Source organism: Silene latifolia, chromosome Y (genome assembly GCF_048544455.1).
Source record: "Silene latifolia isolate original U9 population chromosome Y, ASM4854445v1, whole genome shotgun sequence".
Classification (NCBI taxonomy): Eukaryota; Viridiplantae; Streptophyta; class Magnoliopsida; order Caryophyllales; family Caryophyllaceae; genus Silene; species Silene latifolia.
This window is the reverse complement of record NC_133538.1, coordinates 43,539,972-43,612,060: the sequence shown is the minus strand read 5'-3', so window position 1 is coordinate 43,612,060 and position 72,089 is coordinate 43,539,972. Positions and strand designations below refer to the sequence as shown.

The 72,089-nt window shown below is 37.8% G+C and overlaps 3 protein-coding genes across 4 annotated transcripts; all 3 read left to right on the top strand.

Moving 5' to 3' along the window:
• The first annotated feature begins 17,465 nt into the window (after nt 1-17,465).
• LOC141633586 (tRNA (guanine(37)-N(1))-methyltransferase 1-like) lies at nt 17,466-27,416 on the top strand. Of its 2 annotated transcripts, XM_074446025.1 has the most exons (9): nt 17,466-18,447; nt 19,596-19,694; nt 20,310-20,429; nt 20,508-20,674; nt 20,858-20,928; nt 22,481-22,623; nt 23,344-23,455; nt 26,643-26,755; nt 26,933-27,416. In XM_074446025.1, exons 1-9 carry the CDS (start codon nt 17,533-17,535, stop codon nt 27,077-27,079), a joined length of 1,887 nt encoding a protein of 628 aa, XP_074302126.1. In that variant the 5' UTR covers nt 17,466-17,532; the 3' UTR covers nt 27,080-27,416. The 2 variants fall into 2 exon arrangements, with proteins under 2 accessions (XP_074302126.1, XP_074302127.1); XM_074446026.1 differs by lacking the exons at nt 26,643-26,755; nt 26,933-27,416 and adding an exon at nt 25,064-25,232.
• Nucleotides 27,417-28,347: 931 nt separating this feature from the next.
• On the top strand, nt 28,348-33,461 carry LOC141633293 (universal stress protein PHOS32-like). Its single transcript, XM_074445788.1, has 4 exons — nt 28,348-29,157; nt 30,827-31,142; nt 32,979-33,033; nt 33,205-33,461. Exons 1-3 carry the CDS (start codon nt 28,708-28,710, stop codon nt 32,987-32,989), a joined length of 777 nt encoding a protein of 258 aa, XP_074301889.1. The 5' UTR covers nt 28,348-28,707; the 3' UTR covers nt 32,990-33,033; nt 33,205-33,461.
• Nucleotides 33,462-41,482: 8,021 nt separating this feature from the next.
• LOC141627954 (uncharacterized) lies at nt 41,483-45,082 on the top strand. Its single transcript, XM_074441148.1, has 4 exons — nt 41,483-42,796; nt 43,356-43,601; nt 44,125-44,425; nt 44,724-45,082. Exons 1-4 carry the CDS (start codon nt 41,483-41,485, stop codon nt 45,080-45,082), a joined length of 2,220 nt encoding a protein of 739 aa, XP_074297249.1.
• Nucleotides 45,083-72,089: the final 27,007 nt, after the last annotated feature.

The window sequence follows — 72,089 nt, the reverse complement described above, 5'->3', positions numbered from 1 at the left end:
AATTTAGGCATTAGGAATCACTTTTCAGGGCGAGAGCTAGTATTAGTGAGACCTAGGGACCAGTAGCATAGGCTGAGAGGCGCTACTAGTTAAGAATGGACCGAGAGGACTTCTTATTTGCCCACCTATCGTGATCTGACAGACTTACTTAGATACCGTCGTCGCAATTTGCAGTTGAACCGACCGTCTTAGCATTCTTTTTATTATTGTTTACATCTCTTTTTATTACTTGCCTTTTATTTATGCATTTAGACTTAGAAATAATCCACTCCAAAACCCCCCACAACTGTTACCCTTAGACTAGAATTAATAACAACTATTATCTCCCTACCTCCCTGCGGATCGACCCTTACTACCGCTTGCTAGTAGTAGTTTGGTTTTATAAATATTATTTTTGGTACTCACTTCGACAGGTATCAATCATATGATCAAATGCCATATAGTAAACATCCAACATGCTTCTTATTCCAACACAGTTCATTATGTCTCATCAATCTTTCATTCATATTCTCAACCTTCTACTCCAAGCATTCAACAATTACGACATACTTCATCACATCCACACACACAAGTTGACAAACAACACATACGACTCGAATACACCCCTCCCCCCCTATGTGACCGGTTCAAAATTGTAGGGCGATTTCGCGACTTTAGGACGTCTCCCAAGCCTTTGCATTAGCTCCTACAACCTTTACCCCGGGTTCATTTTAATTGACTCCCTATATTCATTGGGTTCATTGGTTACAGGTTTCAGGATCGTCGCTCTGATACCATTTTGTAACACCCCCATACTCCAAGTGCCTTACCAGGACCACCCAGGTATAAGGATGTTACCATCTCGGTTACCCGAGGCAATGATAATCAAATAAACAATAGAGAAACAACGTTTAAATAGAAATACTTAGTGAAAGGTTACAATCTCAAAACCAAAACCAAAAGTACAATACATGTTCTCAAACTGGCTGTTTACTGATCTAACTGAAATGTCATGAAAACTACTAAGCTACAGCGGAAGACTTCTATCATCATATCGTGGCACATCCCAGCTATCCCAGTACTCATCTCATACCTGCTCAATATCTGCTCACCATCCCCGAATGGATCACCGCAGGTTTTAAAACAATAATCGGGGTCAGTACTATTTACATAAATCACATAACCAACTGAACAGAAAACAATACAGCTCATACAATCATACACAATCATCCACTCCACTCCATCTCCGTCACCGACTGTCCACTGGACCAGCCCTGCCAGTGGGGGACCGCAGCCGTTCCCACCTAAGCCCCGCTCATCATACCGAGCGATAACCCTGTCCCATTAATGTGCACATCCCCTCCCGTGGCGGGTTCCACGGAGGGAAAAACTAGGGTGTGAAGCCACTCCCGCAAGTGACTCCACTCAGCCGAGAACGCATCTCGAGAACCAGAGACAAATAATCACATCCATCAACAACAATCAATCAACAACCGTTACGAAACCAAACAACAAGTACTAATTACAGCACAATCACCACACATTATGTAACTAATACTGAGTAGGGAAACCCTACCTGGAAAGCACAACAATCAGACGATCTCACAGCTGATATCAAAAGGCTTCCTCTACGAATCCTCCTCCTAACATACAAACATATAATCACTACCAAGCATAACATACTACAAAACCCCCAATTCCCAAATTAGGGTTTAACCGACTTTAAGGAAACATTATAAAAATGGTATATAGGTCTTACCCTTGACGTAAGGATCACAACGGTATAAAGAACGATGAAATCCGACCTTCCAAACTCCGGGATTTGCTAACAATGCGATTAAGGTGACGAACGTACTTTGCTTTCTCTCTTGACAGTAAATTAGGTTTTGAAAAGTGTTTAGAACAATGACGGAAAAGATTATATACCTTAATCGCATAATTAACAAAACCCGAGAAATAACTCCTCGTAAACCGGCTACTCGATCGAGTAGCTAAGGTACTCGATCGAGTACCCCCTTACTCGATCGAGTATCATAGTTACTCGATCGAGTACCCAACAGGTCAGAAACTATTTTAAAACGCAACTCACCCTTACTCGACAGAGTAAGGCCTACTCGATAGAGTACCCAAAGACTTATAAATACGGAGTATTAAAGTCTTCCCTCCTTAAAAAGAACTTCGTCCCCGAAGTTCAAACCACAACAAAACAAGGACTCACACTACGCACTCCCGACTCAGCACCCAAAACAAAACTCAACATAAAACATGTTATTAACTCAAACTCAACCCGACTCAAACGACAACAACTATACCGACACAACATAAAAAGGGTATAAAGCTCTTAAAAACTCTTTGCGATCATCTCTTACCCCCCCTAAAAGAAACAAGGTTACGTCCTCGTAACCAAACATACCTGATCAAAAAGGAAAGGGTACCGCTCTCTCATGGCATCCTCTGCCTCCCATGTAGCTTCCTCAGTCTCGTGGTTAGACCAAAGGATCTTAAGCAAAACTGTCTCACCACTCCTAGTCTTCCTAACCTTCCGGTCAAGAATCTGCTTAGGTACCTCAAGATATGATAAACTACCCCCAAATTATTGAAGAATCAACAAGTTAGTTGTGGGACATCTAATGGGACCTTCTTCTTTATATGTTTATTTGATTAGACATAAATTTTGCTAGTACCACTTCGTCAATATTAGAAACCAGTGGAGGTTTTCATCATTATGTTTGATACATAGGATGATTAGAATATGACGACTAGCAACGACGAAGTTGAGAGATAGAGTCATTGTGTACTAAATCTAGTTTTTGGGTTTGGAGTTGTACTTAATTGTGACTATTAAGTGCATAAACTCTAAATAAGAATATAAACTTGTTAAGATACAAAAGAGGTTTTCACTTTTTTGACCCTATACACCACGATTTGATGTATGGCTAGCCCATTATCAAGGTGATTATATTCTGAACCAAACTAAAATGATATATCATAAAGATGTTGCAAGACTCAAATTGGTAACCCAAGATTAAACCTTAAATTCTAGAATGATAAACGCAAAGAGTTATCGAGTACTCTTGAAACCATTAGATTGTTAATGGTATATGCGTATCTTGTATTCAAAGCAAGATGTCTCGTGCCTTTTGGTTGAAAAGGAGATCGAGGTTATAAATCATCGATCCAAAATAGGTTGATCATTTTATTTTACCAACAATTTAAGTTGACACTAATATGTTCACTTAATAAGGTAAATAGAGAAATCTTTGAAGAATTTCAAAGAGTTCAAGGAATCACGATTTAGTCGTGATGGGATTATCAAAGTGAAGACTTTGATATAAGCCAAAGGAAATGTGATATAGTATCATAAGTTAATCTCTCTTAGCATGCATTATGGAATAATGTGTGATTGGATAAGAATTCAAACGCTATTCGATATAGTTTGGACTTCGATCAAAGTTACTTTGAATTACTTGATCCTTTTGGGGACTTTATCATTTTTGTCTAAATTATTTTTCTACTAAATCGAATCATATGAGATATGAAATGGTAAGGGTACCATGTTTTTAAGTTTTCACAAGAAACAAGTGCTCATTTTTCCTTTTCAATTGTCACGAGTACGACGGGTTTGCGGCTCATGAAGCTGTCTTTCTAAAAACAAGTTTATTTCTAGAAGACAGAGTGGGAGAAATTATTCAAGAGCCACAAAGAATGCCACAGAGAATGTTATGTCGCAAGAAACTGGTCTTTCTTGGCTACATGAGACGTTTTGTGTAAGAAATTGTTTCTTCAAAACCTAGGAGGTTAAATTCGTCACTTGTTAAAAATGATGAATTCATGCTACTTTTAAGAAAGTAAAGAGCTTATAACTTACAAAAGAAATTGTTTGATTAAAGTTGATTACTTCTAGAAAGTAATGAACAAATGACTTACAAGAGTATTTAAGTCACAACTCAATACAAGGCTTAGATCCATGAGAATCCGAAATAAAAGGCTTGATTAGTGACAAAGGGTTTTGCACTAATAAAGAGATATTTCAAAGCAAGATTGATTGCAAAGGGTTTTGCACTAATTGAAATGCTTAAGTCTATTTGGATCTTCTTAGGGATTGTGTTTCATTATGAGGTTATGAAATACATAGCGAGTGAATCTAAAACCCACTTCTTCAATAGAAGGAATGTATACAATACATGTCTTGAGTTTAGTAGATTCTTGCAATCCTAAGATAATGTGAAACTTAAGAGAGGGTCTTAATTAGGACATCAATGAGTTAGAATCAACATTTTGATCATGTGATAAAACATTTCTCGATAAGTCGAGAAGCTGTGTTTATACATGAAGTTTAGTGGGAGTTACGGAAATTTTAATTAGTCCGATATGTGGATGACATATTGATCATTAGGAATGATTTAAGACTTTTGGAGTTTTACAATACATCTTTAATATCCAGATTTATGAAGATAAATCCGCATGATATTAGCGTCAATAAGAAGTCCTATGTTGATAAGATTCATGACTAGTTCAATTAAATTGAACATATTTGATTGATTCCATTTGCTTCCGCTGCCGGATCAATTAAATGAATAATGATGTATAACACTTCATATACTTTGAGTATGATGAATTGTTTCAAATCGAAATTTAAGTAATCTTTACCAAGTAAGCCATAAAGATTACCCTTAAGTGCTTGCAGAAGCATTAAGGAAGTAAAGCAAAGTGTTTATGATGCAATTTTTGTGTAAGTGTGTTACACAAATGACAATTGACAATTGAGATTGCGCATGGTTTCCGACAAAACCATAATCAAAACACATTAGGATGGTTAAGATACCATTGTAGTTATGTTATTTACGAAATAGATTTTCTAGAATCGTTCTAGGCAATAAAGAACAATAAGAGATATTTATAACGGAAATTGAGTACACTTGCAATCATGAGATGTGCAAGAGGATGAGTCCCGCACACTGTGAAAACAGTGGGAGCTTTTCTTAGGCTAGAGGACCTATGTCTTGATTAAATCTTGACACGTATTCAGAAAGTTTTGTGATACAAATGTATACATTACAAAGGAAAACGAGTATGTAGTAAGGTTGAGTAAGGTACAAGAAGTTGATAAAACCTACTAACCAAAGCCTTCTCAAAGGCTAAACATGATGAGTCATGCCATTTCAACTGAATTGAAATGAACAACTACATACAAGATCAAATTAGATTATAGAACATGAAATAGTAATCAAGCATTGACTATTCATATGTGATAATCGCATTTGTCGTTCGAGTTTTACTTTAAAACTCTTTTATTATACTTTGTTACATCCAAACGGGTTGTAGAGACAATTGAACCCCGTTAAAGTGAACACGGATTAGCATGGTATTCGCCCATAGTCATTTGTATGAGGTGACGTCTCGAAGTGACTAGAGTGTGATGCGATTTATGGCAAGTTCAAGTGTCATAGAGTCATGTGAGATGACTAGTCGATCACATAGGCAGACTGTTAGGAACACTTTGTCGGGCAGTGACCGCTTATAGAGTTCTGGAAAATTTATAAAGCATGGTCGTGGCGAGAGCTACTATAGTATTCTAATGAGTCGATTCTTTTTACTAAAGATTGTTCGCCTAAGATGACACAGTTTCAGATTAACTTTGATTTGTGTTACTACGACCTTCGTAAATGGGGTCAAATGGGCATATTTTGGGTTATGATGGTTGTGGCTAGTCGAAGGGAATAAGTGCGATAGGAATTGTCCACCCCCTTGTCAGGGTTAAAACAATATCTCAGGGCCACTCGAGGAGTAATGAACTGGAAATGCGTGGCCACGCTCGGAAGGTATCTATGATAGATAAATCCGGTCAATCAGTTATTCTCCAGATCGAGGAAACCACTTTCGATATGATCACTTGCAAGTACGACCCAAAAGACACCTTGCATTGAGTGGAAGATAGTAATAGGACAAGAGAATTGGTGACGCACACTTGTCGAGGACAAGTGGGAGATTGTTGGGAAATGTGTCCTCAACAATAGTGCGATCACATGATTTAAATATCATTATTAAATCTCATACCAAGAATACGAAAGGGATGATACATTACATATATAGTCAACTGGTCCACACATATCGGTAATGATTGGCTGGCTAAAGTTTGACATTACTGTCGTGCGACGATGGTGATCAGTTGATCCCTTGAGGTCACACCTAAAGGACAATTCCCTTAATTGAAAAGTTAATTAATTGTATACCGATACAGATTAATTAATTCCTTAAAATTGAACAAAATATTATAAGAGAGAGAATAATGACATCTTATTATAATGTGATTAAATGAGATTTCATTTAGTAATTTAAGAAGTTATATTACTAAAATTAATCGGTGTTTGCGAAACACGCGAAATGAGGATGATAAGTTAGTTATAATTACAAGATATTGTGAATTATACTAACTAGTAATTAAATGACCATTTTATGAGAAAGTAATTTTATATTACTAGTCAATTTGTTAAATATGATTTATTTAATTTATAAATGATATTTAATTTGTTAAATATGCATTTTAAATTAAAACAAGACATAAGACATGTCACATGTCACATGTCACATGACATACAATTGTACAATTGACAAAAATAAAATGGACTCCATATTACATGGAAAACCGGTTTTATATGTAGTAAGTGGGTTTTGATGGTTTTTGTTATTTAAATAATAAAATAGACATCATGATGACACCTACTACTAGCTAGCTTTTCTTGTGAAGAACAAAAAGCAAATTGGGAAGAAAAATTTGACCACCCTTAGCCCTCCCAACCGGTTTTCAAGCAAAAAAAAATTAGAGAGAATTTTCTCTAATTAATTCATTCTTACTTTTTATGAAAAACCTCCCTTCTCTCTCTTGTTCTTCACGAAATTCATTTTTGTGAATCTAATTTGTTTAAATCAAACACTAATAATACTAAAAGTAGTATATGAGTATTAGTAATAGATTTTAAGGTAAACTACATTATAAACATCTAGTACATGTTCATTTGTGGGTTTAAGGGATTGTCTTGGGTGCAACTAATTGGAGGGCTTCTAATTTGAAGTCAAGAATGTTCATCCATTAATGAAAAGCTCAAGAACTAACAAGAAGGAGATCTTGTTGGTGCCCAATATGACCGAATTTCATATGGTGAGAAAATGTTTTCTTATCTTCTTTTATTGATGTTTGCATGCATAAGATCACTAATTAATTTTATGACAAATTAAATTAAAACATATATGAATATGTAAGTATATAGATCTATTTTTCCTTCAATTTCAGGTGCTGTATCAACAACCTCAGTGGCGATGTTATCATTCGGGAGTGGAGGATCATCAACATTAGGTTCCACAATATTGACTGAGTCGACATTATCATTATGTGGAACTTCATCAATAGAAATTGGGGGCAAAGGAACTGGAATTGCCACCCTAACCTCATTGACGACGACATCCCTTACCTGATCACTCCCACTAACCTCGCCATTCTCAAGGAATTTGGCATTTCCGGTTTCAACAATTCTTGTCTTGTGTGTAGGACAGTAAAACCTATACCCTTTGGACTTTTCTGGATAGCCGATAAAGAAACCACTAATGGTTCTAGGATCAAGCTTCCTTTCAAGTGGATTATAAATGCGTGCCTCTGCTGGGCATCCCCATACATGTAAGTTTTGAAGACTCGGTTTCCATCCTTTCCACAGTTCAAATGGTGTCTTTGAAACTGCTTTACTGGGAACCCGATTTCCAACATACACAACAGTCATAAGGGCATGCATCCACAACTTCATGGGTAGATTGGTATTACGCATCATTGTCTTCACAGCCTCTAATAGGTTTCGATTGTGCCTCTCAGCAACACCATTCATCCATGGAGAACCAGGAGTTGTGTACTGAGGGACAATACCCAAACTTTCAAGGAGTTTTGCAAAAGGACCAGGATGTTGTCCTGATTCATCATATTTGCCATAATATTCACCACCCCTATCCGACCTTACGATTTTCACTTTCTTTCCCAATTGCCTTTCCACCTCCTTAATGTAAACCTCTAAAGCGTTCATCGATTGAGATTTTTCATGCAAAAGGTAAAGATAACAATAACGTGAATAATCATCAATAAAGGTGATGAAATATTTCTCTCCGCTCATGGAGGGAACATCAAATGGACCACATATGTCTGTATGTATAATTTCTAAAAGAGCAGTCCTTCTTATGGACCCTTTCTTGGTGTGTTTGGTTTGCTTACCCTTAATGCATTCCACACACGTCCCAAAATCCGTAAAATCAAGAGAAGGTAGTATATTGTCTTTAACCATTATGCTCATTCTTTCTCTTGAAATATGGGCCAAACGTTTATGCCACAAGAAGGAGGAACTTTCATTAGACCTTCCACGTTTCGAACTAACATTATTATGCAGGGAAAAATTATGAGAAACACAAAGAGATTCTGAAAACAATTTATCTAAATAAATTCGATACAATCCGTTTTCCAAAATTCCAGAACCAACAAAAATATTGTCTCGAAACATACTGAAACAACCTTGTCTAAAACTTAATTTAAAACCATCATTATCTAACTTAGAAACTGAAATTAAATTGCGTCCGAAAGAGGGAACATAAAGGGTATCCTCCAACTTCAACTTAAATCCAGTGCTTAATTCCAAGCTAAACCTTCCAATGGCTTCTACGGAGGCTTTATCTTTATTCCCATGTATAAGGAGGCCTCATTTGGATTTATGTTCTTGTCGTAAGGAATCCTGCAAGGAATTCGAAACATGTACATTAGAGCCTGAATCTAGCCACCATGTATTAGAAGGAACTTCAACATAATTTGATTCGAAACATACTAAAGCAAAAGGCTTACCCTTCTTTTCGAACCAATTCTTACGCTTTATGCGATCATTCGAAAGTGCCAGGTTTCTTACGAGAAAAAACAACTTTCCTGCTTCTTAATATCCTTCTTTATGCCAGATCCAAACAGCTTATTAGAAGCGCCAGACTTCATGCCCTTTCTGTTTCCAAACTTACCCTTAGATTTCCCGCTTACATGATGCACATGATGTGCCTGGGATAAGCCAGTACTCTTACTTGAGGCATCAGCCTCATCTTTCTGTTTGATTCCTGCTGCTTCCTGAACCAGTTTATTGGTCAATTCATTAACACTTCAAATTTCCTTAACAGTGTTGTAATGAAGATGGAAAGCATCAAACTTATCAGGCAAAGAGTTGATGATAAACTGGGCGAGGAACGGATCCTCAACTTTCATGTCCAGTTTTCCCAACTTAGTCGCCAGATTCGTCATGTGTAACACATCTTCTTTGCATGGTGGTTACACTCTCATTATACTTAGCAAGTGGTAAGTTCAGACATAAGCCTTCCACCTACCGCTTTATCGGTAGTCCCGAAAGCGTTCCTTAATGATTTCCATGTACTTACCGGTCGTGTTACTGATGTCTCCGAAATGGAGGACTTAATGTTTGGTGCAGTGGTAAGACGCAAAAACTTTAGGCAAAGACTATCAGATTTATTCCACCAGTTATACTCTTCAAATACTTCTTTACTCGCATCGATTTGGTTCACCGTTTGAGTCGACCCGATAAGCACTTAATCGAGTTCAAGGATCCCTAAATAGAACTCGAGATGCTCTTTCCATTCTGAGTAATTAGTACCATCAAGTTGTGGAATGACTTGGACACGATTATTGAGAGAGCTTTGCAACATGATCGCATTATGAACAATGCTCAAAACATTAGGCTTTGAGTTTAACACACAATAGCAATTATGACTAAGACTTGAAACTTAAATGAGTAACTCATAAACATTCATCAGGCAAGTATAGTATCTGTGGACAACCTACACATGCTTAATTACATAATAGAGTTTACTCTCCTTAATTAGTGTTTCACTTTAATGTCAGGTTACCTGTGGGTAAAACCTTAATACAAGTTACTTTACTCTCCTTAATGGGTGTTTTACTTTAATGTCAGGTTACCTGTGGGTAAAACCTTAATACAAGTTACTTTACCCTATTAGATGCTTAGTCGGAAATTCACTACATAATTTGAGTCCACTGTGGCGAACCTCAACCTAATGTGAATGTTCAATATGATTCCATTATGAGATTTGATCGCGTACGAGATGAAATCACTGTGGTGAATTTCAACTTGTCATAATGGGAAAGTCTCTTACATTCGATATCAAATGATATATTTACACAAATAATATGTAGGCTTACAACAACAATATGATAATTATATTAACTTATGTACTTAATAATATAAATATCACACGAGCATACATAATCAAACATAAGGTATCGTAAACTATAATGCGAGAAGGTACTTATTCATGCTTAAGAGCTTCGATCGAGTGAAACATTAGCTCGATCGAGAACTATTATGAATAAAACAAAAAAATCATAATTTTTAACCAAAAACGTCCTGAAACTCAATGAAGACGTCAGAATTAGGCTTAAAAACGCTAACCCTGCTATGCAGTCTGATTTAGAACGCCGTTTACACTCAAAAAACATTATTACTCCCTCCCAGTCGTTATAATGTTCCCCTTTGATATGGGCACGATACTTAAGGAAAAGTATTAAAATAGTAGTAAAAGAGTTGTGTGGGTTGGTGATAGGAGAGAGGGATGAATTATTAGTAGTTAAATAAAGAATTGTGGGGCCAAAACATAAAGGAAAATAATAAAATAGGAGTAAAAGAGTTGTGTGGGTTTGGTGATAGGAGAGAGGATTGAATAAAATAAGAGTAAAAGTTTCTAAAAATAGAAAGGGGAGCATTAGTTGAATAATCCGTTTTGGGAAAGAGGGAACACTATAATGACTGGGAGGGAGTATAACATTAAAATCCGACACTCAAAACTGATGAACAGTAACTTTCTGCGTGAATAGTGCTCGTGAACAGTGCTGCCGGTGAACAGTGTAGATGTGCGATAAAGAACCATAAACAATAAAATACAAACATCATACGAATTGAAATAATTCGATTAGGACATCATAAGAATTGAAATAATTCAATTAGGGCATCATAAGAATTGAAATAATTCAATTAGGGCATCATAAGAATTGAAATAATTCAATTAGGGCAGCGAAAACAATCATAATTAAACATTAATTTCATTCAAAAGACATAATTGAAACATTAATCAGAACTATAACTGCAATCACAATCCTGCTCTGATACCACATGTAAACATAAATTTAGAGGATCTTGATTGCAGTGATAATTACAGATGAGTACTTACGTGGAGTAGTCATTAGATCTGATAAGGAGATTCCTTGAAATCAACAAGAAGATAAACTCCAATCTTTTGCCTTCTTCTGCCTCCCTTATTCTCTAATTCTCTTCTTGTGTGTTTCTCTTAATGAATATGAATTAGGTTAAAACCACAAACAGGTGTAGCTTTTATTATATAGGTGACAGGAGGGGCATAATTAGATAAGTGGGCCTACTATGTTAATGGCCTGTAAACATTAACAGTAATCCACTTAGTCTATTACTCCGACTAAAAACCCGAAACATCATATTTAGCTATTATCTATTAGAGTGACTAACGTCAGTAATTAGGTCCACATAATAGAGAATTAATATGATAATTCTTACATAACATAGTTGCACTTATGAAGAGACTAAATAGTTGTAATTTCTAGTTACTATATTCTTGATAAAATAATCTTGAGAATCTACCCTTAAATGGGTTTTTAATTATGTTCTTAGAAATTTATGTTCCTAGAATACATGTTGAAAATTTTGTTCTTTTATATGATAAACAATTGAACCTGCAAAAGTTTAAAAGAAGAAAAAAGTAAAGGAAATAGATTAATAACACCATAAAAGCATAGATCTCCAACACGTTAGGTAAATACATGCGAAAGAAGATGATATAGGTTGACATTCTAGTCTACGTAAACTAAAAAAAATTAAGTATTGTACAAATAATTAATATTTTGAATGATGTTAAATTAGTTAGTTTTATAAAAAAAAAAATATTCAGCTTTATCTAGTTTAAAATATTGTTAGATGGTGTATGAATAGAATGAATGCATCAGGGAAAATAGAGATTTACAAATGAAAAAATAGCAAGAGTTATTATGTTGGACATGTATGGACAAAATTTAAAGGCATATCAAATATATACTCCCTCCGTCCCGGTCATTTATTGTCCTATTTCAATTTTAGGTGTCTCAGTCACTTGTTGTCCTTTCTAAAATTGTTGTCCTTTCTATTTTAGAATTGCATTTGATGAGTAATATGATTCTTCAAACTCAATTTGATCCATTTTTCATCTTATAATTAACCCTCTCCTCTTTTCTTGGTCTTTGAGCCAAAATCAAAGACAATTTGTTAACCGGGACGGGGAAGTAGTATATACTGCATATTTAAAGGATAAAGAAAGAAAAATATAATATTCGTCTTTTATATAACATGTAAGAAAACTTTTTCATGTATAAATTCTCGTATACTCCCTCCCAGTCACTATAATGTTTCCTCTTTCCCGAAACGGATTATTCAATTAATGTTCCCCTTTCTATTTTTAGAAACTTTTACTCTTATTTTATTCATTCCTCTCTCCTATCACCAAACCCCACACAACTCTTTTACTCTTATTTTATTACTTTCCTTTATGTTTTGGCCCCACAATTCTTTATTTAACTACTAATAATTCATCCCTCTCTCCTATCACCAACCCACACAACTCTTTTACTCATATTTTAATACTTTTCCTTAAGTATTGTGCCCATATCAAATGGAACAATATAGTGAACTCTTATTTTAATACTTTTCCTTAAGTATTGTGCTCATATCAAATAGAACAATATAATGACTGGGAGGAAGTAACTCCTACAACATAAATATATTAAACCACACAAATTAAATAGACGATATGACATAAATAAACATCAAAATAAATGCGTGAAATAAATAGTTAGTTTGAGAAATACCTTTCGGATCATATTAGACCTTGTTTCAATGTCATTATTATCGTGTCGAATTACCATTGAACCTGCAAATAATTTCCACGATTAAATTCAAGGAACGACAAATAAAAAAAAAGACATATAAGAAACACTTAAATATCAAGATATATTAGCGCACACAAATTCATACTAACTATTACTCCTACAAAGTAATAACACATTTAATTAGTGTTTTCTCAAGAAGAACACACAGAGAAAGAAGAAAGGTGTAACAGAGCATGAAATATAGCCTATAGGCGCAACCGTATAGCCATGCTAAAAGGGAAAAAAATGCTCAACGGAACCAATTGAGTTTTTCAACTATAAATAAGCATTAAGTTCGATGTATTTCAGACTTTCAGTCATGTTAGGCTACAACTCTTAATAATAGCTGAATTTATATCTCTTTTAATTATTATTTTTATAGAGTTTTAAATTAATTGGAGTTTCTATTGCTCGAGGGTGTTTCGTAAAAGTTGGACTCTCTATAATCGCTCGAAAAAAAGCTTCCTTTAATAATATAGACTAGATTTAATGCCCGTGTGATGCACGGGCCTAGAAATAATATCGTCTCACTAAGTTTTTCTGTTAGTGCTAATATTATTTATATATGAAAAAGCAAAATTGTACTGTATGATCAATAGAGGCCAATGTTAATGTGCTACACATTGTATTATAAAAACTTAGTTTCCATTTTATCCAAGTGTATACTATTATGCTTGGTTTTTTAGATTTCCATTTGTTTTTTACTGCTACCACTTTGTACCTTAATAGGCTTAATTGTTCGCAAAATCTCTCTTTAACCTTCATACTTTATTACCACAATTTCGTGTCCTCCATAAAAATACATTATATTTGTAATTCAACTTAGCTCATAATGCAATGACTGTCGTACGTTTCGCAAAGTCAACTATCTTTGCAATGAAGTTTTGTGCGTGACACCAACATTGTTGATGAAAAAAAGAAGATGAAGAGACTTATACTTCCATTATAAAAAGTAATGTAAAGAATAGAATGTAGATAATCATATACTCTGTGCATGCTTGCACCATATCTCATCTCACGTGTATATTGCTCTTATGGGCATTGTTTTTTTAGTTATAGTAGTTCATCTTATAGGAAATTCTGGCTTATGTCGAGTATGGTAGTATCTCCGGTATCGTCTGCAAATAGGGTATGTATGTTAAGCTCTTGTATAAATAGTGTCGTTTTATTCAATGCAATGTATGCAATTCATTAGCCAAGTCGCAAACTTTTGTCATGTGAAATGGTTTATTTATTTTGAGGAGATTTGGTATAGTATTTATATCAAAGAACGATGATTTCGCTTGAAATTTTTGTTACTGCCATATCCTTCGAAACATTCAATTATAGAATTGTCCATCCCAACTCCCAAACTGTCAACTTTAGCGGTAAAATTATCATTAGAATATAGAAGGCTTTAGTCACAAATAATATGATAACCATGAAAAAAAGACGAAGAAAACTATCAACTATTGTTTCCCTCATATAAGCACCATCGAACTAAAATAATGTCGATAAATATAACATCGAATTAACCTATATTGTGTTTTCTTCGCTATGACTTGTGATTTTCATTGATGTGGATCAAGTTTCACGCTTTCTCGAGTTGTCGATGATCAATATATATTAGACAACCCACGATTTACCACCATATACACATGAATAACTATCTTACTTTGCAAATGTCGACTATAAACGACACCCAGCAAACATGACCTCTTAAAATGATTATTGTATTTCGCAACGTAATAATAGTGCTTGTAACTTGCTCATTTGCCTGTGAGCTCCATCATCTACTTAGTATAAAACTAAAATTATGTACTCATCAAGTATTCTTAAAAAAATTAAAATTAACGTAACATATAAAATCATTGATAATTTGAAAATAATTAAAAGAAAGAATTACTCCCTTCAAGTGATATGTAACTTCCCCTTTTTTTAATATATGTGAAGAGTATTTTATTGAAAGGGAAAGATTAATAAAACTTGGAGCGAGTACATAATTTGTGTAGTCATGTAGGCATACAAAAATATACATTATGTAATAAACACATAAATACACTAAATTATGATAAAATAATAATAAGAAAGAGTTGCCTGATTTGGGAAGCGAGGTTCACCTCTATATATATAGCAATAACGCATAACATGAAGTAATACTCTCCAATTGTATATTTTTGACATGACTCTAAAAGACATATTGTTAAAATCTCTTTATGAAATCAAATTTTGTGAACAATAGATGCAGTAAGGACTTTTATACGGGTTGATCAACCCATATCCCTGTATTTATACATGTCACTCGGTCAAAAAATTTCAAATAGTCCCAAACAAATTATATAAATGGACGGTAGGTCTCATGAGAAACCGTCTCTAACTAATTTAGTGGGAGATATAATAGGGAAAAAAGAAAATCAGCGGATCCCTCACCCCATTATATGAGAGGTCTCTCAATAATGCTATTGAGAGACCGTCTCTCTGGAATTTTTTGGATAAACGGACGTATAATCTTAAGTTGGCTAAGATTAAGGAAATCAAACAAAAGAATAAGCGTATTTATTAGACTTTTAGCCATAAAAAAACAATGATTAAAAAACTTAACTAACTGGGAAAGCATGTAAACTAATAATAGTACTAAATTGATAAAATAAAAAGATGCATAATAAGTCTCTTACCACCCAAAAAATTAACACAAATTCTTATTTGTGACGGAAGGTATCCGTCACAAATAAGAGACGGATACCATATCCCCTCACAAATTACCCATTTGTCTTGAGTGGGGGAAGCACATGGGGGGACCCTCCTTTGTCCCCTCTACCCATTTCCTCTCACAAACTACCCGTCGCAACCCGCGACCCGTCGCAAGCAAGACTTACACATTGTGCAGCGTATCTGCAAAATAAAATTAATTGGTAGCAAATTAGACGACCGAGAAAATTACAATAAAAGAAAACGAATAGCAAAAAGGCAGGAATAAGAATGCATACTTTTCTAAACTGGGAGACAATAAAGTGTATATATATATATGAACAATATTCATGTTAGCTTAGTGTTGTTATCTTCACGGAATTCTAATACGTAAACAACTCAAATTACTTGTTGGCTTAGTGTTGTACGTATGATTTTTAAATTCTCTAAATTAAAATTTTAATTTATTTATAAAATATAATTTCTATGAATTAATTATAGTAGAACTCTAGTTGGAGTAAGAGATTAGCTACTTTTTACTGCATTTCGTGTATGATATGATCTTTTAGTCTAACTGTAATTCTAATTTTTATTTTTATCTATTATTTGGTTTTGAAGAAGTTCGTAAAAGTTGGATACTCTATAATCGCTCGAAAAAAGCTTCATTTATTAATATAGATAGATAGATAGATATTGATATATTGATTGATTATTAAAAACTTATTAGATTTATTTTAGGCAGTTTATAGGAGTTGGAGACTCTCAAATCGCTCAAAAAAAGCTTCATTTAATAATAAATTCTTTTAATAATATAGATAGATAGATAGATAGATAAATATTGATTGATTGATTACCAAACTCATTTATATTATTATTGGTCGAAAGTATTTTGTGAATATTGGAATCTTTATAGTCGCTCGAAAAAAACTTCATTTAATAATATAAATAAATAGATAGATACTCTAAAATAGCCTTTATCCAACCCGTCTTAACCTCCTAGGAAATGAACAACTCAAACCAAAGCAAAACTTTATCCGTTGTAATTTGTAAAGGGTTATGCTCTTTCATGTACATGATTTACTTAATCATGGACATGCTTTCCCATTTTACCCTTCTTATTTCAACCACTATTTTTCAAGTTTCTCCCTTCTCAACTTCTTTCCCTCATCTCGCAAACACCACCCGATCATCAACACTCAACAACCACCCCTGCTATCACCTTCCAATCACCACGCCTGTTGCAATCACTAAATTTACCATCTTGTAAAATTCCATAATTAAATCCATCGTTTGTTCATTAGAACTGGTATCTAATATTAATGGTGTACAAAGTATTGGTGATGTCATTCATCAAAGTGCTCTTCCACTTGAAGCTTTTGAACTACACGAGATTTAGATTGGTATACTAGTTTCGAATTTCGAGCATTATGCCCCTGGTATTGCGCCACTCTTTCACTGATTAAAATTCTAATTGATATTTTTTTTTAACCCTAATTAAAAACAATAACAATTAACTTAATTTAATCCACCCAAAATAAATGCAATCTATCGATTAGACAAAGTAATTACATGTGGGATAGGAGGATTTAGATCAATAGTTGAAGTATGTGTGAGAAATTAGATTAGGTTGTAGGAGAAAAAGAGAGAGAAATTAAATTACTTGGTTGAAGGGAAGGGTAGAATACGGAAATTTTATGAAAAATGCCCATAAAAAAAGTAAAACGTGTACATGAAAGAGCAACTACGGTTTGTAAATACTTCGTATAAACTTACAAAAACGTCTTCCACAAGACCACAACCCTTACATTGATGAAATACCGCCATTATTGCAAAATTACACACACTATATCTGTTTCCATGAAATGCTATCAAAATTGATGGTAATCCGTCACCAAACTCTCACACTCTCTCAAACCCACTTCCCTAAATTCATCCTTTACACCCCTTCTCTTTCTTCTCTCCTCCACACCACCGCCGCCGCCGCCACAACCACTGTATACTGCCACCGTTCTCCGGCAACCACCGCTGCAGCCGCCACTTATGGCCCTTCTCTTCGAAAAGGTATTTCTCCCTTAACATCCTGCAAAACCCCTTTTATTGATTCCACCCCTCAATTTGTAAATGAGGGTGAAAATGAGGAGAAAGTGGCTCCCTTTGATGAGGGTCAGTTTACTAGGGTGTATGAGATTTCGGCGATTCGGGTGCCGTCTGATAACTGTTATGAGATAGAGAATAGGATTAGAGGGCATTTGTTGAACTGGCCTCGGGTTTCGAATATTGCTAGGGTTCCTGGTGATGAGGTTGATGAAGAGGTTGTTGATTTGATTAGGGTTGGTAAGGATGTGGAAGGTGGCGAGGAAGATGGGGTTGAAAAGGCGGTGAGCCGGAGGCTTTATGGGAAAGCTGAGGGGGATGGAGATGAATTGAGTGAGGTTTTGTATAGGGATAAGCTTGCTAATGAGTTTAATGCTAAAGGGTTTATGAAATTTAGGAATTTGGCTAAGATTTCGAGGCCGACTAAAAGAAAGAAGAAGAAAGAGAAGGAGGGGGAGGGGAGTGATGTCGAAGGAGAGAAGGGGACGGGAATGGAGAGGAGGAGGAGGAATATTGCTGTTGAGGTTTTGGAGGAGGGGGCAAATGTTGGTGATGGTGATGATATGAGTACACTGTTAGGGGAGGAGTTCAAGGGAAGGAAGTGGAGAGGTTCGACTAGGTTGTTGCTTTTGGATGAAAAGTATGCTGGTAGAAAGATCGATGAGCTTCCTGAAGCTGTGAAGGTGATAAATTTCTGACCTTTTTTCGTGTTCTTGGCTCGGTTAATTGTTGTGTTTATGTGGCTATAATCTGCTCAGCTGTTCATAGAATGTGCTCATGCTCAGTAGGTATACCATGTAATACACCTTCCGTTCAAGAATGATCTTCTTTTTCAAATTTGTGAGAGGAATTTTGGAAAGTAGGACGATCATTTTTGAGTAGAGGGTGCGATAGTTTTGTGGCAGTGAATAACCTTTTTGATTTATTGGAAGCTGCCTGTTAAGTGCTGGTTGGAATTGTACTCTCATAGTCTCATGTGCTTTGTTAAATGCCTTATCTATTGTCCTTTTGTGGTAATTTAATGTAGATGTTTTTTCCACACAAAGAGGTTAGTCGTGAACATGGAGCTGCTTAGGATGTTGATTGTGTGCTTTTGGGCATTTTAATTTCTTACTGGAAGGTTGATCAAGCAGTTGCTACATTGTGAACCTTCACCAACCACTTTAGAATTTGGCAACTTGAATTTTGTGTCTCCACTACAATGTCACAGTCAGGATTAGGGGTGATAACGAGCCGAGCCGAACAGAGTATGAGCTTGGCCTTGCTCGGCTTGTGCTCCTGAAACAAAACTCGAGCTCACTCGAGCTTGTAAAAATTGAGCTCATTATCAAGCTTGCGAATTTAAATCCGAGCTCGAGCCGAATTCGATTTCAACTCGAGCCTATATATAATTGTTAATTTTTTGTTTTTTTCTTCCTATATTTTCTTATTCAAAGGTTAAATATAAAAATATTGGGCAAATGAATGAGAACATTTGATATGCCGATACAAAGATATAATTATGTTGACATATTTTTATTAAATAAAAGCTAGATATTATTTAATCACAAAAGTTCGAGCCGAGCCAACGATAGCTCGGCTTGGCTCGTTAAGTTCTCGAGCCGAGCCCGAGCTAGCACTAGCTGAGCTTTGACGATCTTTGACCGAGCCGACGAGTCGCTTACGAGCTTTGTCGTCTCATTATCACCCTTACAGTTCAGAGATATTTTTGGTTATTAATGTGTTAATACTTGTATGCAAATGAAAGTAACATACTAGCATGATTAGTTTGAATGTCCATATCAAGCTGTATAACTTTCCATTTCCCTAACATTTTTATTGTATTCTACAGGCACTCCTAAATGATTGTTCTAATGAAGATTTAAAGTCATGTTTCGAGCTTGTTAGGTGTAACCTGACCTTGTTTTATGATTACTGGCCAGGTGATGAGGTATGTGTGCATGTATCTTCTCTATTGTGTGTGGTTCATAGTGTTCTCTTTGTCATATTTATTTTGGTGCTATGCTTATGTGTCATGAACACTATCTCTCTTTCTTACGGGGCATTGGCTCATATAGTTCCACTGGAAGGTCCCAGACCAAGTAACTGCAAGGGTAAGCAAAAGGAGAAATGTAAAAATGAATCCTCTGAAAGTGGTGGCTTGTTGAAATTTGAGTACGAGGATTTTTATCCCATGATCTCAGTTGTAGCCAAAGACTCATTATTCTTTGGTTCTGGATTATAATGCAGTAAAGCAAAATGACTCACGAGATTATGCAAAGTAGCCGTCATTCGACGTAGATTTTGACGCAATCTTCATTTTCGGTCAATTTCTACTTCTTTGTGTTGCTACAAGGGTAAGGCTGCTTACATTCGACAACCCCTGACCCTGCAATTTGTGCGAGCCCTTGTTGTTGTTGGCCTTTTGGGTGACACTGCTGACACTTTATATTATGTACTCTTGCAGTGATGTGATATGTTTCAGGTTATTATTGATTTTTTTAACTGAATGGAAGTTCTTTTTTTTTTTTTTTTATTTTTTTTTATTTTTTTGCTGCTCCCTCAGATTTTATCAGCATTGTTGCCAAAAGACATGATTATTCTTTCTGCTTTTGAAAGTGTTGGGCATGTTGCACACCTGAACTTAAAAGATGAACACTTACCATTCAAAAGAGCTATTGCAAAGGTGACTTGTGGGATCTAATTTTATTTTTCCTTGATTTTTCAAGTAATCGGCAGAATGAGAAGTAGCGTTTGGTTTCAGGTGGTCCTTGACAAAAATAAACCAAAAATTCAAACAGTTGTGAATAAAATTGAAGCTATCAGTAATCACTACAGAACAATGCAGCTGGAGGTCCTAGCTGGAAATCATTCCCTTGCTACAACTGTCATCGAGAATGGCTTGCGTTTCCAACTTGACCTTGCCACCGTGTAAGCATTTTGCTTTGCCATACATCTGCACATGACACTTTTGATTTAGGTATTTCAGTGTGAATAATTACTTCTGTCAGTGATGGACATTGGACTGATATGTGTTCTAGGACCCCTTCATATGTTGGTTTCTTAATAGTAAAGGCATTAGTCTATTTTCTGTTTTCTTTGAACTGAATGCAGGTATTGGAATTCAAGGTTAGCTACTGAAAGACAGAGGCTCGTAAATTCCTTTACTAGTAGTGATGTGCTATGTATGTACACTTCATATTGGTCATGATCATTACAATATTGTGTCTGTAATAATGTGCTAGCTCTAAGCCTCTAATTCCTGAAAAATGGGTAGCTTTCTAGATTATGTATTATATTGCTGTCACGTGGTGTCTGGGAGTATCTTTCAACATAACTTCTATCCTAAAAACTTAAATCATCACCCGCATATTTCTTCTTACATATTTACAAACAGAGTCTATTGATTGAGAGTAGAAATCCTTATAAATCTCTGCTTTATATTAAAAGGGAATACTTTGCAGTGGCAGCTATAAGCGATTCATGGTTTACTGAAATTATTAGCTTGGTTTGGTAGAGGGTAAAATGACAAAGTTATCAGTGCAACTTTTGTTATGGGTTGCCTTTTGTTCCGGGGAAGTGTTGTGAAATTAAGAAAATTCATCATTTAAACCTACAAATATAGTACAGGGTAATTGATTTATGTATTCTATGTCAAACCAAATTGGAAAGGTGAGCAATCGTCTTGGGGTGGAGGAAGTAGGAATAATCAGCTCTCCAAGATTCCTTGATAGGGCGAGATGCAGAGTACGTTAAGTGCATTTTTTTATGACTTCAGTATATATTTCCTAAATTTGATTTTCACGGATGTGATACTTTATGTTCTTAGAAGTTTGTAGGCTCTATATAATAATAAATCTATTGCAAACAACAACTCCCTCCTATTCACTCATTTCTTCCCTCTTTTCTTATTTATGCTAGTCAGATTTTCTTCCCTCTTTCCTTTTTTTGGAAATTTTTGTGTGGTCCAAATTCAGTTATATGTGGGGTAGAGTGGAATATAGTGGTTTGTGTGGTCCAAAATCATTTCCTTAATTCTTGTGCAAAATAGAAGGGGGAAGAAATGAGTGAATAGGAGGGAGTATTTAATATTTTTTTTTATGTGACTGTGGCACTATCTTATAAGACCTTATTTTGCCAAACACCACTGCAAAAATAGTTTCCGCTAAAAAACACGATTCTTGTCCTCCCTCAGTTTTTGAGATCGAGTAGATTAGTTTTTCTAAATATTTATGCACGCCACTTTAGTTACAAAAGTAGGGTTCTTTATCTTCTGGGTTAAAAGAAAAGATGAGTTTGATAACGAAATTGAGTGAAAAAGATGGAACTTCGGACAAAGGGATTAGAAAATGGACATTTTCCAAGGCGGACATAAAGGAGTATTAGGTAAGTGGTAAAGAGAAATTCATAAGAGGGAGGGGGGAGGTCACGACTCACGAGGCATGTGCTATAAGGGTCAAATTGCCAGAGGGATTACTTTTTTCGCTGGCGAGTGAGTAAATCTTTGAAAAAAAAGTCCGACAAAGAAATCTATATTTAGTTTGTTGCTCACGCGACATAAAATACAAGGCAGCACGCCACAACAAATTCATGTGCATGCCATGTTTGTGGGTGGATGTTTTATCTTTTATTATACTGGTCTGCGTTCTTAGGCTATAAAATATGTTTTACATGCGTGCTTTATGGACTGGACCCCAAAATTAAAGTAATTTAACTTTCTTGTCCCAAAAATTACAGGTGATGTTTTCTCTGGAGTTGGTCCAATTGCTATATCTGCAGCAAAGAAAGTGAAAGGTGTCTACGCTAATGATTTGAATCCAAATGCTGTTGATTATCTCGAAAGAAATTGTGTCCTGAACAAGCTTGGGAGTAAGATAAAGGTATACGGTCTCAACTTCTGACATACCATCCACTTTCTTTGAACACTTGCTGTAGTGTCTGCCAGTTTAGCTTGTGTTAATTCCCTTGATCTACCTGTTTCTCTTCACCCCTGGCAAAAATATTATGGAAACAAAAAACAAGGAGCTGATATTGAAAGAGTAGGTTTTACATTTCTTTCATCCAAGAATGGTCTAATTCACTTGTTGTGGTGAGTCCTTGCCAGGTTGTATACTGTACTTCTACAATGGATGTGTTAGTTCATAAGTATCTAATGCTAGATAAAGTTGAAGGAAACTTCATGCTAGATCTGTGAAAATCAAGGTTACTGAAGTTTCTCAACCCCCAATAAGTTGCGAACGGGTTTGCTTGTATTTATATTAGGGCGTTTGCTTAAAATCTATGGTCAGATACTCGATAAAGTACACATGGCTTATTGGATGTTACATATTGATATTGGACTTGGCAACCTTGGTGGAAAGTACGGAGTATATAGGATTGAGAATGAATGACTCTAGGAGCTTCTTACCATGCCCATGCTTATTTGGCATCTGTTGGCAGTCTTGTTCTATAGTCATATAGATTCATGGGGGAGTTGTTGATGCAAGCTAAAGATTGCGTTTATATAAAGGGCGAAAATTTGTAACAGTCAGATGACACTCGAGTTTAATCAGATGGAAAGTACTGTTGCTAACCTTCACTCATTTTACTTTTGGTTTTAGGTATATAACATGGATGGGAGAAGATTTATTGAAACTGTTTTCTCAAACAATAACGCTCACTCCATCACACAAGTTGTAATGAATTTGCCAAATGATGCTGTGGAATTTCTAGGTCTGTTTTCTGGAATCTGAACTTACCTTTTACTTGACTTGTGCTTGTTATGAGTCATCTTTTCCATTTCGTCTTCTTTACTCACTTGCCAAAACAAAGCAAGTACTGTAGAAAATGACCGAAGTGCAGCTTTATTTTGAGAAATTATGGTTTTCCCTTAAATTTCTCATCGTGGATTACCCGACACTCACATCCGTATCAGGATCCGACACCCATACCTGTGTCTGAGCAACAGAGGTTATGGCTTATGACAATAGAATTTAGATTTTTTGGTAACTGAAACCTTAGTTCATGTAATTGTCTGACGAAAGATGGACTTTCCACCCGGATAGAATCTTTCAAGTTGGAACCGTTGAAAGATATCTGTTTCTAAACCATTACGGGGAGTTTGGTTCGCATAAGGGTTATGGAAAAGAATCAAGACGCCTGTTTGGTTCTGATTTAGAAAGGTAATGATATACCCCTCGATTCCTTTGGCGACTCTTTGGTTTTCAAAAATATCAAACTGTATGATTAGGATTAGTCGGTGGCTAGGTGGCTCGGGTTAAGTGGTCAGGTTTTTGGGTCAAGTGGGGTTTAGTGATTAGGTAGCTTTGGATGGCTAAGTGGTGAGGTCAGGTGGGGTTAAGTGGTTGGGTGACAGGGTGAGTCAGTGGGTAGGTGGCTCAGTCAGGCGTTTAGCGGTGTAGGTGGTTGTGTCAGCTGGAGTAAAGTTGTTGGATGAGTCAGTGGCTAGCTGGCTCAGTCAGGCAGTCAGGCGTTTAGGGAGTGGGGTTTGTTGGTTAGACGGTCAGATGGGGTTCCGTGGTGGCTAGGTATTAGGTGAGGTTCAGTGGTCAGGTGACTAGGTGGGGTTCGGGTGGTCAGGTGAGGTTCGGTGGTTTGTTGAGTCGTTTCTGGTCAAGTCGTGTCAGGTGAGGTTCGGTGGCTAGATGGTCAGGTGGGATTCGTTGGCAATCTTGTGTTGGATTGGGTAATGAAAGTGTAGATGAATGCGGGGGTTAGCAAATAAGGAAAAAGGGTAGAGGGTTTCATTGAAGGGATGAAACAAACACTAACAAAGGGAATAATTATTAGGTTTTCCCTTAGACCCTTTCCATTTCTTGAGACCCTCAACCAAACATCCCTTTAGTAATGTATCATTGTATCCTCCTTACTGTTTCAATAGTAACCGTCTATCACACAATTATTCACACTTGTAAGGAATGTGTAGCAAACTTTAGAGTTTAAGGTATTTGGAATAGAAACTGTTGCATCTTTTTATACGGGATATTTTGTACCCAGTAATTAGTTACTGAGTACTAAATGTTTTTGTAGCTACGAGTTACTACCTCCACTCCAAATCTCTCTGTCTCCATCCTAAATTTATTGTTGCCATTGTTTGACTTTGGTGGCTAATCCGTGTCTACTTTGACAATTAATTCTTCCAAATACATCAAGAGAAGAAAAATGAGATATCTGCAATGCGTAATTTATTAAAAAGCGGTTTTATCATCTCTATAATGTTGTGAAATATGAGAAAATATTTGTAGGGTGACATAGTTTGACCACCAAAGTCAAATAAGGACAATATTAATGTTCAGTAGTTCTTTTTTAAATTTTTTGCAGCTCTACCCTACAATCCTTGATCCCTGTTCTCTTAGACTCAAGTGCTCCACGAACATAGGGACTGCCATGGAAGTTGTGTTTCTACTTTCAGTACTATCTTGTGGAACACAGAAACTTATGAGCAAAAGTTAAGCAAAGTTAGCAGTTGTAACAACACTGTAGTTTACTTTGGAGCGGACATATGATGTGACTATTAGTTTTACTACTTGTGTCATTTTTATTCGTAAGGCGAGGAACCATCGTTTTTCCAAAAGCGTCATCCTTTTTTTTTTTTTTTTTTTTTTTTTTTTTTTTTTTTTTTGGTATATACCCTTGGTGTATGATGTTTGCTGATGATATTGTGTTGATTGATGAGACAAAAGAGGGGGTGGAGAGAAAGTTGGAATTGTGGAGGCAGACTTTAGAGACTCGTGGGTTTAGGCTGGGCAGGAGTAAGACTGAGTATTTGAGGTGTCAGTTCACTAAAGTGGCGGGGTTGAGATCGACAGAGGCGGGTAGTATTATTTTCGATGGGAATGTTGTTGAGGGGTCAGATTTCTTCAGATATCTAGGATCTATTATTCAAAAAGATGGGGAGTTAAACGGAGATGTGGCTCACAGAATTAAAGCGGGATGGTTGAAATGGAAGAGTGCTTCAGGGTTTTTATGCGATAAAGATATGCCCCAAAGATTAAAGGGAAAATTTTATCGCACGGCAATTAGGCCTGCCTTACTTTACGGTTCCGAGTGTTGGGCCGTGAAACATTGTCACATTCAAAAGATGAGTGTGGCGGAGATGCGTATGCTGAGGTGGATGTGCGGACATACAAGGAAAGATCGATTAAGGAATGAGGTGATTCGGGAAAAGGTAAAAGTGGCGCCAATAGAGGACACGATGATGGAAAACCGACTAAGATGGTTTGGCCATGTGAGAAGGAGACCTATGGACGTACCAGTAAGGAGACCGGAGACTTGGAGAACAGAAAAGGTCCCTAGAGGTCGAGGAAGACCGAGACAGACATGGTTGAGAGTGATAGAGCATGATATGAGATTTCTGGGGCTTGAGGAGAGTATGGTGACGGAGAGGGCACAATGGAGGGAAAGGATACATGTGGATTTTTAGTATTTTTTTCTGACATATTTAGTGTTTTTTATTTAATTTACAAATTTAATTATTTGTTCTTCTCTCCTTTATTACACTTTTTTACCAACTACTTTCTTATATATTTTACTTGGTTTACTTTTAAGGCATTTCGGATCCTTAATTCTATTTCGGTTTTCAAAAGCGTTTTAATCTTTTCTCTCGATTTAAATTTTAATTTTTTATAAAAGAAATCCGGAATTCGATTTTAAAATCCGTAAGTTTACCTTGACTTTGCATTACATTTCCGCTCTTCCTTTTGTTTTTCATTTTCCCTGTTCTATTCGCATTTTGAGGTGTGCGTTCACCCATGGACAGTTCTAAAGGATGATTCATGTCAGCCGACCCCAAATCATTTTGGGATTAAGGCTCTGATGTTGTTGTTGTTGTTGTTGTTGTTGTTGTTGTTGTATAAGCTCTCAAACTAGAACACGTTTTTTCTCAATTTGAACTTTGCAGGTGCATTTCGGGGCATATTCGAGAACAAGCCAAGTGACAGAAAATTGACCTTTCCGACAATCCACGTTTACAGGTTTTCAAGTGCTGAAGACCCAGAATTTGATTTCCACGAGGTTTGACACTATCACCAGCATATGAAAGTAATCATGATTTTCATGTCTATGTTAAAAGAAGTTTCCTGAGCATGATAACATGTGCATCCTGCATGCTTCCATTTCTGTGATTGTGTGGCCTTGCTAAATGCTAATCCTATTATCTTTGCGTTCTTTCTGTGTGACATGTTGATGCAGAGAGTAAGAGTTGCTTTAGGAGAGGCGGCTTTTTCTGTCGAGATGCGTCATGTTCGCCGAGTTGCACCAAGAAAGTTGATGTTGTGTGCTTCATTTGTACTCCCTAGGAAGGTGGCTTTTAGCAAGGATAGTATTCATGATACGTAAATGAGATTCGTTCAGTATTAATGTGGATTGTAGGCCAATTTTGCTCTAAATATAGAGGCACTGCCAAGTCACACCAAATGGAGCAAAATATAAACATTGGAAAGATTGAAGGCTTGACCCATTGTATGTTCCATGTATCTACCCAAGTAACAACTCGACTATACGAGACCACATTCATTGTTAGTCATTTTTTTTTTGGTGCAACATTCGTTGTTAGTCATTTAAAAGCTTACTCCCTTCAGTCGTTTTCCTTTACCAATGAAAATACTTTGTACTACATTTTGATGAAGAATTAGAAGGGAAAGAATATCAGGAGAATCAATGATTGTTTTTTGCAGCGCTGAAAGATGATGCAATTACAAAATGTTCAGAACTCTCTGAGCCCATATACATCCAAATTCTAACATAATAACTAAGCTTAGCATTATCACTAGCAGAATCAAAATCAAAATCACTCTTTTACCCATTTTTTTTTAGGTTTAAATGAGCGCATTATGTCGCAGGTGAAAATTGAAATTGAGGTAAGAGACTCTTACCACTTAACCTAACTCATTTTTTGTTTTTCTTTTAACTAAAGGAGTAACAAGTGGACTACTTCGTAGTTCGTATTACACAATTTTTTTTTTCAGTCCGTCTTGCTTCAGACCGCCTTATTTTAGACCGCAATAAGAACTCTCATAAGTGAGAAACACATGGGTGGTGGGACACCCCCATGTGCTTTTCATTCACACCCTAAATGAGTTTTTTGTGAGAGGAAATGATATCCGTCTGACCATTTCAGACAGATATGGCGGTCTGAAATAAGAATTTGTGTTTTTTTTTTTGGTGTTGATCAACAATATCCCCTACCGACAGCTAGGGCACTATATTTCGGGATACTGAAGACAATTTTTAATGGGTTGATCACTTCCAAATTTGATTTTTTCATTTGCAAGAGTCAGGAATCGAACCCTGTCGTAACTCGTAACCAAGGATTAAAATTTTTCCAAGTGTAAAAATCACACTTCATTGTCTTTATCAAAGAAGTAATAAGCATACTAAAATTCTATTGTGTTAGGCTTTAGATTGGTCACAAGTCCTAATATTTTTTTATGCATTGTCGATAAATAATAGAGTTTTCACTGAACAACCTAAAAATTAAATTGTCTTTCCTAATCAAATATGAGTAATAACACATCACACTTCATTATCCTCTAGATCACTCGAGACCAATAATCAACACGACGACACTTCATTATCTATCAACATTAACCCATTTTGTTGTTTCCAACAATTCACAAAATATCACAATTGTGTTCGAATGCTACCTCATGATTGTCTCATTCTAATTCATACAACCTTGTTGAATACACTTGACTTAGCAATTAGCATCACCAGCCCCACCAACATAGAATCTCTCTATCTATCATCCTCATTTCCATTCATCTTCTACCCACACACTTTCCCAATAACCAAACCCCCAGCTATAATCAACAACTCATTTCAACCATTTTTTTTTTTAAAAAATCCCCAAATATAGCCCAGTCCACTAACCCTAATAATCTTATAAAATCCAATTCTCTTCCCTTTTTCGTCAACTAATAAACCCCAAATCCTCCAAATCCCTAAATCCCCAAATCCCTAAAAAAATGAGCAACAATCAGCAAGAACTGCAGGACCCAGAACTCCCAATCCCACCAATCCGAACCAAACCACCAACATCCTCTTCCTCAACCACCACCACATCCACCCCACGTGTCACCGTCTCAACACCTACCGCCACCGCGACGGGCGCATTCTCCGTCGACACACCCACCGCCGGCGCCGCTAGAAAGATCGCTATTGCTGTTGATCTTAGCGACGAGAGTGCTTTCGCTGTTAATTGGGCTGTCGTTCATTATATTAGGCCTGGTGATGCGGTTGTGCTTCTCCATGTAAGGCCTACTTCTGTGCTTTATGGTGCTGATTGGGGTTGTGTTGATGTTTCCGCCACCGATGCCGGAAATGAGCAGGAGTCTCATCAGAAGCTTGAGGATGATTTTGATGCCTTTACTACTTCTAAGGCTGCTGATCTTGCTCAACCTCTTATTGATGCTCAGGTTTTTTTTTTTAATTTTTAATTTTTAATTTACGGTTTATTTATTCGTCGTTGATTGTCCTGTGCGACTAATTGCTGTTTGTCTATTTAGTCATTCCGCCCCAATCATTTGTTTACCTTCAATTAAAATACCCTTGCAATGGATAAAAAGGACGGAGGGAGTATTTGTTTTTAGGGTTAGGGGAAATGTGGTTCCATGAGGTAATAAGTTTGCTGAAGTTTGTGAATTTGGATTTTGATTATTTATTAGGGTTTGAACAAATGTATGATTTTGTTACCTGGTATTGCCTAAGCTTCTGAAAATGAAAATTATGGATTTTTGCAATGGACGGATTGGTTAACCTCGTCATTTTCAACGTTGGTGTCTTCGGTATGTGTATTGTGCAAAGTTACTTGATAACAGACTGCCTACTAGTTAGGTGCATAGTTTTAAATATCGGCTGCGAAACTAATAAGTAACCGAGTTATAAAGGTTTTGGAGTTTAGTGGGACCTCATTTTACCATGATTAAAGGCGATATTGACCGCATTTGGCGATATTAGGCTGGGGTAATGTCTTTGTGATTGGAAACAAGATTTAATACTATGACTTAGATTTAATCGCATTTGGCCATAGATTTTTTCTGGAGGTGGTAGTTTTTATTTAGTTTTAAAATTGCAAATCCAACAAGGCTATGAAAGTATTTCTGATTTACCCTCAGTTTACTATCACAAGTCATTCTTCGTGTTTTGAGATAAGCCTTTTACTTTCAATCTATAGAAAATTAAGGGGAGAAGAATTATGAAGCTTAACATTTCCTAAGAGAACATATTTTGGAATAGTTGCTCATTTATTTTGAGAGAAGGGAGTATCTCAAAATGTGATAATGACTTGTAAGTTGTGACTAGAAAACTGGGGGACTCTATCTTAGAATATTAGTATCTTTTGCTGTTAAACTTTACGGTACTCTGTGAATTCTGGGTATCATGTTTCTGAGTTGGCTGTCGAGGTTACCAATTTACCATTATGGGCTGGCTTCTGTTTGCTGGTACAGTGCCGAAGTTATGTTTGTTTTAGATGGATTGATTAATATTTCCAAGGCATGTGTTTGGAATTAGTATAAGATAGTGGATTGTTGATAATGTTCTCATGCAAGTGGGTGAAAAATGGAGAGTGGTTGTAAAAAGTGCCATTTTCTCGAGCATCATTTCTTTTTCTGCAGAATTATGGTTTGAATTCTTATCTTCTATCGTATCGGCCTGAATTATCTTGGAAGATTTTGGCAAATGGCTTCAGTATAAATTTTCAGCTTGTATAAGATAAGTTTTAGTCATGGCTGGTTAAACGTGGACATATCTTGTCATCTTTTCCCAGTTCACAGAAAGTCAGACCTCAGAAACCACCGGAGGTATTGTCATTTGATGCCTTTAGCTGTTAGTAGTAACCCGTGATTGCTTATCATACAAGTCAGCAAATCAGCTCCATTGAGTTGGAGGATTGACATCTTTTATGTTTGTGAATGGTTTATTTTAATTCAGTGTTGTTTGTTGATCCTGTGATTAAGTTTTTGAATTTACTCTATGGTCAAAGTGTCAAATAATAGGTATTTTTGTTTCTAATAATTCGTGTTTCCTGTTATATTCAAACCAAATTCCGTGGGAGCTGATTTTATTTACTCTGCCTTCTTCTAGGTGCCATATAAGATTCATATTGTTAAAGATCACGACATGAAGGAGAGGCTATGTTTGGAGGTGGAGAGGCTGGGATTTAATGCTGTAATTATGGGAAGCCGTGGTTTTGGTGCTTCAAAGAAAGTAAGCAATGGTAGGCTGGGAAGTGTAAGTGATTATTGTGTTCGCCATTGTGTTTGTCCCGTTGTTGTGGTTCGTTATCCTGATGAGAAGGATGGGAACGACGATGATACTATGCATTCTGTGGCTGAAGCTGACGAAGAAGGTTTGCCAGAGGAGGAAGAGGAGTACCATGATGCCTCTGATGAACGCAAAGGTTAGTGTTTTATGTTGGTGCATATGATGAGCTTTTATTTCTCTCTTAGCTCTGTACTTTCGAGCTTGTTAATCTAACTGATGTTGCAAGAACCTGAGACACTTGAGATTTTTATTACTTCAAAATTTGTTTCGATTAATTAGCATGGCTAGAGTGCTTCTTCTATGGCTTTGTATAGAAGGCTAGTTGCATTTTTATATTCCTTGAGCTGGAGATTTTGTTTTATAGCCCGTATACTTTTGAGATTTGCAGCTGTCTTTTAGCTTGTTGGAGTTGATGACGCTTCTTAGGAAGTTGTTTAGTCACTTGTTTTTGGGTTAATGTAAAGGCTTGTTATTGGTTATATATGTTCTCATTTCTCTTCTTGCTCATTTATGGGTTTCCTGCCTTATCGGTAGCATTATCATAGATTTTCTAATCGAGAGTGGTTTCATTAGAAGGGTATGCAATCAAGATTACTAGTCGCGCCTAGGTATGGAGGGACTAACGCGATTTCTTCCCGAGTATTTCAAGGGCAACTGTAGAGATACATGAGACACGAGTGGTACTAGTGATGTTGTAGTTTTGACTTCTGAGGCATAATGCTATATTGTAGCCATAGATAGAAGTGAATATATTACTGTTTTGTCTTCATAATTACAGTAGATTGGTTAATGCTTGTAATGGTGACCTATTTATGCGAGCCTTACAGTGTACGATAAGCTAGGACTGGGTTTTGCTTTGAGCCTAAAACAGCGTGCCTTGTGTGCTCAAGCCCGGGGCTGAGTGAGACCCTAACCAAAACATCTTAGTGTACTATGCAATTTTCATATTTTTCTAGTTCTTTTATTTATGCCCTTTCCGTGTGATACGTTATCCCGTTTTCAAATCCGTAAAGGGTAGTGTTGCACAAAATTTTATTTTGGAAATACAAATTTGTTTGCAAAAACATCGCGCCTCGTGTTTGAGGCCCGCACCTTCGCCTCGGTGCTCACACTTTTTAATACGAAGGTTTTGCTTTGCAACTATTTTTTGGCTGCCTTTTCCCCCTTGTTTTACATGATGATATCAGCATATTCACGTCAATCAGAGTTTTGGCCTCTTGGTTGTTTCTTCAAGTCCAAATACTATTCTATAATCTGATTTAAGGATCTTCAATTTCATTTCCAATGGAGTCTAAAAGATGCAATTATCTGGCTTTAGAGTGATAGAATGAAGTTTGGTTCAAGATTGGTAGAATGGAATGGATTAGAACGTGATACCAAAGAGGAATGGCTCTAGATGTTAGAACCCCACATCATTACAACATTGTTTTATACGCTTAACTGAAATGGAGTTCGAAGCTTGGGGTAAGACCGTAAGAGTAAGGTATGAGATTCCAAGGGGTTGGAATGAATTTATAATCCATCAAGTATACAACTCTATTCCTAAATACCTCAACCAAACACTAGAATAACTCAACTCCATTCCAAAACACTTAATCAAACACCCTCTACGTAAAATGGCTTAGTTGATTGTTTGCTTTTCTTATATATTGAGTAACCGTAGACAATGTCCAATGTGAGCCATCTTGGACACAGCCTCTTTAAAAAATGAGGGAATGTCTAGCTTTTGAGAGATTAAAGTAATGTTAACTAATACAGTTTCATGAATCTTGCCTGCTTTATCGAGGCAAGTTCCACCTGATTGTAGATTTAACTGTTAGCTGATACATGTAGCAGTTGTAACTCCTGATAGATGGCATTATCAGGGAAAAGATATACTCTGTATGACTCATAATTGCAAATTTCTTTTCATTTTGTCTTAACGCGTGCTTGCATGTGTCCTAAGATGGATGCTAAATTGCTAACTATGCAGCTGCAGCCTGAGGCTCTGAGCTAATCTGTGATCTGGGGTGCTTTTCAAGTAGAAGGTATGTTCTTGGGACTTCTGCTGTGATTTCATACCCGCGTTGGCTTTGTTCATATATCCTAATTATGAAGCATGAAAATGTACCGTATTGTTAGAAAATGTGCTCTGCTGTATATTTTGTCACACTTGGATTATGCACGTAGTTTTGATACGGTTATTGTTTTCGTGTCAGATTGTTCTGTAAAAATGGAGTCTGCTGGTTTCGGCGTCCATCAACACGAGTTGAAGCTGGAGTCTTGTGCTTGTCTTCTGTTGCTCTCATGGATATTCATTCTCCTTATGTGAAACTGTTTTAATGTGTATTAGCTGAGAATGCTAGTTATAAAATAGATTACTTTGACATCTGAAAAATTCTTACTGGCTTGTTTGCCTCAGGCATTACTTGTTTTCGACTCCTTTTAATTTACAGTAGGATTTTGAAGGCGGTGGTTTCCTCTCGTGTTTTTCTTGTTATACTGATCCAGCTTCGACACTTCAAAACTGTCATTCGGTACTTCCTCAGTTCCTCTTCCTCAATGCAAGGGTCGTCATCCTGTATTGGAGTGTCGATGCTCCTTTGTTTTGTTGAGCGCAATTCCTATAAAAATCGCACATGCTTATACTGACCTTTTGAGCTTTTGTTATAACGTCCATCTTTTCAGTTAAAAGTCGTCAACTCTTTGTAGTATCACTAGTATGATGCGCGGTACCAAGTGACAAGCTGCTTATCTTCACTGAATTAATTTGTCCGAGTAGGGGTGTCGAAAAACAATTCTGCACCTAACAGTTAAAGTGCTCTATGTAGCGTATCTCATTTAAATCAATAGGTCCTGGTATAGACGGGTGGGGCGAACAGACAGGTAAAGACCTCTAATAAAATGGGTAGGGGGGACAAGGTGGGGCATCCCATGTACTTCTCACTTTATGGTAAATGGGTATTTTGTGAGGGGAAATGATATCCGTCTATACGTATAAACGGATAGTGTTCGTCTATAATGAGAATTTGTGCATTTAAATTCATGAGATATGTTTATCAATTTAGCATCTTGATCAATCAATGGCTTGACGGTCAATTTTGACGAAGGCTGAAAGTGGCGCAAGCAAGTCCATGTCGGATTGAAAGTGGTTTTTAAGAGCCCCTTGGTTTATGGAGCAATAATTTGGTCCCAACATTTTGTAGCTTCTTATCCATGAGACAGCCTACACCCATCCCCTCAATTATTGATGGTGGCCACATAAATAACACTAAAAGTCTCATTATATCTGTCACTTGTCACTCATATGTAGGCTTGGTAAATGGGTCAATCGGGCCGGGTTTGGGTTGGGTTATATTGGGTCGGGTCGTTTTTGGGTCAATAACTTATCGGGTCACTTTTGGGTCGGGTCATTTTTGGGCCGGGTTACTTGGAATTGGGTCATTTTGGATCGGGTCAATCTGGGTTGTTTGGGTCATTTCGGGTCATGATTTTGCCTTAATTAAGTCATTCCGGGTCATTTTGGGTCACTTTGGGTCGGGTAATTTTCGGGTAGGGTCACTTCAGGTCTGTCGCGTCACTTACGGGTGATGCATTTTGGGTCATTTTCGGGTCTCAGGTCAGCTTTATCGGGTCGGGTCAGCTTTGCCAGGTCTACTCATATGGGTAAATAAGACAAAAATAAGAGTGCCTTAGGAGTTACAAATGATTTGTCTTTATCTACCCATGTGGGTAATATTTAACCCGTCACAAGCTTGTGAAACATATGGCCCGTCACAGATAAGAATTTGTGCATAAAATTTGGGCATCAGGCCTTGGTTGTACAAAATCTGAATAGCAAGGGTTAACATCGGTTCAAGATCAGATCAAATTAGACCGGGCAAAAAACTAAAAATGAAGATTAAGAGTCCAAGAGCATACCTAAATAAATTAGGTCCGCGAAAGACCGATGGTCCTGTCCGATCCTTTTTTTTTCCCGAATCGGACCTAAACTTGCTCACCCCTAATCGATAGCATTTCATTTGGTGTGTCATCTCCTATCCCACTATCTTCTTTGTCACAACCGATTCTTTCGTCAAATGATTACGTAGATAAAGGACACTGAGAACACGGAAAATGTGACAAAATGGGATGGAGAAAGAAGTTAATCATCAAAAACTTGCAAATTATAGGGGTCATTATGCCAATATTGGTAGGTGCATACCACGACTTTTTTGGCCTCAAATGAGGCACAAAGTAAGGTGAGGAGGATTCGATTCCTTAAATACATGATACTTGGTCTTAACCAATAGGCTATTCTTTCCGATAGATGTATACCACATGTTGAATTAAACTGTACTAGTTTTTAACCCGTGCAACATTGCACGGATATGTATTTGGGCAAGTATTAATATTTTAGGATGTATATTTATTTTTGCATTTCTATTGTACTTATCTAGTTGGTCTAAATCTACGATTTACATAATTTATGTTTAAATTTGTTACAAACACGTGTTCAAATAACGTAATTTACTCTTGTAAATAAAAATTACATACATAAAAAAACTTTACATCCGGATAAAAGAACTATAATCTAATATAATCAACTTTAACATATGTATGTAATTCATTTGCGTTTTATGTTCGATCGCGTATATAAATATTATTCCTTCTTAAAATTATGTAATTTTATTATTATGTAATTTTGTTTTAAAAATTATGTACTCCATAATTCAATTTCATTTACTCGCATTTGTAATTCATTCTGTGTATATGTTATAATTTTTATTTACACGGAATGTATAAAACTATTTCATAATATTAATTCATAGAATTTTTTCATAATATTATTTCATAGAATTTGTTGTAAGACGGAATTTATCGCATTTTTGAAAAGACGGAAATCGAAGAAATAAATACATTCGACACTCATGGCCCCACCATAATACTTGAATTTAAAAAAAAAATTGCATTAATGACGTGGCGCGCTAAGGATTGAGTATTGTCTTTTGTATTAATATAGATAAGATTGGTAGAGTAAAAAGCATGATATAATTTGGTTTGGTACTACTTGGCTACAGCCTACAATCTACATACATGCATGTTTATTATACTTTATTTAACGGCTAATCTCGTCATCGATAGGCTAAAGATCATAATCAAGCCATATATGAAACCAAAAAATACCTTCGCCACTTGATATTAATTTGATTATTGCAGCAAATTGACTTTAGTTTAATGAAAAATATTATATCTTTATTTCCAACATTGGGTGATCTATTAACAAGCAAGAATATTGTTTAATGCATTTTTGCAACTTGATGAATCCACTAATTTTGCACAATTGATCTGTATACAATTAATCCAATGAGAATTACATCATCTCATATTCTCATGCCTAATTAATTTAAGGTTACATATAATTTAGATCAGATCAGATCATGTCTAATAGACTCTCCAATATACTCCTTAGATCGAATTAAAACCCCTTGAGAATTTAGGGGTGTTAAAAACGCATGACAAAAAGTTAAGTCGACAATTCAAAAAATCAAATATATATTGAATTAAGTAGTTGGAAGAATAACCCTCTTACGCTTTAATGACGATGATGGTAACACCATTAATATATGGCTATTATCATCCTCTTCCTCCATACTAATTAAGGGTGTTACATTGTTACGTAAACTCAATGGTGGCAAAACCTGATTTTCATAATCTTCCTCATTATCTTCATACAAACTACTCTCGTCATCATTATCATTATCCTCATCGTCATGGAGATGGTTGTTTACACTGCTTTGTTGTACCGAAACTTGTGTTGTACCATGGTTATTGTGAGACGAGACACATGATAGGCATAAGGACTTAGAATGAGGGAGTTGTGGGCCAGAGGCGGTCCAAGGCGTGGTGGCTTGGCAATTGTGGCATAGAACACACCTATTGTGGTTAGCCACTAGGAAGTTGGCTCCGTGGACCTTGTTGTCACATGCCCAACATAGGCTTGCTCGGTCCGACTCACAGTACAAATTGGCTGGCTCATCACATAACTCACACCCTATTGTATTACTCATCGATTATATCCTAGTTTCCTTTCCTTACTCTGGACTCTTATTACACACCACAAATAATTAGATGGGAATATGTGGGTTAAGAGAGAATTTAAGATGGATATGAAGGTATATATTTAGTGATAAATGTTTACTAAAGAGGAATAGTGAGGTAACCTTGCATTGTTTCTCTGAATGTGGAAAGTGATTTGTGGTGTATGTGTAAAATTGTGACCTTGAAGGTTCATTCATTTATATGTTGAAGGGTATGTGAGCCATAGAAAATAAATGGAAAAGAAAAAAAGGATAAAAGAGAGGGTTTTCCCCCTACCTCAACTTGATGCTGATTGTTATTTTTTTTAATGGGAGTATTGGTGTAACTAACTTTGTGGTAAGTTAGTTAACTCGGTTTTTGTGCCATAGAAAATAAATAATGCAGGGATTAACTCGGTTAGCCTTAGCTGAGGTGAGGGAGCTTAAAGATAAAGGAAACGGTTTTTTTAGGCAAAATGACTTTGAGGTGGCCGCAGCGTGTTACGATGAAGCTTGTAAACTGCTTAGTTTGAGCCTGAGAAATATTGGAAGTGAAGATACTCAATCATTATCTGACCTTGTTGTTTCCCTTATTTCTAATATGGCTGCTTGTGCTTTGAAACTTGAGGAATACAAAGCTGCTGCGGGTATGTGCTCCATGATTTTGGACAGATTTCCTCGTAATGTTAAGGCACTTTTTCGAAGGGCGGTTGCTTATATGAAGTTGAAAAGGTTTCCGTTAGCTGAATTGGATTTGGTTGAAGCCTTAGCTGTTGAACCTGGTAATAAGGATGTGTTAAGAGAATTAGATGTGGTAAAAGGTCACATTCTCATCAAGGAAAATGGTAAAAGAGTGTTGGAGCGTGCTACTGAAGATGGCGTGGATGAGAACAATAAGAAGCCTGTTCACATCTTGGCATCTGACGTAGGTATAAAGGATAGTGTGATCACAGAGGTGATGGAAAATCATAGTAATGCGAGTATTAAGGAAAATCAGAGCGTGAATATGAAGGTGATGGAGGCTCAAAATATTTGTGCTAAGAAGTCGGTCCTTGAGTTCTCTACTAACTCAGTTCTTGAGTTCTCCAAAAAGGGAGATGGTAGTTCCCGTCTAAGGATTCCCGCACAATCCTATAGAAAGTTACTGGATGGTAAAAATGTGAGCTTTTACCGTAAATGTGATTTGTCAACTTTAACTATCCGGATTCTCAAGAGTGAGGTTACTAAGGAGCGAGACATGCAGTATAAGAGAAGGATGTAAGAAAAAGAAGAAGAGAAGGAGAAGGCCTAAAAAGGGGAAATCTAAGACGATGGGGGCAATGAAAGACACGACTCCTCATATTATCAATGTGAAGTCTGCCTTTCCTAGCGAAAGCTTGAACGCGTTCTCTGAGGCCGCCGTGACTTCAAGTGCGTCTTCAACCTGTGACAATTTTTCTCCTCCGAGTACTCATATCCTCCAAGATAACCTTAGGGGTGTTGATAATGACCCAAGCGTCCCTATCTCTCTGGTGAACGATAAGGCTACTTATATTTGCTATCCAGCTCAGAAGGATTCTATTGATCATCAGCCTTTCATTTTTTCAGCTCGTCCTAAGAAGTGTAAGATTTACTCGTTTGAGAAACCACCATGCGCCCATTTTACACCTATGCTTTGCAGGTACCCCTTTGCTCATCATGTGCTTGAGAATTGGAGAATGGTCATTTCCAAGAAGAATCATAGCCAAGGAGATGAATCTCCAAGACACAATTTATCTACTTTCTCCAAAAGTAGATCTCTCTCTCATAAATTTCTACGTCCTCGTGGCGTAAGTGTGGCTTGTTGCAGGTACTCTCCTAAAGCTCAAATAGCGAAGAAAAGAAAAGACATGCATCCTCAGCGTGCTATTCCAACAACTCTTCGAAGAAACCCCGTCTTTTAATAACCCCCGCCCCTAGTTTAAGTTTTTGTAATAATAATGTAGTGTTTGCACCTGACTTAGAGATCCAGGTATGCTTTGTATAAGGAACCTATTTTTATGGCTGAAAAAAAAAAAAAAAAAAAAAAAAAAATTGTGGTAAATTGTTACTTGTAAATTAGCTAAATAGGGTCATTTTGAGTTCAACTTGCTACTATTACTGTTTACCTTGGAATTTGGATTCTAAGCCCCAAGTCAGCAAGGCTTCTAAGGGAATGTCTTGATACACATATATACCATCTTATCCTACACCCTATGGATCCAATAATTAAAATTTTTATAGTTGATCATATTCTCCATATATATATATATATATATATATATATATATATATATTTTTTTTTTTTTGGTGTGGCCAGAAAGATCTCCTACCGACAATTTGGACAATCTCCTTTGTCTTGAAGCGCAATTTAATGGGTTGACCCCTCCCAAGTTTGGCTTTTTCATTCACAAGAGTCAGGAATCGAACCCCTGACCACTTGTTTAAGAGATAATAGCCTTTATCACTCACACCAGCCAACTTTGTTATATTCTCCATATATATTGAAACATAATCAAAGTAGAATAAAAATCAACACTTTTTTGATTTAAAATCAAATCATTTGCTTTTTTTTTTATTTTTTATTTTTATTTTTTTATTGTATCAGTTAGGGTATCAATTATCAAATCGATCATTGAACCACCTTCGTTTTGTCAAGTCTAATCACAATTCTTTGGTATGTCGGACCTTGAGTAAGGAATCTCTCTTATATATGGAGACATAGAAGAAGGCCACGTGAAGGAGTCCTACGTGGCAAGATACTACTAGTCGTGGAGCTCTCCCATGCATGATGCATGCATACGCTGCTGTTGTTTTGTATTAAAGCTTCAAGGTTGGTCCATAAGATCAATAATAATAGTAACACAAGATGTGGGTCTGAATAATGTGGTTGTGAATTAAAGATAACAAGTTCTTGGAACCAAGTCTCAGCATACTCTAGTTTGTACTGGGCAGATGAATGCTTGGCAGAGAAGCCTCCTCATATCCACGTGTACTTTAGTCGTGCTAATGAGCTTTTACATTTACTTAAACAATTTCAAACTATACTGTCAAAAAAAAAAAAAAAAACAATTTCAAACTAGGAGCTCTAATGCCTGGCCAGACCTAGTGTGACGATCCGCACACTTGAACCCTTAGTTTTATTTATGCTTATGTAATTTCATTTCCCTTGTACTTTTGTAGTAAGTAATTTCTTAGTTTAGCATAGTTTTAGAATAGCTTTTCTTTCCTTAAATAGGTATATCGCTATTCTGAACTAAACTTGTAATTTCAATGTTTCCTGCTACCAGGACCAAACTATCAAATTTGCCTCTATGAGAGGTGCTAGTCAATGAAAAACCGCTTCTCATCCAAAAGCTTGTTGTTGCTTGTTGCTTGCTTTCAATAATCGTATTGCTTACTTTTATTGCTTTCGTGTGCCGGACTTGATAATCGTGAGTAGGATTCCCGACACACTCCGACCCGAGACCGATTACAAATAAACTAATGATCCTTCACTAGAGCTTAACGCTCTCGCTTGCATTCTTGTCGTGTGTTAGACAAGGGTGCGCGCCACGGTCCGACTCAAAGGCCCGGACCGTGACATTTGGTATCAGAGCTCGGTCTTCACGACGAGCCGCGTACTACGATGACGGAAAGAACACAGAAACGAGTGGGAACAAAGGAGAAACTAGGGCCCGGGTGACGGCCTTAGAGAAACTACTTGAGGAAAAACTTCCTCATCTGGAAGGACTCGTGGTGAGCCTCGGGGGAACTCACCAAGCCGTAGACGAGACGGTAAAGGGGCATGAGGCTCGCCTAGAAGCCGTGAATAAGACGATAAAGGGGCATGAGGCTCACTTTGACGCCATAGAGGCAATGATTCCGCGTGAGTACGCAGAGGAGATGGGCTATCTCCACGAGAGAGTCGGACAACTCGAGAACATGTGTAATACACTGATGAGAATGGCCGCAGACGGGAGTTTTGGGGGAACTCCCAAAGTGAAGCCGCCTACACCCCACAAGTATTGTGGGGCGAGAGACTCGAAAGAAGTCGACAACTTCCTCTTCGACATGGAGCAATTCTTTTGAGCTAGTGCGCTCGACGAAACACTGAAGGTCACTACCGCAAGCATGTATCTAATTGATGATGCCAAACAATGGTGGCGCTCCAAATACGCCGAGATTGAGGCAGGGAGCATAGTGCTGGAGTCATGGGACGATTTCAAACGACTCTTCAAGGAACAATTCTATCCGAAGAATACCGACTTCCTAGCTCAAAGAAAACTCAAGAGCTTGAAGCATACGGGTTCTATCCGGGAGTACGTGAAAGCTTACTCGACGTGTATGCTAGAGATATCTGATATGACCGAGAAGGATCGCGTGTTCCAGTTTGTCGATGGTTTGAAAGAGTGGGCTCAACGAGAGATCATGCGACAAAGGCACGAGTCCTCTCCGCGCAATGACCGCTGCCGAGAGGCTAGTCGACTATTATTCTGAGCGCGAAGCGGCACAGAAAAAGGTATTCCCAGCAGCGAGCGGGAGTAGCCCCAGATTTGGAGGGAACACGTCGCAAGCCAAAACTCCTTCTACGGGAAATAGTCGATTCCGTCCAGGAGGAGATTATAGGAAGTGGGGGCAAGCTAATTCCACCCCAACTTCCTCAAAGGGGAGCACTTCGGAAGCGTATACCGCTAGGAAACCGTTTGCTTGCTTCTTATGTAGAGGACCACACCGAATGTCTGAGTGTCCGCACCCAGGAGAGTTCAACACCCTCAAGAAGAATTTATCTAAGATGTCGGTTGAGCCAAACCCCGAAGGGACGGACCATGAAGTCGACCCGGGGGATGATGATGGGTTCAACGAACAGGGAGAAGTGGCACGGATGGGGGCGGTGCACATGATGTGTTCAATGGGAAAAGGCGCCAACCTTTCCGAAGCCAAGTCCACTGAGCTCATGTACGTTGAAGTAAAATACAATGGAATTTGCACTCGTTCCATGATAGACACGGGGGCCTCCCACAATTTTGTTACCCCGGATGAGGCGAAACGGCTCGGGATGGAGATAAACCGAGAAGGAGGAAGGATGAAAGCTGTTAACTCCAGTGCTCAGCCGATTCAGGGCGTGGCCAAAGATGTAGTGATCAAGATGGGTGAATGGAGCGGGAAGCTCGACTTCACCAGCGTCCCGATGGATGACTTCAAGATTGTCCTCGGAATGAATTTCCTAAAGCGAACACCGACCTTCCTGGCACCTCATAACGGTTCCCTTATGATGGTCGGGTCAAACCCTTGCTTGGTGAAGGCCGTGGGAGGAGATCGTAAGATGAAGGGACCCCTTCTTTCGGCGATGCAATTGAATAGAGGACCTCAAAAGGGCGAGCCAACTTATTTGTGTACCGTGTCCATGAAAGAGGACACTTCTGCTGAATCAGAGGAACCCTCGATAATGCGGGTGTTGGAGGACAACAAGGACTTGATGCCAGATTCTTTACCTATGAGTCTTCCACCTCGACGCTCGGTAGACCACCAGATCGAGCTTCTTCCAGGGACAAGACCTCCTGCTCGAGGACCATACCGCATGGCACCTCCGGAATTAGCTGAACTTCGAAAGCAGCTAGATGATTTAATTCGCTCAGGGTCGATTCGACCTTCTAAAGTCCCATATGGAGCCCCTATGCTCTTTCAGAAGAAACAAGATGGTAGTCTGAGATTGTGTATCGACTATCGGGCCTTAAACAAGTTGACTATGAGGAATCGCTATCCCATTCCTTTGGTAGCGGACTTGTTCGATCGATTCTGGTATTTGTGTACTTGACAAGTTGGATCTCGAGATCGGGTTATCATCAAGTTCGGATTGCCGAAGGAGATGAGCCAAAAAGCGCTTGCGTGACGAGGTATGGGTCTTTCGAATGGTTGGTCATGCCTTTCGGGTGACAAACGCACCGCCACATTTTGCACTCGATGAACCATGTATTCCATGAGTACTTGGACAAATTCGTGGTGGTGTACTTGGATGATATCGTTGTGTATAGTCGCTCTTTGGCTGAACACGCCGAACACTTAAAGCTTGTGTTCGCGAAACTGCGGAACAATCACTTATTTGTCAGAAAGGAGAAGTGCGAGTTTGCCCAACCCGAAGTCAATTTCCTCGGCCACATCGTGGGAAAAGGGAGACTTAGAATGGATCCGAAGAAGATTACCGCCATCAAGGATTGGGGCACCCCGAGAAACGTGTCTGAGCTTCGCTCTTTCCGGGGCTAGCAAACTACTATCGGAGATTCATCCGGGGAGTATTCTAAAATAGCCGCCCCCTAATCGATTTGTTGAAAAAGGATATCAATTGGGAGTGGTCTATCGACAGAAAAAGAGCCTTTGAGAGGCTCAAAGAAGCAGTGATGCAGGAACCCGTATTGGCACTGCCAGACATCACCAAGCCATTTGAAGTAGAGACGAATGCGTCTGATTATGCCCTTGGGGGAGTACTCCTCCAAGAGGGTCACCCAGTGGCCTTTGAGAGTAGAAAGCTGAATGGGGCCGAGACTCGGTATGCTGCCCAAGAGAAGGAACTCCTTGCTATTGTTCATTGCCTGCGGGGATGGAGACACTACCTCTTGGGATCGAAGTTTATTGTCAAGACGGATAACACCGCGGCATTCCACTTCCTGACGCAACCTAAGCTCAACAAAACGGGAAAGATGGCAAGAATTGTTGGCCGAGTTTGATGTGGAGTTCACTTATCGACCGGGAGCAGCAAATAGAGTCGCTGATGCCCTAAGCCGTAGATGCGACTTGGCCACACTGCATATGATCGCTCACTTGTCCACCACCACCGTGGTCATAGATATTCGAGCTAAGGCAAAGGAACACCTAGACCAAGACCCAATGGCGAGGACTCTGAAATAGTTGGCCTTAGAAGGAAAGACTCGCAAGTTTTGGGTGGAAGATGAGCTTCTATTCACGAAAGGACATCGCATATTTGTTCCAAAGGCGGCCGGATTGAGGAAGATGCTTCTACAGGAGTGCCATGATACCTTGTGGGCGGGTCATCCGGGATGGCAGAGAACCTTATGCCTATTGAAGAGAAGTTACTATTGGCCCCAGATGAAGGATGATGTGATAGAGTACACGAAGACATGCCTCATTTGCCAGCAAGATAAGGGAGAGAAACAGAAGCCGGGAGGGCTGTTAAATCCGTTGCCCGTACCTACGCGACCATGGGAGAGTATCTCTATGGACTTTATCTCTGGGTTGCCAAAGGTAGGGGCGTTAAGTGTGATCCTTGTCATTGTGGATCGATTCTCAAAATACGCGACTTTCATTCCTCTTCCTAAGGCGTGTAGCGCTGAAGAAACTGCCACCATGTTCTTCAGACATGTTGTGAAATATTGGGGATTGCCTCAAAGTATAGTCGGTGGACCGCGATTCTCGCTTCACGGGACTATTTTGGGGAGAATTGTTCAATCTTACGGGTTGAAGCTGCGGATGTCCTCAAGTTACCATCCTCAAACGGATGGCCGGATCGAACGATTCAATAGCATGCGGAAGAGTATTTGAAACACTTTGTTGGGGCAACTCAAATGGAGTGGGTAAGACTCCTTGATGTTGCCCGATTCTGTTTTTAATGTGCGAGACGAGCTCTTCATCCAACAAGAGCCCGTTTGAGCTTGTTACAGGTCAATAGCCGCTATTGCCTCCCACAGTTGCAGATACATATGGAGGCCGGACAAAGAAAGCCCACGAGTATGTGAAAGAATGGAACGTGAATGCCGAAATTGCTCGAGCTTACTTGGAGAAAGCGTCTCGCCGCATGAAGAAGTGGGCAGATCAGAATCGGAGACCAAGGGAGTTTAAAGTAGGCGACATGGTCATGGTGAAGCTGAACAAAGAGCAGATGAGATTCCTCCGAGGACGAGACAAGCGTCTAGTGCGGAAGTACGAAGGCCCAATCCAAGTGATCAAACGGATTGGGGAAGTAGCATACAATTTGGACCGCCCGCTGGATGAAGTGTCACCCTGTCTTTCATGTGAGCTGTCTAAAGCCTTACCATCCAGATCCTGAAGATCCCACCCGCAACAAGAGCAAGCGCGCCAACATCCGCTCCAATCAACTTCCAGCGACATCAGCCGACTGAACCAGCCATGAAGATTTTGAAGCGTTGCCGAGGACGGCAACAGATTAGGTGGGGGAGAGTGTGACGATCCGCACACTTGAACCCTTAGTTTTATTTATGCTTATGTAATTTAATTTCCCTTGTACTTTTGTAGTAAGTAATTTCTTAGTTTAGCATAGTTTTAGAATAGCTTTTCTTTCCTTAAATAGGTATATCGTTATTTTGAACTAAACTTGTAATTTCAATGTTTCCTGCTACCAGGACCAAACTATCAAATTTGCCTCTATGAGAGGTGCTAGTCAATGAAAAACCGCTTCTCATCCAAAAGCTTGTTGTTGCTTGTTGCTTGCTTTCAATAATCGTATTGCTTACTTTTATTACTTTCGTGTGCCGGACTTGATAATCGTGACTAGGATTCCCGACACACTCCGACCCGAGACCGATTACAAATAAACTAATGATCCTTCACTAGAGCTTAACGCTCTCTCTTGCATTCTTGTCGTGTGTTAGACAAGGGTGCGCGCCACGGTCCGGCTCAAAGGCCCGGACCGTGACACCTAGCCATGAGCCGGTTAAGGGTCCGCTTGAGCCGGTTTGACAAGGCCGCCTCTTTCACCAGCCCGGTTCAGCCGTTTAAGGTTCAAGGTCGTCTTTTGGGTGCTTGTGCTATCCCCACCTTCAACCTTCTAGCATCCGTAAACTTGCAGCTCGTATTACTCCATGCATTTTCGTTGGATACCCGTTGAACCATCGAGGCTATAAATGCCTTGATTTATCCTTAAGTAAGATCATCATCGCTCGACATGTCACATTTAATGAATCGGTCTTCCTATTTGCTCATCTTCATGACACGCCTACATCAACGTACTCATTTTTAGACTCAGACCGATCCCCACTCGTGACACATCACCTATACGACCAACCCATACTGGATGCTGCGGAACCACAAAGTCTCCGCACCCCTCCTGTTAGTCATTTAGACCATTTTATACTCATCTTATGAAATCAAAATTACTAATTAATTTGATGTAATGGTCTAAATCTACATGCATGCAAATAAAAATAACAAAAATGGTGTAAAAACCATTTAAGAGAAATTTCCTTACATTGATGATGGAAATATAAAGGGCACAACTCAAGGACTCCTTCCTTGATGTTGTTCTTGAGCTAATAGATGGTGGATGATCCTCCAAAAACCAAATTACCAACTTAGGTAATCTCATTTGGATGCGCCAAAGATTAAACCCAAAAATCCTAATAATTACTAACTAGATAATTAGTAGGATAACCTTGTATACTATGTAATATTATTACACTAATAATATTAGTTTATGTATATTATAGTTTTGTGAATTATTTTTGATGATGATAAACAATTTGATCAAGTTTTTGATGAGAAAATATGAAGAAAATAAGTTTTTTTTTTCTCTTCAATATGGCACGACCAAGGGTCTATTTTGAGGATTTTTTGGTCTCCAAAATCATCATCTAATGAGTGTAAATAGTGGGGTATTTATAGAGAACAAAATGTAAATAAATGAGTTAAACATTTCTTAGTGGGTTATGCCACATGTGATAAAACTTATCTTATACAAGCAGGGGCGGATCCAGAAATTACAAATATCTAGGGCTAAATTTTTTTTTTCAAGGTTCAAAATATATATAAGGCGTTCACCACTCAATACATGATATGGTATGTTATGAAAAATACGAAAACTAGAAAAATAAGGGCATACGCTTTCGGTAGTAATATTTTTTGGGTAGTAGTACTATTTTGTGGGAGACGGAAAAACTAGAAAACTAAGGTAACATATTAAAGAAAAATAAAAGAGAAGAGAGAATAAGTTCAAAGAATAAAAAAAAAGGAAAGTAGGTAGTGTGTGAACAACAGACATTTGAAACAAAAAATCAAGTAGGAGAATCGATCCCGCGTCCCAATTGTGGGAGACCAATGTCAAACCAATAGGACAAAGTATAACAACTGATACAATGCTACTCTATTAATTATATGAAATATTTTCTTGAAAACTACTCGGGCTTCAGCCCGAGTAGCCTAGGCCTGTATCCGCCCCTGTATACAAGTGTCAACCCACATGTAATATTTTGGTCCATTTCATTTTCCGACATTTGTTCCACAAATGCTTATAAGTCTTATATTTAATTATCTTACATAATTAAATATTAATTTAATTATTTAACAGTTAAATAATACAAATTAACCACTAATGATTACTTAACTATTAAGTAATCATGAGACCATTTTATCAACATATATTGTGTCAATACTACCCCATTTAGCTAATTTTACAACCTCTTGTAAATTAAAATAGCTAATTATCTTTACCTCAAAACTTATACATATATCGTATAAATTTAATTAATTAACAATTATTAATAAATTCTAATTTATATTTATTAATTAATGATCACATAATTAAATAATAAATCCTCTTGGCCCGAGTTCATAACCCGTCATCAAATAATACATTCACACGACTTATTAAAAGTCAATTAATACAAGGAATTAATTATATCGTATCTCATACAAATAATTAATTTATCCAATTTGGGCATCATGCTATAGGTGTGACCTAAAGGGATCAGCTGATCACCGCCGTCACACGACAGTAATGTCAAACTCTAGTCAGCCAATCATTACCGATTAACGATGACCAACTGACAAATAAATAGTATAAATCCCTGATATTCCTTTTACAAGATTTATTATGTAAACGCACTCATTGTGGAGGACACTACTCCAACACCTCATTCCCCCGAGACACTACCTCCTCCTCCTCTACGACATCCCGTGGACAACCCACTTCTGTCCAGCCCGTCCCCATCCCCTAAAAACACCTCATCCCCCCCCCCCAAATGACCACACGAGCTAAACACGAAATCTTTAAACCCAAACCCATCTTCGACTTCTCAGTTAGTCACCACCACCTTCTCTCCTAACCCAAAAGACCCCATCACCGTACTTAACGAGCCACATTGGAAGCAAGCCATGACCGACGAGTTCGACACCTTACTTAAAAATAAGACTTGGGTCTTGGTCCCCCGTCCCCCGAATGTTAATATTACCAGTGTATGTGGCTTTCAAACATAAATTCAAATCTAACGTTGAATTGGAGCGATACAAAGCTTTTCTTGTTGTCAATGGCAGGTCTCAACATGTGGGTATCGATTGTGATTAGACGTTTAGTCCCATCATAAAGCCAGCTACTATTCGGACCATTCTTAGTATTACCGTGTCGAAAAAGTGCCTTATTCACCAATTGGACGTCAAGAACGCCTTCCTTCACGGACACCTTGCTGAAACCGTTTATATGTATCAATTCAACCACCCGAGTTTTTTGATCACGCTCATGCCGATCATGTATGCCTCCTAAAAAAATCTCTATACGGTCTCAAGCAAGCGCCACGAGCATGGTATCAATGTTTTGCCACCTATACCTCTTCAATTGGGTTCCGTTGATACGTGCATTTTATATAGTCCTTTTAGGCCTTTTTATGCACGTATTTCTATGCTATTATCATAGTTTTATGCTACGAAATGCCCCGAATATGCTACTTTGGTTTTCTTTGCCTTATTTGCAGGAATGGACCAGAAAGTAGTGAAATCAAGCTTTTTACCGTCCGTTTTGCATGCATTTGGAGGAAGAGTGAATTTGGAGCGGAAATGTAGCTGTCTCGGGATGCGTGAAGCTGTTTCGGGAGCTAAAAAGATAAGTCAAAGCTAAAACTAACGAAATTGTGAGCTGCTGAAGTCAAATATCACTGGATCGAGTGCTTTATAGGTCGATCGAGTTCTTTTGGATGGAATAAGAAGTCGATCGAGTGTTTTCCTTGTTCGATCGAATAGTGTCTATTTAGGGTTTACTCGATCGAGTAGTAATTTTACTCGATCGATTGGTTTGAGCTTAATTTTGCTCGATCGAGCAGTTTTAAAGGGCTCGATCGAGTGGTTTCTATTGGGCTTGGGCCTTTTTAGCTTTAATTCGTCATTAGGTCAAATAAAATTCCTATTTCTTATAAATAGGAAGGAGGGACGTCATTTGTAACTCTCTTCTCACTTCTTGGACTGCGTTCCTTGATACTTTTACTTTACTCTTTCTCTGTAAACATTCCTTTCTCTCATTTCCTGTTCTATGTAACTTTCTTTCTTTCCCTTTTCTCCTTTATTTATGTTTATGTTTATTTGTCTTTCCTTTGTTTATGTTCTTCCCTTTATTATGTCTAGCTAATTCTCTCTGCTAGGATTAGGGGTTCGATGAATGAATGTTAATTGTTAATTAGTTTACAGATTTGTCGTTGTTTTTGTCTATGTTATTAATCACTGCTTTAATTGTATCCTGCTAGTTGAATCGATGCAATTAGCCTTTTAATTTTGGTAAGCCTTGACCTAGACCGGAAGGTTGGAAGGGGTGAGACCTGCAGTGAACAATAGAATGCTTTAGCGAGGGCGGAAGCTAAACTGATAGTATTTTAGGGCGAGTTGAGACCGGAAGGTGATATTCGTTGCCCCTTAGACCGACACATCGACTGATCTATGACCTTAGCTGCGATTGACTGATGTTCATTGATGACCCGACATCCTAGTTTTCTCTCTCTATTTAATTTCTCTTATTCCCTTTTCTCTTGCTTAATCTTATTAGTTTAGTCAAAACAATTCATACCCCCACTGTGACCTCAGACAGACTGAATTTGACAAGTAGATAGTGACCGCCTCCCTGTGGAGATCGACCCTACTTACTGCCAGCTTTTGTTAGTGTAACTAGGTATTTTATTTTTGGTACCTGACGACGGTATCAAATTTTAGCGCCGTTGCCGGGGAAGCAACGATTTATTTACTTGTTTCTTTTTATCTGTCTTTAGGCTCAGGGGATTTATCCCTTGAGGCCGTTCTCATGTTTTTATTTAGTGCTGTTTTGATTGGTCCTACAGGTCCTACCTAGACAGTTCTAGGTAAAAGATCGTCAAAGGGAAGGCTTGAGTACCTTTGACCCGTCACCTATGTTCCATTATATGGTGCATCAGGTGCTTTACTGCGGGAGATGTGGTGCTGCTGAGCACAATGCAGCTTTTTGCTTAGCTGAAAATGACGAGGTCTACGCATTCAAGCAACATAGACGAGCTATTCAACTTTCTGTAGTTGTGCCGCCACATCTACCCTATCAGCGAGGCTATCAAAAGCCTCCATTTATCTGGCCACCGCAACAACAAGCTCCTCCTCCTGATAAGCGGAAAGAAGAGTTTGCTGAGTTGATGTCTTTGGTGAAGGCACCTACACTCAAAAGGCAAGAATATGATAGACAAGTTTGTGCGCAAATTGATGTGCTCGAGTCTGACATAGCTCAACTAGCTGCTGAGTCGAAAATTAGGCAACTAGAGGAAGCATGCGCTACCTACGCAGAGAGCGGTTTTTCCCATGAAGAACCCGTGTTGCCTAATGCTGATGATTATGACTCGGATTACGAAGTTCTATCAGATAATGATGCCTTACACGAGAATTTCAGCACTGTACAACAAAAATCACTCGATCGAGTGAAATATATTGGTCGATCGAGTGAATTACCTGAAGAATCGTTCGATCGAACACTTTATTCCACTCGATCGAACTGCTGCTTAGAGGAACTGCTCGATCGAGCTGTTTCATGCACTCGATCGAGTGAAAATCAAGAGGAGAGTCTTCGATCGAGTAACATTTCTACTTGATCGACTGAATTGGCCATGAAGAGCAATGAAACGTCATCTTAGTTTGTTTTGGATGACAATTTTGACGAAGACAATGGTTACGGTGAATCTTTCCTTTTCAAAACCGAGTTGGATGCGCATGAGGCTGCGATTTACGGGACGGATTCCACAGAGGAGGGTGACAAGAAGGTAGTTGAGTCAGTGATTGCTCCTAGCACGGAAGAGGTAATGTCTTCCTTTGTCAATGATTTCGTCATTAAGAGCAACCAACCCGAGGTAGTTAACGATAATTTTATTATAATTTGTTGGAGTAGTACATTGCCTCATTTGACTTATGCTTCACATTTTAATGCTATACCCCCTCCCAGTTGGTCAGTTAATTTAACGATTTTTCACCGTACTTGTCATCTTAATTTTGTTAATCTAAAACGGTACCCTAGATTATTACTAGTTTCTCCTGAGCTCCTTTATTTTGTGGATAAATTTAGGAGCTGTCATAGGAAATTTGTTAGACTCAAACGTTTATACATTTTATTTTCCTATGCTATTATTATACTTTGGTGCTACTTATGCTCTTGTGTAGCACATGCGCAGTTACATGATCTACTGTTAAGAGCTTTGAGTTGCTTTGATTCTGACTGACTGGAGCAGCTATCGAAGAAAATAAGGTCGAGCTGGGACCTGTCTGAAACTAGCGCTACCCGGGAGGCAACCCGGAGATTTATATTTTCAGTATTTTTTCGAACATTAAATTTCTTTTTAGTTGTAATAATGGGTCTTCGTCCCATAGACTATATCAGCATGCTTGCTTTGTTAGTTTTGCGGGCTGTTTTTATTGCGTCTTGCAGGAATATACCGAGGATGAATCGATCGAGTTGTTTTTGTACTCGATCGAGAACTATTGCTGCTGTTTATACTCGATCGAGTACCTGCCACAGAGATGACCACTCGATCGAGTGTAATTTCCTTTCGATCGAGTGGTTTTGACTTGGATTCGCTTCCTGTGATACTGATGAAGCTATTAGCGACCTCCCACGCTGCTGGCTGGTTTGGGGAGGTCCCTTATTCGCGTATCTTGTGAGTTTTCCGCATCTACACTCTTTCTCTTTTAGTTTGCATTTCCTTTCCATGTTTTGGTACAATGGGAGCATTGTACGGTTTGGTTTGGGGAGGTTATGCATCCATATATGTGTCTGCATATTGTTTTTATTGCATTTTTGTTATCACGTTTAATTTTTCCGCTTGCATTGTTGTTTATAAATTTCTAAAATCTCATAAAAATAGAAAAATTTCTAAAAATCAAAAAAAATTTCACGTTTATTTTTGCATATAGGTTGAGTCGGAACGGTAGATTTCAATGATGAAATTGCATTGCAATTGTCTTTTTGCTTAAGCCTTGCCTTGAACTATTATCTTTTAGCTTTGTCTTTTTGCATATCTACAAGTTAATGTTAAAATTTAGTTGAACGAATAGACTTGACCTGAAAATTTTGGCAAGCTACTTATAATTTCTAAGATTTAGAGCCTTATAAACTGGTGTCATTCATGACCAGTTTCATGTAGGATTGTGAGTAGTTACTCCTTGCATAGCATGTTCATCAATTTGCACGTTTATGAAATTCTATTGCTTTTGCCTACATACATTCGGGTTAGTGGTTGGTGTCACATGCAGGGAGGTGCTAACAATTTCCCTTTCTTTCATTCTTACCCATTTAACTCCACATTAACCAAATTTGCCTGTTGACCCTTAGCTACATTCCAAATTTAGCCTGCCTTGTCAAGCTAGTTTAGTGTATGTTTTTGCGGTATATATTTTATTGTGCCGAGTTTTACTTGTATCCATTGACTTGGAGTTGGTATTTAATGAAGAAAAGGAGGATGAAAAAAAAGAAAAAAAAGACGAAAAATGATGAAATAAAGAAACCGAAAAAAAAATAGAAAAAAAAAAAGAAAGAAAAAAAAAGATGTTGTTTGATGAGACGGTTTCTGCTCCTATGCTTTATTTACATTTATTGAGGAGTATTTTCAGTTCGGTTTGGTGAGTTTGTGCCAAATGAAGGGCATATGTGCTTAATTTATAATTGAGTTGGAAATGGATGTTGTCATATGGTTCTGTTTAGGTACTAGCTTGGCCGCCTATACCTCCACATTCCCATAAATGTTTTGCCTTTTCTTACCCATTTCCTCACTTTACCATATTTTTGTAAGCCCTCGGCCGTGACAGGACCTTGTTTGGTTGGAATTTGTGTACAGTAGCTAGAATTGTCCATCATATTAGCTGCATGCATGTCTATGTGGGTCGTAGTCTAGGTGAGCGACTATTTTTCTTTCTCTCTTACATATATATGTTCACCCTTTGCTTCATGAGAGAAGAGTGACCCGTGAGAGTCCATTATTAAAGGTCTTGCAAGGTCGACAGTTCAGCTTTATTATAAACATCTTACAACTCGTTTGCATTTGACTGTTTGCTATAAGTATTAGTTTGCTTGCATTAAATCGTTTTAAGTGGGCATTTGTAGCTAGCTCTGAGTTATCTTTTCCGTTCCATTAGTTTGCATTTAGTTTACTCGAGGACGAGTAAAGGTTTGGTTTGGGGAGATTTGATACGTGCATTTTATATAGTCCTTTTAGGCCTTTTTATGCACGTATTTCTATGCTATTTGTTGGAATATGTGTCCTCCGACAATAATGCGATGACAACTGTCGATCATGATGATCACCTGTTTAAATCTCATTTTAAGAATACATGTGGGATGTAATATTTTACAGTCAACTGGTCCACACATATCGGTAATGATTGGCTGACTAGAGTTTGACATTACTGTCGTGCGACGGTGGTGATCAGTTGATCCCCTTAGCATACCTAAAGGGTAACACTCTTAATTGATTATTTAATTGATCGTATGTCGATACGGGTTAATTAAATTGCTTAAAATTAACGGACGATTTTGTGAGTATTATTGACGTGTCTTATTGTAATTCGATTAAATAAAGATACGGTCTAAGTAATCAAATTGTTTTATTACTTGGATAAAATTATTGTTTACGAAATAATTGAAACTGAATGAATAATTTATTATGAATACAAGACGTTGTGATTTATAATTGATAAACCATTTTTGGTACAAGTAATTATGAATTACTAAGTCGATTTTTGTACATGACGTATTTTTATTAATACATTGATTTTTAATATGTTAAAAAAATACATTACATTGTGACATGTCATGTAACATGTAACATATGACAAATTGACAAATGACAAAATATAAAATGGACTCCCATTTTATAAGTGCCGAAAATAAGGATGGAGTATTAGGTTTAAATTATGTTAATTATGTTTAAGTGGAAAGCATAATCATAAAAACTAATTCATAGCCATGCACACCTAGTTGCTTTTGTGAAGAGCATCTTGGCCATGCATTGGCTCCTTTTCTTTCCCCCACTCGGTTTTCACCTAGAAGAAACAAGAGTTTTTCTTCTATAATTATTCTTCTTTTACACTACATATTTTTCTAGTGTAATTTGCTCTACTCTCTAACATATTACTAGAACTAAGAGATAGAAAATACTCCATTATTCTTCCCTTCTCTTGGCCGAAAAACAAGAGAGCAAAAACAATATTTTGGGTCAATTTTAGTAAGATTAATATTGTTCTAGATCAAATAATATTAGTCTTTTAAGAGGTTATCTTGGGTATTCATCTTTGGGAGGGATTCTAAACTTGAATCTTTGTTCATCCATATAAGGAAAGCTCAAGAACAAGTAAGAAGGAAATCTTACTTGTGCCCTTTAATCCGAAATTCCATAGTAAGAAAGACGATTTCTTCTCTATTTCTATTTATGTTTGCATGCATAAGATCTAGAATTTATTTTATGACTAAATAAATTGATTCATATATGAATATGTTAAATAATGAGATTAATATTTCCTAACAAGCGGTATCAGAGCCTTAGGTTGTTTGCATGCAAATCGGTTTATAGTTTTTCCGAGTTATATGATTAACATACAAAACTAATTAATTTGGTTTTATGAAGATAAACCTAAAAATAACCTTGCATGTTAAAGTTTCTGGTCCTAAAATTTTTTTAGGATATTTTGGTTTATTATTGGATTTTATTGTTCATTTTATATAATAATGGCATTAAAATGTGATTTTTATGATAAAAATTTCATTTTTGGACTAAAAATAGCTAAACTTAGATTTTTCCAATGGTTTTTGGATATGTTTTCACATATATTATCTACTGATGGTCTGTAAATTTTCATGATAAAATTAATTGTTATGCTCGAAATATGGATTTTTCAATTTAGAATCGTATTTAAATGGTTAAATAGGTTAATATGAGTTATATTTCGAATCTGGTCATAGAAATTTAGTATGTTGTCACATGAAATTTTACAAGATGTGTGTAAAATATTTGGCTATAATTAAGTCTTTATGCATGATTTATGAATTTTTGATGAAAAATCACATAAATAGTGACTTTAATTAGTAAAAAATGCTAAAACATACTTCATGACTAAGGAAAAACGTTACATGTTGCATTTTATCATATTTTTTAGATCTAAAAGTGAAAAGTTGATGAATATAATTTTTCTCATATTTTTATGGTCATAATTGTTAATATCGATAAACCGCAACATTGTTTTTCTCGACAAATTTTCGAAATTTTTAACCTAAGTTTTGAATATTATGAGTGTCATGGTATTTTCCAGAATGTTCATGAGTTTAAATTTCAAATTTTGAAATCAATTGAAATTTTTATGATTTAATTTGAGGTTTATAGCATAAATTTTGTATTTTTGGGTCCATTTATGAACAATATTAAGAAATCAAGGTTAATTATTGTCAAAATGTTAGTGGAGACTAATTTTGAGTCCTAAGATGGTTAGGGTAATTAACTTGTACATAAATATGAATTTATGTAATTATTGTGATTTTAAAAGGTTAAATCACGCAAATCCGTAAAAACCGATTAATATACGATATTGGCTCTTTAAAGGCGATTTAGCATAAAATTTAGTATGTTCATACATATTATAATGCTGCATTTTATGATTGCCATATTTTAATTTTATGTAATTTTTGAATTATGTAATTTTACTTAGTATGACCTTAGTTTTAATTGATATTACCCGAAATATATGGGAATATCGATTCCGTTGTAATTATTGTGATCTCGTATCACCGTTTTGTAATTTAATAGATTTATTTTTATTTTAATTACAAATTTATAATAGGAAATTATGTAATTTATTATGTAATTTATTTATTCCGGAGTTCCTTGAAGACAGTGCCACTCGAGAAGGCGATCCATCAAAGAATGTTGCCTTGAAATGCGTGCCAAGACCGAAGTTCAAGGGACCAAAGGAGTTGGTCTCCGAATTTGTAATAGTTTATTAGATTTACTATTTTAGGAAGGCCATACTAGGATTTTATTTATGCTTTGCATTTTATTTATATGTTGCATGCATCGCTAAATCGCCATAACTAAAACATGCATTATCATTAAATCGTGTATATCGACCATGTCAATTACAATAATCGTAGTTCACCGCTTTAGTTCACTTAAAACGTGATAGATAATAAATTGACAAGACCTCTCGCTAAAATAAACAATTGAGACTTAGCCTTACCAAAAAGTAGAAACCATGAAAACCTATTTCGTGAGGGAGTGCACTCGGCTTTACCGTGGTACAAACCTTGCTACGTAGGGGAAGTGGGTGATAAATGTCTATCCACCGAATTTATGTTAATAAAGGGTATTTCGGCACACCGTGCCCTAAGTTAATATGAATTTGGATCATGGACACATTTATTCGAAATTTGGATTGAACTCAACGAAAGTATTCACGACGATTTCCGGATGTGTTTCGGGCTAGAGATAAATATTAATGTAATTTTATCGACCAAGAGTTCTAAAAGTAGAATCGATTAAAGAGTTAATCCACCGAGTTATGTTAATAAAGGGTAATTCGGAACACCGTGCCCCAAGTTAATATGAATTTGGATCTTGGAATCATTTATCATAGTTGGGTAGAGGTCACTATGTAAATGCTTTACTTGTTATTTACAAGTATTAATAAAACGATTAATGTTAAGTTTTCCACTATTCCGTTATCATATTGTTCTATTTCTTTACCACAATTCATATACGATATCATTTCGATTTTAGTTCAAATCTCCATTAAAACATCGTAACTAAAGACAAAATTTGAATTTTTCTTCTAAAAACCTCGTATTATCCATTGTAAGGATCTCTTGTGAAAAGTATAGATAAAAGTTATTCGTGATCAAGAGGGTTTTTGATTCTTGACTAACATATTTATTTACAATGAATTGTTTCTCATATTCTTAATTGAGTTAAGTACTTTGAAACGTTACATAATTTTGGTAACTAGATTTGTTTGAAATCAAAATTGACCAAAATACCGCAACCACTTCAATGAAAGTTTTAAGACTAAACAAACGAATGAAGAGTAGTCTTCATGAATTTCAATTTTGCTTCTCTTAGCAAAGACTCATTGAAATGAGTGGGAGCATTCTCTTAAACCGTTAAGAAAAGGATAAGGTTTTAAAGAAGTAATATTAGAATGGAATTGATACAAGGTAATATTAAAAGTAAAGTTATTGAGAATAACGATACTAAACCTATCAATCCCGACCGATAAAGTTTCCATTGTCTTAATTGTTGGACGCTAGAAAGGAAACTACCCCAAATTATTGAAGAATCAACAAGTTAGTTGTGGGACATCTAATGGGACCTTGTTCTTTAAATGTTTATTTGATTGACATAAATTTTGCTAGTACTACTTCGTCAATATTAGAAACTGGTGGTGGTTTTCATCATTGTATTTGATACATAGGATGATTAGAATATGACGACTAGCAACAATGATGTTGAGAGATAGAGTCATTGTGTACTCAATCTAGTTTTTGGGTTTAGAATTGTACTTAATTGTGATTATTAAGTGCATAAATTCTAAATAAGAAGATAAACTTGTTAAGATACAAAAGAAGTTTCACTTTTGTGACCCTATACACCATGATTTGATGTATGGCTAGCCCATTATCAAGGTGATTATATTCTAAACCAAACTAGAATGATATATCATGAAGATGATGCAAGACTCAAATTGGTAACCCAAGATTAAACCTTAGATTATGGAATGATGAACGCAAAGAGTTATCGAGTACTCTTGAAACCATTAGATCTTATGGTATATGCGTATCTTGTATTCAAAGCAAGATGTCTCGTGCCTTTTGGTTGAAAAGGAGATCGAGGTTGTAAATCATTGATCCAAAATAGGTTGATCATTTTCTTTTACCAACGATTTAGGTTGACACTAATGTGTTCACTTAGTAAGGTAAATAGAGAAATCTTTGAAGAAGTTCAAAGAGTTCCAGGAATCACGATTTAGTCGTGATGGGATTATCAAAGTGAAGACTTTGATATAAGCCAAAGAAAATGTGATATAGTATCACAAATTAATCTCTCTTAGCACGCATTACGGGATAATATGTGGTTGGATAAAGAAATCAAATGCTATTCGATATGGTTTGGACTTCAATAAAGTTACTTTGAGTTACTTGATTCTTTTGGGGATTTGATCATTTTGTCTAAATTATTTTTCCACTAAATCTAAAACGATTCATATGAGATATGAAATGGTAGGGTACCATGCTTGTAAGTTTTCACAAAGAAAAAAATGCTCATTTTTCTTTACTATAATAACGAGTACAACGGGTTTGTGGCTCGTGAAGCTGTCTTTCTAGAATACAAGTTTATTTCTAGAAGACAGAGTGGGAGAAATTATTCAAGAGCCACAAAGAATGTTATATCGCAAGAAACTGGTCTTTCTTGGCTACATGAGACGTTTTGTGTAAGACTTTGTTTCTTCAAAACCTAGGAGGTTAAAGTCATCACTTGTTGAAGATGATGAATTCATGTTACTTTTAAGAAAGTAAAGAGCTTACAACTTACAAAGAAATTGTTTGATTCAAGTTAATTACTTCTAGAAAGTAATAAACATATGAGTTACATGAGAGTGTTCAAGTCACAACTCAATACAAGGCTTAGAGCCATGAAAATCCGAAATAAAAGGCTTGATTAGTGACAAAGGGTTTTGCACTAATAAAGAGAGATTTAAAAGTTTGATTGGTAGCAAAGGATTTTGCACTAGTTGAAATGCTTAAGTTTATTTGGATCTTCTTAGGGATTGTATTTCATTATGATGATATACATATAGCAAGTGAATCTAAAACCCACTTCTTTAATTAGAAGGAATGTATTCAATACATGTCTTGAGTTTTGTAGATTCTTGCAATCCTGAGATAATGTGCAACTTAAGAGAGGGTATTGAGTAGGAAATCAATGAGTTGGAATCAATGATTTGATCATGGTATAAAACTTTTCTCGATAAGTCGAGAAGTTGTGTTTATACATGGAGTTTAGTGGGAGTTACGGAAATTTTAATTAGTCTAATATGTGGATGACATATTGATCATTGGGAATGATTTGACACTTATGGAGTTTAATGATACATCTTTAATATCCGGATTTATGGAGATAAATCTACATGATATTAACATCAAATAAGAAGTCTTATGTTGATAAGATTCATGATTAGTTAAATCGAATTGAACATATTTGATTGATTCCATTTGCTTCCGCTGCCGAATCAACTAAATAGGTAATGATGTACAACACTTCATATACTTTGAGTATGATGAGTTGTTTCAAAATTGAATTTAATTAATAGTTACCAAGTAAGCCATAAAGATTACCCTTAAGTGCTTGCAGAAGCATTAAGAATGTAAAGCAAAGTGTTTTTGATGCAATTTTGTGTAAGGGTGTTACACAAATGATTGACAATTGAGATTGCGCATGGTTTCCGATAAAACCATAATCAAAACACATTAGGATGGTTAAAGAACCATTATGGCTATGTTATTTAAGAAATATATTTGCTAGAATCGTTCTAGGCAATAAAGAACAATGAGAGATATTTACAACGGAAATTGAGTATACTTGCAATCATGAGATGTGCAAGAAGGATGAGTCCCCACTTTCGTGAAAAAAAGTGGGAGCTATTCTAAGGCTAGAGAGCTTATGTCTAGATTGGATCTAGACACGTACTCAGAAAGTTTTGTAATGAAAATGTATACATTACAAAGGAAAACGAGAATGTAGTAAGGTTGAGTAAGGTACAAGAAATTGATAAAACCTACTAACCAAAGCCTTCTCATGGGCTTAACATGATGAGTCATGTCTTATGTCATTTCAATTGCATTGAGATGAACAACTACACATAAGATGAAAATGGATTATAAAAATATTAAGTAGTAATCAGGTATTGACTGTTCATATGTAATCACATTTATCGTTCGAGTTTTTAAATTTGAAAACTCCTTTTATACTTTGTTACACCCAAACGGGTTGTAGAGACAATATTGAACCCCGTTAAAGTGAACTCGGATTAACATGGTATTCGCCCATAGTCACTTGTATGAGGTGACGTCTCGAAGTGACTAGAGTGTGATGCGATTGATGGCAAGTTCAAGTGCCATAGAGTCATGTGAGATGACTAGTCGATCACATAGGCAGACTGTTAGGAACACTTTGTCGGGCCTTATGACCGCTTATAGAGTTCTGGCAAATTTATATAGCCTGGTCGTGGCGAGAGCTACTATAGTATTCTAATGAGTCGATTCTTTTGACTAAAGACTGTTCGCCTAAGGTGGCATAGTTTCAGATTAACTTTGATTTGTGTTACTACGACCTTCGTAAATGGGGTCAAATAGGCATATTTTGGGTTGATGGATGTGGCTAGTCGAAGGGAATAAGTGCGATAGGAATTGTCCACCCCCTTGTCAGGGTTAAAACAATATCTCAGGGCCACTCGAGGAGTAATGAACTGGAAAAGCGTGGCCACGCTCGGAAGGTATCTATGGTAGATAATTCCGGTCAATCAGTTATTCTCCAGATCGAGGAAACCACTCTCGATATGATCACTTGCAAGTACGACCTGAAAGACACCTTGCATTGAGTGGGAGATAGTAACAGGACAAGAGAATTGGTGACGCACACTTGTCGAGAAAAAGTGGGAGATTGTTGGAATATGTGTCCTCCGAAAATAATGCGATCACAACCGTCGATCATGATGATCACATGTTTAAATCTCATTTTAAGAATACATGTGGGATGTAATATTTTACAGTCAACTGGTCCACACATTTCGGTAATGATTGGCTGACTAGAGTTTGACATTACTGTCGTGCGACGGTGGTGATCAGTTGATCCCCTTAGGTCATACCTAAAGGGTAACACTATTAATTGATTATTTAATTGATCGTATGTCGATACGGGTTAATTGACGTGTCTTATTGTAATTCGATTAAATAAAGATACGGTCTAAGTAATCAAATTGTTTTATTACTTGGATAAAATTATTGTTTACGAAACAATTGAAACTGAATGAATAATTTATTATGAATACAAGACTTTGTGATTTATAATTGATAAACCATTTTTGATAGAAGTAATTATGAATTACTAAGTCGATTTTTTTACATGACGTATTTTTAGTAATACGTTGATTTTTAATATGTTAAAAAAATACATTACATTGTGACATGTCATGTAACATGTAACATATGACAAATTGACAAATGATAAAATATAAAATGGACCTCCCATTTTATAAGTGCCGAAAATAAGGAGGGAGTATTAGGTTTAAATTATGTTAATTATGTTTAAGTGGAAAGCATAATCATAAAACCTAATTCATAGCCATGCACACCTAGTTGCTTTTGTGAAGAGCATCTTGGCCATGCATTGGCTCCTTTTCTTCCCCCCACTCGGTTTCCACCTAGAAGAAACAAGAGTTTTTCTTCTATAATTCTTCTTCTTTTACACTACATATTTTTCTAGTGTAATTTGCTCTACTCTCTAACATATTACTAGAACTAAGAGATAGAAAATACTCCATTATTCTTCCCTTCTCTTGGCCGAAAAACAAGAGAGCAAAAACAATATTTTGGGTCAATTTTAGTAAGATTAATATTGTTCTAGATCAAATAATATTAGTCTTTTAAGAGGTTATCTTGGGTATTCATCTTTGGGAGGGATTCTAAACTTGAATCTTTGTTCATCCATATATGGAAAGCTCAAGAACAAGTAAGAATGAGATCTTACTTGTGCCCTTTAATCCGAAATTCCATAGTAAGAAAGTCGATTTCTTCTCTATTTCTATTTATGTTTGCATGCATAAGATCTAGAATTTATTTTATGACTAAATAAATTGATTCATATATGAATATGTTAAATAATGAGATTAATATTTCCTAACACTATTATCGTAGTTTTATGCTACGAAATGTCCCGAATATGCTACTTTGGTTTTCTTTGCCTTATTTGCAGGAATGGACCAGAAAGTAGTGAAATCAAGCTTTTTACCGTCCGTTTTGCATGCATTTGGAGGAAGAGTGAATTTGGAGCGGAAATGTAGCTGTCTCGGGATGCGTGAAGCCGTTTCGGGAGCTAAAAAGACAAGTCAAAGCTGAAGCTAACGAAATTGTGAGCTGCTGAAGTCAAATATCTCTGGATCGAGTGCTTTATAGGTCGATCGAGTGCTTTTGGATGGAATAAGAAGTCGATCGAGTGTTTTCCTTGTTCGATCGAATAGTGTCTATTTAGGGTTTACTCGATCGAGTAGTAATTTTACTCGATCGATTGGTTTGAGCTTAATTTTGCTCGATCGAGCAGTTTTAAAGGGCTCGATCGAGTGGTTTCTATTGGGCTCGGGCCTTTTTAGGTTTAATTCGTCATTAGGTCAAATAAAATTCCTATTTCTTATAAATAGGAAGGAGGGACGCCATTTGTAACTCTCTTCTCACTTCTTGGATTGCGTTCCTTGATTCTTTTACTTTGCTCTTTCTCTGTAAATATTCCTTTCTCTCATTTCCCGGATTTACTGTAACTTTCTTTCTTTCCCTTTTCTGCTTTATTTATGTTTATATTTATTTGTCTTTCCTTTGTTTCTGTTCTTCTCTTTATTATGTCTAGCTAATTCTCTCTGCTAGGATTAGGGGATTCGATGAATAATGTTAATAATAATTAGTTTACAGATTTGTCGTTGTTTTTGTATATGTTGTTAATCACTACTTTAATTGTATCCTGCTAGTTGAATCGATGCAATTAGCCTTTTCATTTTGGTAAGCCTTGACCTAGACCGGAAGGTTGGAAGGGGTGAGACCTGCAGTGAACAATAAAATGCTTTAGCGAGGGCGGAAGCTAAGCTGATAGTATTTTAGGGCGAATTGAGACCGGAAGGAGATATTCGTTGCCCCTTAGACCAACACATCGACTGATCTGTGACCTTAGCTGCGATTGACTGATGTTCATTGATGACCCGACATCCTAGTTTTCTCTCTCTCTATTTAATTTCTCTTATTCCCTTTTCTCTTGCTTAATCTTATTAGTTTAGTCAAAACAATTCATACCCCCACTGTGACCTCAGACAGACTGAATTTGACAAGTAGATAGTGACCGCCTCCCTGTGGAGATCGACCCTACTTAATGCTAGCTTTTGTTAGTGTAACTAGGTATTTTATTTTTGGTACCTGAAGACGGTATCATCCGTCACAGCACGTCCGATAACTCTCTTTTTATATATCATCACGGTTCTCATGTCGCCTATCTACGCTTACATGTCGACGACATTATCCGTATCATGTACTCTACGACCTTGCGTGATGATATCATCAACAAACTCCGATCTGAGTTCGTCATGACTGATCTTGGTTCTATCAATTATTTTCTTGGTGTGTCTGCCATACGCCATATCTCGTGTCAACATGACTAATTGCAAACTTGCTCAAACAGTGGTTGACACAAAGTCCAAGCTTAGTGCGAATACAGGAACAAAGTCGCCGACCCTACCTCAATATCTCACATTTACTAGACCTGAAATATCGTATGTGTAATATCCCATGTTTTCTAATAGTGCACTCGGACGAGTACAACTGAGTACTCGACCGAGTAGATCGAGCGAGTGCCCTCTGGGTAATTTACCAGCTCCTGCTTGTGAGTTACTCGGCCGAGTGGCTGGTACACTTGACCGAGTGGTGTGCACTCGACCGAGTGGTCTGTCTCAAACCCAGTTTTACGCGTGTGGGCTCCGTGTTGTTGGGCCTTGGTGTATAATCTCCTTTTTCATATTTTCCATTCATTTCTCAACTCTAAACATCTCCAAACTCTCTCTACCTTTCAAATCCTTTCAAAACTTCCCAACAACATCATCCTTTGGAAATCTAACCTTATCTTGAAGATTTGGTGTTCAAACTTCAACCTTTTCATTTCTTTACATTTGTAAGTAGTTGCTTATCCTTTTGTTTTCATTTTTATGTTAACCCAAACCCTAGAATTTGGGGGTTTTCATGGGTAGTGTTAATTAGTAATTATTGTTAGTATTATGAGTAATTAAATGGTTATAATAAGGAGTTTTGTATTATAAAAGTATATAGGATGTGTTATGATAGTATTTATGTAATTTGTGTAGGATGAGACGTTTTTATGAGACGAATTCTTGGTGGTTTCGAGTAGCTTACGAAGTATGCTAAAAGGTAGGATTTTCCTACTCGGTTTCGGTAATATGAACTTGTTCATATTTTATTCTTGTTGTTGTTAGTCATACATGGTAATTCGATTGCATTATACAATGATATTTGATAATTGTGTCTTAACAGATGGGTGTACTTGTTGGGCTGCACAATAACATGTTAATTGGAGGGGGGGAATATATCTTGATGTATCACTTTGATTGTTGGTCCACATGAGTACATGGCAGGATTGTCATTCAATTCATATGAGAAAGTGGCATGTTGATAATTGTTGTACATATAAGAGTATCATGTTGCAATATTGTATTGCATATTCTGATTTATGTGATTTATGTGGATTTTGGAGGAAATGGTGGAGTTGTAATTGTGATATTTGGTTGTTGAGGAGACGTAAGGCGGTTGAGAGGCAGTCTTACGCTTGGGTCGCCTCTTGGAGCTTACCACTCCAAGAGGGATGTGCGCGTTAATGACTTGAGTTATGGAGGGGCTCGTGTGGTGTCACGATGCCCGGCAGGAATCCGGTTAGCGTCTGGGCTCGGTACCATGAGTGTGTCCCGAGTACCTGTTTTACAGACTGCGGTCCAGCTATTTGGTGGGCGGTGCTGTGGTGCCGTCACCAGGTTATTGGTACCGTGGGTATGTCCCTGGTACAGGTGAGGCCATTGCGGAGTTGTGGTGGATTGTGTCTTGTACATTTTATTGGTGTATCGCATAATCATATACATTTGTAATGTCTTGAATATCTATATTACTGAAACTGACGTGTGTTGATTGTATGTAAAATGTCACCTATTGCCGGGGTGGCGTGTGTTGATCCATATGATATTTCCGATCATATGGTGTGGACATGGCCCACCTGCAGGTCCGGTTCGATCTGCGGACATGCCGCGGTCTTTTTGAAAGCCACGCTCGGCGGCGTAAAGATGCTTTCGACCGGATCGTTTTTAGATCGGTCGGTTTCGTCTCGGTAAGGGTCTCGAAACGACTAGAGATGTTCGGAGTCGCCACCAAGCATTTGTGGGATGCTTGGAACCCGTTCGAATTCCACTTTATACCTCGGTCAAATCGAAGCACAAAGCAGCGTTTTGACATAGGTACTAAAGATAAGGAAATCGTCCCTCTTTTTGGCATCCTATCTTTAGAATGACTCTCGTATGCCCTGGATAAGGTCGTCCACTATCCAAAGTTTCTGAGTAAGAGGTGAAGGTACGTATTAGGAAGCCCTTTAATCAGACACCCAATCCCGCCCGCGTTTAGCGGCCTCTACTGATTGATCTTGGTTGGTTGAATGCAAAAGTTGATAAAACGGTTTAAATGCATGAATGCGCATCCAATGATTTAAACCTAACATGTGAGAGCTTTCTAAGTCGGTTGATTTAATCCAAGTATCAAGTATAAGATGTCGAATTGGATTAATGATTGATTTACATGCAAGACGGGAATTAAACATCCATTTACCGTATTAGGTTTAGGGTGCATAACATGATCCATTTGTCTTAGTAAGGCATTTTGCAAATGTGATTTGAATAGTCATCTGATCCGTCCTATATCCGGGTTAACCGGAGTCAGGATCGTCCTAGACAAATGCTGGAAGGAACAGCCCCTGCACTGACGGCTATAAGAGGCGCGAGCCGCCCGGCGGTGTAAGGGGCCTCCCTCTGGTTTTGAAAATGAGAAAGAAAAGGCCGCTTGAGGGCGTGTTAGTTAACAACGGCTGTATGCCGTGTTCTGACTGTTTAGAAAACGTTATGAAACGTGTTGAAAATGGGTATTTGAACCCGGTTTGATTTTGAGAGGGTCGTTTAGACCGCATTTGTCGATTTGAAGAACTAGACTCGAATAATCATCATTACTTGATAATATTCGGTGTCGGGTTCGGTTTGACAAGCTTGACATAAATAGTTTTGAAAATGATTATGGACTAATTGTTTTAAGTCCATCTTGAATGTAATTAGTCGGTACTCATCATCGTACCCGGGTTAAAATCCGGCATGGTATATAGAACCAAGGATGACTTTGTGTTGGTGACTAATATGTTTGTTTGAAAAATGTAAAGAAATGAAATAAAAGGCTTTATAATACCTCTTAAATGTCATTAACCAAATATTATCACCGAAACACGGATTTAACCGTCGTGGTATGAAGAACCAAGGGTGTAAAATGCTTTATGGTTAAAACATGTGAAATGAAACAAAAAGGTTTCGAAAATACTTGAAATGGTAAAAACCGATTACAAATATGAAAAATGGATTAAGGGAAATGACGAGAACAAACACGGTTGATCTCTGGTCTGAGCACCCCATTTAGGCGAGCCTGTTGGCGACCTAAGGGGCTTCTGCCTCGGACCAAAAATCAGTTTTGGCTCGTTTATTCCATGTTTTGGTTCATGTTATGCATGTTTTAGCATGTTAAAGTCATGAAACAAATGAAAACATAATAAAAGAGGATTTTTACACCCTCATACTTACATGTTTGGTTATGGCGAGTGACCGACGTAAGCGTAACAACTTGTTTGATCGGAAAAAACTCGTTTTAAAACCGTTTTGGTAAGTAAAAGAGTGTTTTAGAAGTTTAGTGATGGTGTAGTGGTCAAAGTGGTCGGGCAAGTGATCTAATGCACGATGACGGTACCAAACAATGTGTAAGGCTCGTGTTTACGATCAGTAGGTCGTAAACACGCGTCGGATTGTGACTTTAGAAGTCGAGTCGAGAATTTTAAGGGAGAAAAGAGGAGGCGGACACTCGCGTAACTCTCAAATGGGTGGCATTTGAGGGGTATTTATAGGAGAATGAGTGGTTGTGTGAGTTTTGAGCGACGTGGCCACCTGGGTTGCTCAAAGAGGCGCGAGCCATGCCGCGGGTCTTCGAGTTGTGTTGTCACTATCACAACAAACGCAATCATGATTTGTTCTATCCTAGGTTTTGTAGTCACATGTTTGGTACTTGACCAACATGAATCCGGGAAAACTTAGTATAGAAGGCTTGAGATATTTTGGTTTTTGTGTTTGACTCGGTTTGACTCGTTGTTGGAGTCGGGATTTTAATTTTTGAGTCGGTTTTTGGTCCGGTGTCGGTTTTGACTCTAGTTAGCGTCATTGCGACCCCGTCGTTGTGCATTAAACACTCCAGGTATTTTTGAAATGTTTTGAAATGTTTTGTTTTCGAAATCGTTTTAAGTTTTCCGACGTAAAGTTGTACACAAACCTGTTGATCAAATGTGCGATCCCAAAACATGTTGTAGTCCGATAATCATCGGGTGTTTATTGAGTCTCAAAGCAGACATCGGGTATCTCTGAGCCCCGCTTTGACTGAGGCTTGGACAGGGCAAAAGTCAAAGTAGATTCCCCAGGTCAAACGAAGATTACAACCTGAAGACCCAAGAGACGTCGAGGCGGCTCGAAAGGATTCGGGCCAAGGACCTGCCGTCGTGAAGGGCGACGCCAAGGCGACTCGAGGGTACGAGTCCGGGACCTGTCGTCGGGAACAGTTTAGTGTCTGTCGACTGTCCGTGCGGGTCGTTTAAAGTCCATTAGACTACGTATGAAGGCTCGCCAGCCATAAGAAGGAGTCATACCTGAGGCATCTTCGGATATGTCCTTGCTTGGTTGCGGATGAATGCTCGCCAGCTGCGGTGCGTACATGAGGAGGGCTCGCCAGCCGCGGTGCGTTGTAAGGCTCGCCAGCCGTGGTGCGTTATAAGGCTCGCCAGCCGCGATGCGTTGTAAGGCTCGCCAGCCGTGGTGCATTGTAAGGCTCGCCAGCCGTGGTGCGTTGTAAGGCTCGCCAGCCGCGGTACGTTGGAAGGCTCGCCAGTCGAGACAAGGAAATGTACCCGAGGCATCTTCGGGATCTGTCCTTGGAAGGGTGCGGACAAAGGCTCGCCAGCCAATGGTAAAGAAATGTACCCGAAGCATCTTCGGGATGTATCCTTGATGTGTTGCGGACAAAGGCTCGTCAGCCAATGGTAAGGAAATGTACCCGAGGCATCTTCGGGATGTATCCTTGAAAAGTTAAGGAAATGTACCCGAGGCATCTTCGGGATGTATCCTTGATGGGTTGCGGACAAAGGCTCGCCAGCCAAATGCGACGGTCGGTTAGTGGACCATGGGAATAGCCGCGTCGAATGGGCTTGTTTTGAAAGTAGCGAACTCGTGATGTCGCTGGGGAAATAGCGAGTATGGATTCTCACTATCACTATTTTTGGAATGAGCGGGTTTCGCGAGGAAGCCCCATTTGGCATTTGAAGGAATAGTGAATTTGGAATTTTCACCATTCGGTTTGAATTTTGGTGGCGGTCTCGATCGCCGTTTGTCTTAATTTTGAAAGGAAATAGCGAATTTTAAGTCTGCTATTACGTTTGAAGTGACGGTTTATGTGCCGCCGTTGACATTTGGAAGAAATAGCGAATGTGGAATCTTCACTATTGATTGAAGTGTCGGTTTATGTGCCGCCGTTGACATTTTGACAGAAGTAGTGAATTTGAAATCTTCACTATTGATTGAAGTGACGGTTTATGTGCCGCCGTTGACATGTGTGGTGAAAATAGTGGAATTCAATTTCCAACTATTATTTTGAAATTGACGGTTTTGACCGCCGTTGCTTGAAATAGCGATTTTTGAATTTTCGCCATTATTTTTGAAGTTGGCGGTTTTGATCGCCGTTTGCTTTGCAATTTTTGAAAATAGCGAATTTGAATATTCACTATTTGGTTTTGTTTGCTTTCGAGAAAATGACGACATTCAATACCGTCAACGAAAAACTTTGAAGTTTGTTGTGGGAAATTGGGCCAAAGCCCAAATTTCATTGGAAAATAAAAGGAGAGACCTGGTTTAGGCGCGAGCCACCTGGCGATGCAAGCCGGCTTCCCTATTTTCTGTTAAAAAGACGCGAGGTTGAGTTGCGGATGAATATTCATCTTCAACCTCAAAATCTCACCAAAATCACCATTAAAGGACCTTTAAGTTTGCTTTTGCCTGTGCCATTACCAACAAATGTCATCTCAAGGTAAGTATTTCCTCTTGAATCCTTTCAAATTTGTCGATTTTAGCTTGATTAAATTAGGGCGAAATTTTGCCCTAAAAATCGAATTGGGCGTTTTTTGTTTGAGCCAATTTCGAGTGAAATTGATGTTTGCATTAGGTTAGAAACCTGTTTAGGAGTATAGGGGTGCTTTTAGTTTGCATTTTGGTCCCCGTTCCCGCTCCCTAGGCTCGAAAAACGTGATTGAGGCGAGAAACCGTCTCATTTCACAATGCCAAGTTTATTTGCTTGGGTAGTGGGTCCCACTAGGTTGCATTGTAGTTGGGAAAACCCGTGTTTACCATTTAAGGACCTTCGTTGGGTGTTTGTGGGCAAAATTGAATTTTTGCCTTTTGCGACTGTCTTACGTCTGACCAAATAAGCGCCTGTCTGGGCTTGAATTGAGTCAGTTTGCCTTGAAATGGACCTTATTGGTATCTTAGGTCACCTTGAGGCGTGATAGAATAACGTTTTCCTTTTTGCGGTCGTTTTTGAATTTTTGACCGGTTTAGGCTCAAATTAGCGTATGAATTGTCTTTTTGAAACGTAGAAAAATCCCCATCGTGTCGGGCATGTATTTTGGGTTGTTAGCAGACCTTGTATGGGTCTTGAAATGCCGTCTTTGTGGTTTCGATTCGTCTTTTGCTTGAAAAGATGGGTGAGTCATTTTTGTGTTTTTTTTTGTGAAGTGTTTGGGGTGGGATTGCCCTTTGTTTTTGTATTGCAGGTTGTGTTTTTTTGTTTTTGGGTTTATCCATTTCATGCTGTCGTAATGCCGAAATTTCGGCTGACGTTTTTTTGTTGTTGTTTTTTTTATCGCAGGGTATCGTCTGGGACCTATGGGGTCCGTTGTTGAGTCTTTGGAGGAGGAAGTCGATCCCGGAGGGGATGTAGCGGCCGAGGAGGCTGCCGTATCCGAGGCGGTGGTGGAGGATGCTTCCGTAGAGGAGGATAGGCGGCTGATATGGCCGGTTTGTCCTTTTCTTTGTGGCTCATAGACAGGGTGGCTGATGAGTGGGGTTCAGTATCGGAATGGTGCATCGCATCATGGTTCTTGGCCTCCTCATCATCCGAAGTCTGCAAGACACTGTCTTCTTTTTTGTCATGGAGCAGGAGCGGAGGGTTATCGTCATGGTAACCTCCCTCGCTTATTCATTGTTGCTCTCTGTTTCCCCTGTTGCTCTCTTTCTTTTCCGTTTGAGAGGATAGAGAGTGCTTAGTTCGGTAGGTGGCGGATAGCCCCCAGTTCGTTGTCTTAGGCCAGTATGATAGACGTTTGTTTTAGGCCAATGTCTGTATGATAGACGTTTGTTTTAGGCCAGTGTCTGTATGATAGACGTTTGTTGATGTATTTTGCGTAAGGCGGTTTGTATATGTGTTTTTGGACTGTGGTTTGTTTTGTGATTTTTGGCTTTTTTTGTGTGTGTAGTGTTTCGGAGGAGCGCTGTCGGCTGTTGATTCTCCTTTTGTTTTGCACCAGTTCCTGCATCGTTAGTGTAGAAAAACAGGCAACAGATAGCACGTACGCATAAACGTAAACATGTAGAAGCATTTGATTAAAACACGTAAAGCATTTGAAAATCAAAATTAACCAAGATGACTTGAAGTTAAAATTGAAATTTTGAAACGAATTTTGAAAATTCCGTGACTAAATCGTCACGTGTGGAATTCAAAAGGAATTGATTTGAAAATTTGAGCAATTAACTCGTGTCGTGAATTAAATTGCATCGAAATTTCGAAAATGACTCGAAAAAAATAAAACTCACACCGTCAGGAAAGAATTTTAGAAAAGGATTTTTGCGAGTATATTTGGCTCTTGAGGTCAAGACTCGAATTTGTGAGTGCTTGAATTTTTGAGGAAAATTGATGTCGTGTTATCAATTTTCGATTTTGATTTTTGTGTTGCGAAAAAGCGAAAAATTTTCGGAATTTCGGCTGACATGGAAACGATCCGTCGCGGATCGGGGCGACTAGCCCTTCCCCCCTTAATAAAAAGAAAGAAAAATCCGTATGTTTAAAGCTGCGTCATTGAAACCGTGTCGGATTTCGTAAAACGCGAAAACAAGGAAATGTGAGTGTGAAGAAACACAAAATTTCCCGGATCATCCCGAAGAGGCGCGAGGTTCCTGGCGGGAGGTTTGAGGTGTCAGGAGAAAACACATGTTGAAAGAGACAAGTCAACAGCGGGAATGCTGGGGAAGCCTAAAAGAGGCGCGAGCGTCTTGGCGATGGAAGCCGGATCTCCTCTTTTTCTGAAAAACGCACTGATCATTTTATATAAATAGAGACGTTTGCGCTTCATTGTTTCATCATCCGAAACACAAAAACATCTCTACAAAACCTCTTCTTCTTCCACAAAAATATTTCATGGATGCTTTTGAGAACGCAATGTGACAATGGTGCCGGGATTTGTCGCCTCCCGAGAAGTATCAACTCGATTGCATGGGAGTTGGTCAATTGTTGGTGCTTCGTCAAGTCAAGGTGCAACCTTCGCTTCTTGAAGCATGTTGTCGGTTTTGGGATTCGAAACATCATGTTTTCGTTTTCCCGAAAGGCGAGCTTTGTCCCCTTGCCGAAGAAGTTGGAGTCATTGGTGGGTGGCCGGGTTGTG

Coding starts and splice junctions, on each gene's coding strand:
- LOC141633293 (XM_074445788.1), top strand. CDS start 28,708: ATGAGCAACAATCAGCAAGAACTGCAGGACCCAGAACTCCCAATCCCA. Junction 29,158..30,826: donor AACCTCTTATTGATGCTCAG/GTTTTTTTTTTT, acceptor GCCTTCTTCTAG/GTGCCATATAAGATTCATAT.
- LOC141627954 (XM_074441148.1), top strand. CDS start 41,483: ATGACCGCTGCCGAGAGGCTAGTCGACTATTATTCTGAGCGCGAAGCG. Junction 42,797..43,355: donor ATCGCTATCCCATTCCTTTG/GTAGCGGACTTG, acceptor TTGTTGAAAAAG/GATATCAATTGGGAGTGGTC. Junction 43,602..44,124: donor AGAAGGAACTCCTTGCTATT/GTTCATTGCCTG, acceptor TATTGGCCCCAG/ATGAAGGATGATGTGATAGA.
- LOC141633586 (XM_074446025.1), top strand. CDS start 17,533: ATGCTATCAAAATTGATGGTAATCCGTCACCAAACTCTCACACTCTCT. Junction 20,929..22,480: donor TACTAGTAGTGATGTGCTAT/GTATGTACACTT, acceptor CAAAAATTACAG/GTGATGTTTTCTCTGGAGTT. Junction 23,456..26,642: donor TGATGCTGTGGAATTTCTAG/GTCTGTTTTCTG, acceptor TGAACTTTGCAG/GTGCATTTCGGGGCATATTC.